This window comes from Mustelus asterias, chromosome 3 (assembly GCF_964213995.1).
Source record: "Mustelus asterias chromosome 3, sMusAst1.hap1.1, whole genome shotgun sequence".
Classification (NCBI taxonomy): domain Eukaryota; kingdom Metazoa; phylum Chordata; class Chondrichthyes; order Carcharhiniformes; family Triakidae; genus Mustelus; species Mustelus asterias.
The window spans coordinates 133360592-133432680 of record NC_135803.1 but is presented as its reverse complement, the minus strand read 5'-3'; the positions used below and the strand labels follow the sequence as shown (position 1 = coordinate 133432680).

General features: G+C 44.8%; 1 protein-coding gene across 1 annotated transcript; it reads left to right on the top strand.

The window, feature by feature from the left end:
- Nucleotides 1-37827: 37827 nt before the first annotated feature.
- Nucleotides 37828-69168, top strand: fbxw12 (F-box and WD repeat domain containing 12). The gene is made up of 10 exons (XM_078209662.1): nucleotides 37828-37997; nucleotides 42634-42671; nucleotides 50326-50489; nucleotides 53125-53246; nucleotides 58788-58997; nucleotides 63075-63239; nucleotides 65859-66072; nucleotides 67429-67610; nucleotides 67693-67823; nucleotides 68892-69168. The coding sequence occupies exons 1-10, from the start codon at nucleotides 37896-37898 to the stop codon at nucleotides 68989-68991; spliced, it is 1428 nt and encodes a 475-aa protein (XP_078065788.1). The 5' UTR covers nucleotides 37828-37895; the 3' UTR covers nucleotides 68992-69168.
- The last annotated feature ends 2921 nt before the right edge of the window (nucleotides 69169-72089 follow it).

Below are 72089 nucleotides of genomic sequence, written 5' to 3'. Positions count from 1 at the left end.
CTGTGGAAATCCAAAAGAAAATGCCAAAGCAAATAGGTGTGCGTGATTAGAGTGTCTACAGGTGAGCGCCCTGTAAAAAATGCTTGCAGTTGCCATTTTGAGGCCAATCGCGCTAGGGCTTTTCCATCCACAAACACGTCGATTTTTACTTGTATGCTGATGCCACCCAGCTCTATCTCCTTCCCTCTTGACCCTTCCCAGTGTATTTAAATGGTCAGACTGCATGTCTGACATCTAATACTGAATTAGCAGAAATTTCCTCCATTTAAATATTCAGTAGACCAAAGCCACTGGCCAGAATCTTACCATCGTTCACGCCGGCAGGATTTTCTCCATCCCACTGGCCGCCAAGTTCTCCGACTTCCCTGCGGGAGCGTGGTGTGAACAGCCGGTAAGATCGCGCCCAACACCTTTGGTCCCCACCGCAAATTCCGTTTCCTTGCGACTGACTCTATCCCTCTCCCTGGGACAGACTTTTCGCAATCTCAGTGTCATATCCGACCTGGTGATGAGCTTCGCATCACATATCCACACCATCACTAAAACCACCTATTTCCACCTCCATATCAGTACCTGACTCTGTCCTATCCTCAGTTTTCCTGCTACTGAAATCATCATCCATGTCTTTGTTATCTCCGGACTTGACCATTCCCATGCGCTTCTGGTTAGACCATAGATATAGGAGCAGAATTAGGCCATTCGGCCCATCAAGTCTGCTTTGCCATTTGATTGTGGCTGATATATTTCTCAACCCCATTCTTCCACCTCCCGGGGAGGCCAGCAGAGTCCTCTATAAAAAGAATATCAGAATGGGGAGGCAATGGCCTGCTGGTATTTTCGCTCGTCTACAAATCCAGAAACTCAGCTAATGCTCTGGGGACCCGGGTTCAAATCGCACCACAGCAGATGGTGGAATTTGAATTCAGTTAAAAAAATTCTGGAATTAAGAATCTACTGATGACCATGAAACCATTGTCGATTGTCGGAAAAACCCATCTGGTTCACGAATGTCCTTTAGGGAAGGAAGCAACATGGTTGATTTTCAACTGCCTTCTGAAATGGCCCAACAAGCCTCTCAGTACTAAGGGCAACGAGGGATGGGCAGTAAATGCTGGCCAGCCAGCGACGCCCATGTCCCACGAATGAATAAAAAAAACCTATCCCTCATCTGGCACACATTCTGACCCTGGGAAAACCCGGGCCCATATTTGTAAAAGGCTTTGCACATGCACATCTATATACCTCTTTTGAAAGTGTGCAGTGCAGGCAACATCATGAATTCAATTAGTATCCAATGCTGATTTGATGCCAGTGGTGCCACTTTGGAGCTCGGTGCTTCAGCCTGTGCCCGCTTCCAAGATTGCACAGCTGAACACAATGATAATCAACATGAAAAACATATCCCGACCCCACATTAACACAACCTAATGCGATTAGCAACTACTCACAGGCTCGTCACTGGCTTCTTGCTTCTGGGTACTTTTCCTTACTTGTTTAAAGTTGAATAATCTGCAGGGTGGGATCTGGTTGGTGCTGGGTCATTGGTAAGGCTCCCCCCCCCCCTCCCCCCCCCTGCCAGCCCTCCATCAGTGAATTTTCACAGCAGCTGCAGAATGAATTTAGTCGATGGTCACATTCATTTCAAAAGTTCAACAGATCTTCCTCAAATGAATCCTCAGAGAGTGTGACGATTAAGGTTTGTGGAATGTCGTTCCAGTCTTTAGTTGTTCTTGGCGGGGGAAAAAGGTGTTAGCATAGGAAGCACGTTGGGGTGTATACGGTTGGAACTGTTGGTTATGAACTCTTGTGAGCTCGGTCACTTTTAGGCTTAATGGAGTGCTTAAAAATATTTAATTTTTCACGCAAAATTTTACAGAGGCTGAACTTCTTTTGTGGACTTAATGCATCTTCATCTCCAGTTGTTCCCAGATATATGTAGACTGATAGGACTCTTGGCAGGGAAATGAAGACAGACTTTACAAACAGGATAACAAGAGAGAGAGAGAGAGAGAGAAGGAGGAACCAAATGAGAACCAAATTTCATGAGAAGACAATTTGGCTGCCCCCCCGCTCGCCACAGGAATTGGAGCGGGCGAGGGGTGGACCATGGGAAGGTCCATTGACCTCGGGCAGGATTTTACGGTTTTGAGACGAGAGTGAGGCAATAAAATCCCACCCAATATCTGAGAGCCTGTTTTAGGAACAATATTCCTTCTGAACTTCTGTAATGATGAACGCTTGAGAGGTCTACACTTCACCAAAGAGGTCGTCCTGAAACCTGCTGCCTGTCTCAGCACAGTAAGAAGTCTCACAACACCAGGTTAAAGTCCAACAGGTTTATTTGGTAGCAAATACCATAAGTTGGTATTTGGTAATATTTGGTATTTGGTAATATTTGGTATTTGGTAATATTTGGTATTTGCTACCAAATAAACCTGTTGGACTTTAACCTGGTGTTGTGAGACTTTTTACTGTGCCCACCCCAGTCCAACGCCGGCATCTCCACATCATGCCTGTCTCAGCCACAGCTGCAACCTGAGAGCGGGGAAAAGGTGACTGTAACTCTGAATTTCAGTGTCTGACACCCCTCATCTCCTGCTGGAGATATGAGAAACATCTCTCAACTTGCAGTTCACTGCTGTATAACGGTAGGCCACTGAGGCTCACTGCAAAGACAGACAACCACATCTCTTTCCCCCTCGCTAAAGAGGAGCAGACAGAGTGAATAGAAGGACTTACAGAGATTGATTTGATTTGATTTGATTTATTATTGTCACATGTATTGGGATACAATGAAAAGTAGAGGCGTTGGTGGGCTTTCTTAACTATCGTGTCGGCATGGGGGGGACAAGGACAGGTTATTAGAGATCTGGACACCTAAAAACTTGAAGGATTGCAGGCTTTCTCGGGGATCAAGGTGCCACTGGCTGCATGTACCTCATGCTAACTCTGCCCTAGACTGGAACCGAACGTGATTCTGCTCACTCGATGTGCAGCCGGGGCCTGACCACAGACAGTGCATCATCCAAGTCAAAGCCAGTATCCTAGCAGCATCCCCCTAACACCTCTTACATGCCCCTTTGCCTGCTCTTATACCATCAGCAGCTTGTCAGTTAGAAGGGATCATGAGCTGAGGGAGAAGTGGAAAGGAGGGGCAGGAGGATTAGGAATGAGCAGCCCTTCCCATAATGGCCAGCACCATCTCCTCCGTGACAGGTAGAAGATGCTGCACAGGTTAGTTCCCGTTGCCTCCAGTTGGGCAGCATCTTCTCATATAGGAGAACGGGAAGTGTGTCACTTAGCAATGTGCAATCTGTTCGGTGATGTGGCAGCCATGTTTAATAGCTGCCAGTGTGTGCAAGCTGTGAGGCCTACGGAGGAGATGTTATATGTACAAGGATGAGGTGAAGCATATGAATGTTAGCTCTGAGTCCTTATTGATAGAGACTGTTGGTAGGTTAATGACAGGGATGTGGTGAATGGAACAGTATCTGAGATCACTGGGGTCATTGGTAGCATATGGCATTTGAAGGTAGCTCACACTCTGTGACCATGCATGTCAGATCATTAAACATCTTGTTGCACTGCATTTAGCTTCTTGAAGGTATAGTCCTTGCACGGACCTCTGGGATCATCTCTTGCCACTGTCTTTTGAACAAGTGCCTGGAGGCTCTCTATAGGGTACAGAAATCATTTCTCTATTCCACCTCTTCAACCAAGACCTCCAATGCAGCAGCCAAAACCTTTCATGTTCTCTCCCTTCTGCTAGCTGCCATTCTTCACTTTCCTAAGTCATATTCACCTTAGTTTATTTGTTCTTGGAATGTGGGCTTCATTGGCAAAGCCAATATTTAGTGTCTATCCCTGATTGCCCTTGAAAAGATGGCTGCCTTCTTGAATCATTGTAATCCACCTGGTGTAGGTACACCCACAGTGCTGTTACGAAGGGAATTCTGTGTTTTTGACCCAGCGGTAATGAAGGAACAGTGATATAATTCCAAGTCAGGATGGTGTATGACTTGGAAGTGAGCTTGGAAGGGAATCCCTTCTCCCTCTCCCCTATAATTACCACTCCGCTACGTCCCTCCCACCATCACTCATCTTGAGCCTGGGATCCAGCGATGACACTCAGTCTCTGCTGGGTGTGATACCAGCAGCTGTCAGCGTCTCCTCAGTGCCACCTCCAATCAATAGAACTGCTGTCCTCTGCTAGGCATGGCAGCCTCTGCCAGGTGGGACTTTGGCCACCCTGGGATCAAAGATGGCCCTCCACTAGCCTATTAAATGTCTGAGAGGAACAGAATGTGGTGGGTCTTCCCACGAGAAGGTGACTGGGGGCCGGAATTCGAGTGTCAAAGGTGAGCAACCATCTCGGATTTTTTGGGAACTTCCTGCAATCGAAATTGGCCTGTGTTTCAGATTGACTGTCCCATGTTGGTCCTATGACTTAGACCTTTAAATTATGCACAACTGTGTGCATCAGTGCACCCAATCTTCCAATTGCCCGCTCTGACTGGTGCGCTAGCAAATCCCCGCCCATCATTCCACTCTGTCATCCCTTCCAGCAGCCCCAACCCAAGCTCTGATAGGTCCCCCGGCAGCGTGGCCCTACCCCCCATTCTGATGGCACTGCCAGCACCATCCCCAACTCATACAGCTCCCCCATGCCAAAATCTCCCTTAACCCTTTTCCCTTGAGAGTTGGGCACACTGCCCATTGCCTCCACAAGATTCCTCCCCTCCCCCGCCTTCCTGATGACCCTAATTGAAGTTCTTACCAAGTGAACAGAGAAAAAGAGACCTAAATCAGAAAGTTATTGTTCTTATGTTCAATATTAACATTGAGTTGGCATGAAATTTGGGCTAATCACTATAGAAATTTAAAAACAAACCTTTCTTCCTCGTGTTGTATCGAACTATAGATCACAAGAAAATGGTTGTAATTTTCACAAGAATCTTACAGTCAGTGTACGGATTTTAGTATAAACAATGATAAATGTAAAGGTTTTATCTTCGAACCTCTTAACTGTGGTCAAATAATTTCCTTGACAGATTAAATAACTTAAAAGAATCCATGCCAGTGAGAAATTGCACATGATTTGGTCAAAAGGCCTTCCCCACGGTGGCACAGTGGTTTGCACTGCTGCCTCACAGCACCAGGGACCTAGGTTCGATTCCCAGCTTGGGTCACTGTGTGGAGTTTGCACATCCTCCCCGTGTCTGCGTGGGTTTCTTCCGGGTGCTCTGGTTTCCTCCTACAGTCCAAAGATGTGCAGGCGAGGTGGATTGGCCATGCTAAATTGCCCCTTAGTGTCAGGGGGATGAGCTAGGGTAAATGCATGGGGCTATGGAGATAGGGCCTGGGTGGGATTGTGGGTCAGTGCAGACTCGATGGGCCGAATGGCCTCCTTCTGCACTGTAGGGATTCTATGATTCTTATATTCTGATATCCTTAAAAGGGAGTAAAGATGTTGATTGGTAGCTGTATGGCTATAATTGAAAAGTGTTCCTAACTTTCAAGATTTATATCTTTTTGCAAAGACCGACAATGCTGTCTCAATCCCTATAATTATTGTACATATTTGCTGCTTTACCATATGCCAACACGATTTAAAACCACTCAATTCTATGTAACATTCTCCAAGAATAATGCACAGATGAACCAAACTACAGTGGCTAACATAGTCAAACGGTGAGCAATCTTCCAATATAATGTCAGGTAGAGTTTACTATGTGATTTGAAACTCCAGACATAAGAAATTTCTAAGGCGGGATTTTCCAAGTGCGCTTACCCCAAAACTGGAAAGTCCTTCCCGAAGTCAACAGACCTTTGCATGGCCCGGCTCCCCCCATCCACTCCCCCCCCCCCCCCCCCCCCCCCCCCCCCCCCCCGCCCCCACCTGCTACAATTCCCATGGCAGGCAGCACGGGAAAATTCCCCCTCAAGAGTCTTATATACTAAAATGAGCAGAATGTTTTGACTGTATCCCGGTACATGTGACAATAAACTCAAATCAAATCAAAATGTAAATATTTAATTCTTGTAGAGTGGAACTATGTAGAATCCTAAGACCTGGTGTTTAACAGTAAAAGTGAGGAATTGCTGTACAAAATAACTGAACCAGGAAAATCAGATCTGTGGAGTATTTTCTCAGTGTTTTCAGTTTTCTCGGATCCATTCTCTGCGGGTTCAGTTGCGAATAGAATCAATACTGCATCCAAGGCCTGTGGTGCTGTCATAATATTTGCAGTCACACAAGTCTTGGCACTTCAGGGGACAGGCCTATTGCCACTGGATCACATTATTTGACAGTTTACATTGTTACCTTGAAAGGTCAGTTATCACAGTTGATCCACCCTGTCAAGGTTCTTCCTGGCAATTATTGTTCTAGCGATTCATCTTCCAGCCCCAGCCCTTCCTTGCTCTTGTGGAGTACCAAACTCCCTGCATCCTTCTAGGTCAGGCTTCTGCCACTTATGTCATTTCCTTCTGGCATGCTGACAAGGAATCCACAAGGCAAGGGTCAAGCTTCCCTTTTATTGGCCTATCTTGCAGCTTATGGGTTAGTCCGAGTGCTACTAATAGTCTGTTATCAGCTCCTTCAGATTTGAGAGTTGTGGAGGAGCTTCTTCTCGAGGTGGAGTACATTTTCCTATCTTTTTCGGGAAATGCAAGCCGTACTTGCCGGGCGATCCCATTGCCGTTCTCCTGACTGGAAAAGAATTATTGCCTACGCATCCTGGTTTTATATCAGCATCATTTATTATTGCCTGTCGGAGTGCGAGATATGAAATATCAATTCCTCAGCTGTTAGGGGGAGTGGTGGAGGGGGAGAAAGCTATAAATAGTAAAGGGCTGCGACCTGGAAGGAAATTATGGTAATTTCATCACAGAAAAACCCCCTAACATGCTGAGCTTTTATTTTTAATGCTAACCTTCACTGAAACACACACTGCCTGGAGTTCATGAGATGATTTTTAAATATAAAATGGGGAGGGGCGGGGGGGAGCTGTATCACAATTAACTTCTGTAATAAAAAGATTCATTAACTTATTTCAGTAATTCTTAATTTAATTTAATTTTGTAATAAAAAGATTCATTAACTTATTTCAGTAAGTCTTAATTTAATTAAAAGATAACTTCAGTTTGAGAAAAGTCACGTCATTTTATAGTTAACATCAAAACAAGTATAACTTTCTTTGATCTTCTGCGCAAAAGTTTATGGTGAATATGAAATTATCACAATGTATGACTATGGCATTGTCTCATAGTGGTTAGCACTGCGGCCTCACAGTGCCAGGGATCCAGGTTCATTTCCTGGCTTGGGTAGCTGTCTGTGTGGAGTTTGCACATTCTCCCCATGTCTGCGTGGGTTTCCTCCGGGTGCTCCGGTTTCCAGTTCAAAGATGTGCAGGTTAGGCGGGTTGGGGCATGCTAAATTCTCCCTCAGTGCACCCAAACAGGCACTGTCGTGTGGCGACTAGGGGATTTTCACAGTAGTTCCATTGCAGTGTTAATGTAAGCCTACTCTTGACACTAATAAATAAACTTTAAATCGCTCTAAAGTCACGCAGTGAAAAGTTACACAGTGAGAATTAGGATCAGTTTCTCACTCCACAAGATGGTGTGTGGTCTGCTAAGCAATTCCAGCACTTTCTGTTTCTATCTCTGAATCCTCATCCCTTCCTTGCCCCATGTCACTGTTCCCACGCTGAATGCTCCATCGACTGCCCTGCATTCTCATTGACTTCTCCAGATGAGTGGATGCTGAGAGACCAGAGGTTTCTCATCCACAACCAGACTTCCTCCTTCCCTAACCTCCCTACCCTCTCTGAAAGTGATTTTGTTTGCTTTCAAAGTTCAAATAAGGAAAAAAATGCCTATCTTCATTTTCTGTAGTTTTACAGAAAGCATAATATAGAGTGTGCATTCACATTAGATTAAGACAGAAGTTAAAATATCATACACTAATTGCTGAACTTTCTGGAAGAGAAAATGCCGGAAAATCTCAGCAGGTCTGGCAGCAAGTGTAAGGAGAGAAAAGAGCTGACGTTTCGAGTCCTGATTACCCTTTGTCAAAGCTAAAAGGCATAGAAAGTGAAAGATATTTATACTGTAGGGTGAGGGAATGAAAGATGAGTCACAGAAACAAGGGGAAAGGCTGCTATGGCCAAACAGCAGAGAAGCTGAAATCAGGCGGTAAACTGTGACAGATGAAGATGGGGAGGGGGGAGAGGGGCTCATCTTTCATTCCCTCACCCTACAGTATAAATATCTTTCACTTTCTATGCCTTTTAGCTTTGACAAAGGGTCGTCTGGACTCGAAACGTCAGCTCTTTTCTCTCCTCACAGATGCTGCCAGACCTGTTGAGATTTTCCAGCATTTTCTCTTTTGGTTTCAGATTCCAGCATCCGCAGTAGTTTGCTTTTATCACTGACATTTCTGTCCATGTTATGATCGCCATAAAGACTGATAACTTTGTTTTAAAGAAGGGCATCCCCACAATGCCAATGAAGGGAAAAGTGCTGGACAAGATTTTGCTTTTTAAAACTGTTACTGTAATAAGCTAATAAAATCAATATAACTCAAACATTAATTAACAGGTGATGGATATTTCAAATAATAAGGTACAATATATTTTAAATAGTCAACACAACAAAAACGCACCTCACATAGTTACAAACACTCACATTACTTTCTGCACAAATGTGTGACCATATGCATTTTTCCAGTCTTTCCAACTCAGTTTTTGTTCTGTAGCATCTCCCATTTCCCATCCAACTGCTTTTGTTTCTAAATCACAAACACCAGCAGCCATCTTCCATCTGATATACCTGGACACAGTTATCACCAATAGGGTGTATGTCTACAAACCCTCTCATGGGTCACAACAGTCCTGATCACATAGAATCCTCAGATATTCCCTTCTCTGACCTCTTGGTGGGCTCTGGCAACACTGAAATAATAGCAATCATAGAATCCCTACAGTGCAGGAAGAGGCCATTCGGCCTATCAAGCCTGCACCGAAAACAATCCCACCCAGGCCCCATCCTTGTAACCCCATGTATTTACTCTGCTAATCTCCTGTCACTAAGGGGCAATTTAGCATGGCCAATGCACCTAACCAACACATCTTTGGACTGTGGGAGGAAACCGGAGCACCCGGAGGAAACCTACGCAGACATGGGGAGAACATGCAAACTCCACACGGACAGTGACCCGAGGCCGGAATTGAACCCGGTTCCCTGGCGCTGTGAGGCAGCAATGCTAACCACTGTGTCACCGTGCTGCCCAATCGGTACTGTCCAATTGACAATGCCTCACTCTTCCTGTCTTCAGCGTTATGTTCTTTCCAACTGTATAACATATACAATAATACAGCCTCTGCTCTATTCTCAGAGATCTGCTTCAATAAGAGGACCCGTTTTAAGACTAGCAAACAGAAAACTGTTTCATTCGGAGACAGCAGGGGTCAGTGTTGGGACTTTTGCTTTTCCTATTCTATATTAATGACCTGAACCTTGGTGTGCAGGGCAGTTTCAAAATTTGTGGATGATACGAATCTTGGGAGAGGTTTACAAGAACAGTTCCAGAGATGGGGAATTTCAGTTATAAAGATAGAGTGGAGAAGTTAGGACTCTTTTCCTTGGAGAAGAGAAGGCTGAGAGCAGATTTGATAGAGGTATTCAAAATCATGAGAGGTTTGGATAGAGTCAACAGGGAGAAATTGTTCCAAATTGTGGGAGGATCGAGAACGAGAGGGCACAGATTTAAAGTAATTGGCAAAAGAAGCGCAAGTGATATGAGGAAAAATGTTTTCACGCAATGAGTGGTTAAGGTCTGGAATGCACTGCCTGAGAGTGTGGTAGAGGCAGGTGTAATAAGTCTTCGGAGGCAGAAGCCCCTCACCAAAATCCCTTAATTTACAATTCCAACAGCAGTGCACAGAGTGCTATCAGTCAGCAATTTACCTTCGGGAGTGCCAGAGGAACTGACACACCCGGTTAAATACAAGGAAAAGACTCCCTGATTGGCCCACCAATTGACTCTTTAATCAGGGAGTTCAATCAGCCAGCCTCAATGGCCTGAGTGAAGTCATTACAGCCGGTTTAACTGAGGAATGCAAAAGGGAATGAGACTGTTATCTGAAAAAGGAATAATGTGCAGGATTATAGTGAGAAGGCAGAAGGATGGCAGTAGGCTAATTGCTCATTCGGAGAGCTGGTATAAACATGATGGGCCAAATGGTCTCCAAATGGTACTGTAACAATTCTGTGAGAGAGAAAAGGAAAATGTGAGTGTGTTTGGAATGAGAAAGGATGACGTTGCAGTGTGCACGTTGCGATTGGATCCTGAAGAATGCGATGGAGAGGAAAGAATAGTTGAGATTGGTGGGGGAAGGGGTGTTGCCAGGTATTGTTGAGAAAGATGGAGAGCTGTTCTCACCTTTGCTGCTTATGGAGTTATTGAGACTCTTCCGACATTGAACCAAGTCCCGAGCTGTGATGCTGCTGAAACTGACCCACCACTATTTGGATAGTCACACTGTGGGTGCGGGGAAACAATACACATCCCTCCTCACCCTCAGGTATTCCATGGGAGCCTCTAATGAAAACCTAGCAGCAGCCCAGCAATTCATTCTCCTTCTAGTCCTGTCTCCAGCACCATGACATTGAAATCTACAGTTGTGTTTTAAGAGATGCCACTTTGAATAGGCCTTAGGCAACCCAGAGAAATTGTATTTTGAGAACAGAGAGGCAAGCCGTTTCCCAGTGCGATCAGGTGGTTAGTCTAATGACACAATAATGCAAGGCCAAAGCATTACCCTGGCAACGCCTTGGGGTCTTTCCCTGCCTGCCTCCCACCCAATGCTCATCCCAAGTTAAAATTGGGGCTTTTGGCCTGATTTATTGCACCATGCACTATTCATTAATGCTAGGCTAGGGGATTCCTTAGTACAGGGATGAAAATCACCTCCCAGGACTCCTCAGTTCAACCACTAAGCTTTCAAATCTTTATCAGAACAGATGACTGCGTACAAAGGCCAGGGTTTATAGAATGATGGTTACCTGGTCATTGGCTGGACAGTCAGAGAGAACACTGCCTTCACCAGTCACGGAAACTCCAATCGAAGTTTATTAATCAAACATTAAATTTAATTGTCTAAAGTCACCCTTGAAGATGGAATTTTCTTTGTTATTTTATGGGAGGTGGGCATCGCTGACTAGCCCAGCATTTATTGCCCATCCCTCATTGCCCTCGAGAAGGTATGGGTGAGCTGAACTCTGAAATTGCTGCAGACCATGGTGGTGTAGGTACACCTACAGTGCAGTTAGGGAGGGAGCTCCAGGAGTTTGACCCAGCAACAGTGAGGGAACGGAAACGGAAATCGGTGGTGGAGAGACTGAATGTTTGTGGATGGGGTGCCAATCGAGCATCCTGCTTTGCCCTATTCCATCGCACATCTGACTTGTAGATGGTGGACAGGCTTTGGGGAGTCAGTGGGTGAGTTACTCACCACAGTATTCCTAATCTCTGATCTGCTCTGATAGCCACTGTATTTATATGGCTAGTTCAGTTTCTGGTCCTGCTGGATTTGTCCTGCTTTTTGTGGATGGAACTTAACTGGGAAATTTTCCACATTGCCAGGTAGATGCCGGTTTTGTAGCTGTACTGGAGTAGCTTGGACTGGGGCATGGCTACTTCTGGAGTACAGGTCTTCAGTCGTATTGCCAGAGTTACCTGGAGGAATAAAGAATCATCAGCCAGGGAGTGGGAGGTGGGGGTGTTAACCTAATGCCATGAGACTTCATGGGGTCTGGAGTCTGTGTTGGGGATTCCCGGGGCAACTCCCTCCTGATGTATACCATCATGCCCCCATCTCTGCTGGATCTGTTTTATCAGTGAGACAAGACAGACTCAGGAATAGTGAAGGAGGTGCCTGGGACATTGTAAGGTATGATTCTGTGAGCATGACTATGTCAGAATGTCCTGCCTGTAAAAGCTGCCAGCCTGTTGGAAGATCGGCGGCTCTTAGGCCCAACAGTACCACTGGAAGTGGTGGCCACTGCTGGGACTGCAGCCAGTCCTGGACTTGCCACCATGGATGAAGCCCCAGAGTGTGGGTAAGTCAGCTTTGGTTCGCTGGGGCCAATCAACCAGGCCTCTAGTTCATGGGGACTGTGGGAGACATTCAGCGGGGCCAACCCTTGCTGCCTGTTGGGCTGTCCATGGACCACAGGTGCCCGGTCAGGGGCCACTTCTCCACTGAGTCTGCTGGTCTCTCCACATGTCCAAATGCACATCTGCCACCAGCCCCCATTGTATATCCCTCAGCACCCCACTACCCACCTCCTGACAGTGCCTGGGCACTGTAAAATCCCCAGCCATGGTCTCAGAATATTGTACTTTAATATAACTTAAGAAAAATCATAAGTAAATGATATATCAAAATAGGTAATAAGGAAACAATCTAAACACTCAGACATGTAAAGATTTGGCAACAAAATGAGGGAATTACTTAAATATATATGGGCCATCGCCAACTTAACTGCCTGTCTTTAAATATAGTTTACCATGAATCTTTTATTCATGCCAACCACAAACATCAAGCTCATTGTTATTCATGGAATATGGTCAAACTTTGCAGGGGCACTCCCTTCTGGTGAACATGATTAAATAGAATGTTGTATTGATATCTCAGGTAATTACATCCGGCAATATAGATTAGCCTGGCAGAGTCACAGAGGAAATAATGACGATGCTTTGAGGAAATGTGTTCTCTTTCAGAGCAGCACCACAGTACAAGTAGGAATAAAACCACTGGAACCGTCACGCAAACCAGCCTCCCATCCATTGACTCTATCTATACACTTCCTGCTGCCTCGGCAAAGCAGCCAGCATAATTAAGGACGTCACGCACCCCAGATATATTCTCTTCCACCTTCTTCCGTCAAGAAAAAGATACAAAAGTCTGCAGTCACAAATGAACAGACTCAAGCACAGCTTCTTCCCTGCTGCCATCAGACTTTTGAATGGACCTACCTCGCATTAACTTGATTTTTCTCTACACCCTAGCTATGACTGTAACACTACATTCTGCACTCTCTCCTTTCCTTCCCTATGAACGGCATGCTTTGTCTGTATAGCGCTCAAGAAACAGTACTTTTTACTGTGTGCTAATACATGTGACAATAATAAATCGAATCAAATCAAATCATTACTCTGCTGTGAAGGGAGGAAGGGATTACTCCAAGTACAGCTAAGAGTGTAAAAGCAAATTACTGCAGAGGCCGAAATCTGAAACCAAAACAGAAAACGCTGGAAAATCTCAGCAGGTCTGACAGCATCTGCGGAGAGAGAATAGAGCCAACGTTTCATCCAAACTCGAAACATTGGCTCTATTCTCTCTCCACAGATGCTGTCAGAACTGCGGAGAGTTTCCAGCATTTTCTGCTTTTGTTACAGTTAAGAGTGCTGTTGCTTTGGTCCACTATTGTTTCTGGTTTCTTTCCTGACTAAAATAAATACAAAGGTATATACAAATTCAATTGATGTGCATTGTTGGACATATTACTAAAGCATATTCAAATTAAAAGAAAGGCTCCAGCTAAAGGTGCTTTGACGTCAGCAACCTTAGATGCATGAAATAGAAATCAGTGCTGGAAAGTGAATTAGACCATCAGTAACGGCAAAGAAAGGGGGCTGATACTTATTATTTTGAGAATTACTGTTGCAGTCTTTCATTTCAGCTAGATTTCTGTTCTTTTAGCTAAGGTCCTTTTAAGCTGTGTTGTGATGGAAAATTCTGCTTAACGCTGCCAGAGATGTTAAAGAAGCATTTGCTGCCATTTGAATTTGTGGCTGGAGTTGCACCCTATGAGTAGCACGGTGGCACAGTGGTTAGCACTGCTGCCTCACAACGTCAGGGACCCGGGTTCAATTCCCGGCTTGGGTCACTGTCTGTGTGGAGTCTGCACGTTCTCCCCGTGTCTATGTGGGTTCCCTCCGGGTGCTCCGGTTTCCTCCCACAGTCCGAAAGATATGATGGGTTGATGCATTGGCCACGCTAAATTCTCCCTCAGTGTACCTGAACAGGTGTGGCAACTAGGGGATTTTCACAGTAACTTTATTGCAGTGTTAAAAACACATCCAGAATTTAGATTCCTCTTTAAGATTTCTTACTCCACATAAATTCCATTTAGAGCAGTGTTCCATTTCATTCTTGATTGGCGCCATGCCTAAAATGGAGTTTATCAGACAGTGCTGTGATTTCATTTGATGGAGTTTAAAGAAAGGATGTGCTTTAGTTACCTATGTTTTTTTAGAGATGAGAGATTGCTCTTACTGGGATGTAATTATTGGATCAGCAACGAGATTGTTTTGGTCAGTAGGACAATGTCTGAGGTCCACTAAAAAGCACAGAATCACACATTTACAGAGACATCTCCAGTCCCAAAAAAGCTTCCATGGGTACAATAAGCTAGACATTGAGCATGTGAATCCTTCTCAATTGATTTAAATGATGCTGACGTTTGATTGGGATAGGCACAGTAAGAAGTCTAACAACGCCAGATTAAAGTACAACAGGTTCTTTTGGAATCAGAGCTTTCGGAGCGCTGCTCCTTCATGGCTAACACCGACATCGCAAACCGCCAGCTCAAAGTGGAGAGGATCTCCAAGAAAATCACGCATATCGACACAGACATCAAGTTTCTACAAAGATGCAAGAAAGCACATTATCTTGCAATTGTGCCTCTGTCTCTATATGCCGTGTTTGTGAACCCACCTCTCCACTCACCTGATGAAGGAGCAGCGCTCCGAAAGCTCGTGATTCCAAATAAACCTGTTGGACTTTAACCTGATTTAAATGATGGGTTTGATGATGGGAGCACGTATAGTAATGCTGATGCAACCTATTATTTTACTTGTTCTTTACAGCTCCTGAAGTGCTGTGCAACCTTTTGTGGGAATGTTCAAAGCACTACATAAATGCAAGTTGTTATTGTATAGGGAGGCACAACAGTGAGGCTGAACACATCATTCCTGGATGTGTACGCATGCATGTATTAGGTTAGGTCACGAGATAGCAAGTCCTAACTTCTGGGAGTCCTTTTTACTTCAGGGTTACTGAACACCTTTTGTGCCCTGCTGTGCTACACATGATTTAACACTGTCCATGCCTTCAGTTCCCGGTTCTATGATTGTTCGGGGCCTGTGGTACACAGTAGAAACAGCATCATTTGCAAACAAAGTCAAGTAGATTGATTTCCTCTTAAAGCTGTAAATACCTGAGAACGGATTGGGTGCTCACTGAGTAGTGCACGTTAAACATTAACTTTACAAAATATATTTATAGATCAATGCAGATTTAATAATGTTGCAAAGCGAAAATGGACAACCTGCACAAAATCCAAAAGAAATCCAACTTCCTTCAAATGAACTTCCTACATTTACTGTAAATGTTCATTCATTGGTAAGAAGTATTGTTATCAGTTGACGTACAAGTTTGAATAAATATTTCTCTTTTTTTGTAGCTAGCAGTTCAGATTGATGAACTGACTGGTTGGGTGAACCATTACATCAGAATCAGGCTGTCTTTTTTTTTTGAAGAAAATTTAACACAATTGAAACCTTTTTTGACCTTGGGAGTTTCTGACAACAGCAGCTTTGCTCAGTTGGACACAAACAAAAAAGTAAGTACAATGCTAAATGACCTTTCAGTCTTTCTCATTTGTAAATGGAGCAGAATTTTCTTTGAAGTGCATTCCTGAGACAGCACCTGGTTACAGGTTTGAAGGCAGGGCAGAACTATAGTCAATTCTGACATTGATTTAATGGACCGGTCGGAAGAATGGTTTTCGTTTGCTATTTTGGTCATCCATTAAATTGATTTAACTCAATTTCAAGAGCAAAGACCACTGTGACTTGTTTATTTGCAAACTGTCCCTACTTGTGAGAATGGGAGAGACTGGTAAGCACTGTTGATCAAGGGTGGCATTCTCCTGCAGGAGAACCAGATACACTGAGTTAGAGGTAACAGCACCCCTTGCTGGCCAAGAGAAGTCATTTCAAATCAGTCAATTAGCACAAACATCTCTGGTAGTCTCTGAGATGGTTGCATACACGGAGAAGGTTAGGAAAAGGTGGAAGCACAGGAAATCATCACATAAGGAACAAAAAGCAGCTGCCAGAGTGTTTTGAACGATGTGCAATTATTTTTATCAACACAGTGGGATAAAACCTCCACTCATCAAAGCCTAAGTGGGGATACTTAACATATCCCAGCCTCAGCACTGGGCATTAAACAATTAAAGACCAGCTGGTTAACATCTGCATAGACATATTGCGGAAGGAATATCTTGAGGATTGGTGTGTATGTTTCACTGATCAGGAGTTCCATTCTAATAAGCCTGATCCATATGCCCCCCACAGCCCCTCTCCACTCCCTAACAGGCACTGCCCAGTGGGCATTGTCAACATGCCAGGCTGGCAAGCTGTCTGTGCCCCTCAGTTGCTGAGCATCCCTGATTTTAATCATTCTCCCTATCTCGATATCTAGGTCCTAAACTCTGGAATTCCCTTCCTAAACCTCTCTGGTATCTCTCTCCTGTCTGGCTATACTCCTACGAAGCAACATTTCGCAATGCTAAAGGCATTACATTAATGCAATAAGGTGACTGTTGTTATAAACATAATGTGGACATACTCTGATATAAACATACTCTAATATAGACACACTCTGGGACACGGTGGCACAGTTGTTAGCACTGCTGCCTCACAGCACCAGGGACCCAGGTTCAATTCCTGGCTTGGGTCACTGTCTGTGTGGAGTCTGCACGTTCTCCCCGTGTCTGCGTGGGTTTCCTCCGGGTGCTCCGGTTTCCTCCCACGGTCCAAATATGTGCGGGTTAGGTGGATTGGCTATGCTAATTTACCCCTTAGTGTCAGGGAGATTAGCAGGGTAAATGTGTGGGGTTATGGGAATAGGGCCTGGGTAGGATTGTGGTTGGTACAGACTCAATGGGCCGAATGGCCTCCTCTGTACTGTAGGGGTTCTATGTTTAAAAACGTGTTCTAACTATAGCACCGATCAATGTCAGCTCCTACCAATCTTACTATCTCCCAGCCACCTCTATGGCCTTCAGCACACTCAATGTACAAGTGTCACTGAAAATGTAGTTTGGGTTCTTTATATTTACAATCACACTGTATTACATCCACAAAACAATCTCAACGTGTTGGGTGCTGTTAGCTGCAGCATAACACTGACAAACACATTGCAAACCATGTAAAGGCTCCTGAGCAAACAATTACATTTTCAATGAAAGTCATGATGTGGAGATGCCGGCGTTGGACTGTGGTAAACACAGTAAGAAGTTTAACAACACCAGGTTAAAGTCCAACAGGTTTATTTGGTAGCAAAAGCCACACAAGCTTTCGAGGCTCTGAGCCCCTTCTTCAGGTGAGTGGGAATTCTGTTCACAAACAGAACTTATAAGACACAGACTCAATTTACATGAATAATGGTTGGAATGCGAATACTTTCACTGGCTGTCTTGTCTGGAGACAATACACATCTTTTTAGCCTGTCTTGATGCTCTCTCCACTCCCATTGTTTTGTTTCTTAAAGACTGGATTAGTTGTAAGTATTCGCATTCCAACCATTATTCATGTAAATTGAGTCTGTGTCTTATAAGTTCTGTTTGTGAACAGAATTCCCACTCACCTGAAGAAGGGGCTCAGAGCCTCGAAAGCTTGTGTGGCTTTTGCTACCAAATAAACCTGTTGGACTTTAACCTGGTGTTGTTAAACTTCTTACTATTTTCAATGAACACAGGCTGTTTACTTCAAGCAATTAAACACGTTGGTTAATCACAAACAGACTTAAATACAGATAATATTCAATGCCTGACAAAATGGGTATCATTTACACTGCAGAGTATCAAACAATGTCTGCCTTTAGTTAACATTACCCCTGAACCCTTTAGCTTAAAAGGATTTTTGCCACTAAGTTGCTGAAAGTGCTAAAAGCACAATGAGGAAAATGGGGCATCTGTTTAAAGTATATTTATTAGTGTCACATGTAGACTTACATTAACACTGCAATGAATTTATTGTGAAAATCCCCTAGTCGCCACACTCCGGCGCCTGTTCGGGTACACTGAGGGAGAATTTAGCACAGCCAATGAACCTAACCAGCACGTCTTTCGGACAGTGGGAGGAAACCGGAGCACCCGGAGGAAATCCATGGGAGAACGTGCAGACTCCGCACAGCCAGTGACCCAAGCCGAGAATCAAACCCGGGTCTCTGGCGCTGTGAGGCAGCAGTGCTAACCACTGTGCCACCATGCCATCTAGGGCATAGACAAACAGGGCAACTAACTGTGCATCTCCTTAACAATTCAAATTGAAGGTCTGAATTCTAAACAGGAAGGATTGCGAAGGAAGTATAAATTAGACTGGGTGCATTCAATATCAATACAGACACAGAAAGAGAAATAAAGAGAAGAGAAACGTATAAGAAAATATAATTATAAAGTCTGATGTTTTTATAATCTCCAAAAGTTAACCCCTAATGGAATTATGTGAAAACCATTGTCAGCATCAGAGAGTTTGATTGACAGTAGTTAACAATTGTCGCACTGACATTTGACAAGACAAGATATTCAGTAGCATACTTGACTCATATCTACCACATGAATAAAATAAATTCACACCTTTCAATGCAGGTCAATGATGAGTAGACAGTGAGATGCCTCCTTTGTGAATATTAGCACAGAGCTGTGGAACTCAAGACTGTTTAAAGTTTGCACATTGGCATTTAACCATGAACATGGTCCCCGCCTGAAGTTGCTGGATCATTTATAGGTAAATAAGTTTAAGCTTATTTATTAGTGCCACAAGTAGGTTTACATTAACACCGCAATGACGTTACTGTGAAAATCCAATGAGAAGCACCATTACCCTCCCTATTACTTGGATGGAAAACCTGGCTGAATATATGCTTGCCTAATACAGCATATTGCCTGGTTTAAACTCAGCAATGCAATGTGAACACTGCTGGTATATTTGAAGAATAATAAATGACTGGCAACGTGACTAAGGTAGTGATTCTATACTGTTCACACTGATATCAATCTGAACTCGACTCCTGCCATTTACCTCATTATTACAACATTAGACGGGGGTCTATTTTGACTTTTGGGTAAGTGGCTGATGCAGACCAGCTGGTCCATTCCCGTGGTAAAGAATCCCAGATAACACTGAGACCTGGTCTCATTGACCTGGGAAGGGAAGGTGGGAATGGCGGGGGAAGGGGGGTGGGGGAATGGGGTGTGGAGGCAGCGCAGAACTTGGAGGTGGCGATCCGGAGGCAACAGCAGCCCAGTTAATTTTTGTGGACCTCCAAGGTATCCTCCTGATCATTTGAAACCCACAAACTAATCTAAGGCACCCCTTTGCTCAGCTACTTCCTTCACCTGTGGCATTCTGGTTTTAGGAGCTTAGTTTAGGTGCGGTGTGACGTTAGTCTTTGGACTGGGTGGCTTTCCGCGCCTTCAGTAAATGTGTCTCCACTTGTCTTCTATATACCTCTGCTGGATTTCGCAACAGTTCTTTTCACTGATGCCTTGGCCTTTCCATTTGACTGGCGATAGTGCAAGATGATGTGTAATGTTGAATTTCCCAATCTTATAAAATGGTTGAATTCTTCATTTGTGAACCGAGAGCCATCGTCACCCATCACTAGAATGCCATATCAACTGAAGTATGCTTTTAGATATCCTTTCACCACTACCTCTTGTAGCACTTGGGGAATTGCTTTGTGTTGGGTAGTTCACTTGATTGGAGCAAGGCACTTGCGAGTCAAATTCAATGGGTGAAACTTTACGACAAATGTTGTAAGTGTCCAGCGAGCATGAAAATTAGAGTTTTGGATCCATTCTTTGGGTGCGTTTTACTCCCAATCTTGTGAACTTAGTGCATGAAAAATGGCCTAGTCTTTGTCTAGCTACTTGAGGTTGTGGGAGGGGCCTAAATCACCAGCCAGCAGCAAAGGGAGCTATTGCACATGTGCAGACCTCTGTGTCTGCACATGCGCAATTCCAACAGCAGAGGCCTGGCAGAGAGAGAGAGAGAGAGAGAGCTGTCAGGCCTCTGCTGATGCAACTGGCCTCAACACAGCTCCCAATCCCCCCACAATCGCGGGGGCCCACAGCCGATCACGAGCCCTACACCATCCAAAAATGTAGCCCTCATCACCCAGACCGATTGCCCTCACTACCCCCACCAATCGCAGGCAGAGCAGCAGCAGGGCCACCCTCTCTCCCTCCCACTGATCACCTGCAGAGTGGCAACAGGGCCCCTCTCGCCCCGACCAATCTGATGCAGAATGTCCAGCGATCCTCCCACCCTCCCCGGTTGGGGCTGCCTCAGCCTGGTCCCAACCCCTCCAGATACTGGCCCACAGGCCCTGCCCCCTACAGGCTCCACCCCCTGGCACAGACCAGTGAGCATTGCCAAGGCGCCAGGCTTGCACTGCCAGGCTGGCACTGCCCAAGGGGCACCTCCATTACCCTTGACCTCCCCGGGGGGGCCTCAATGACCTTTGGTTCTACCGGTGAGGGCAACATGACTGTTCCCGTTCATGGGGGGGAGGTGTTTTCCTCGCCAGAGAGAACCTCTCCCGATGAAGCCACAAAGGCAAGGACCCCGGATGATTGAGCGCCGTGCTCACTAAACATATGTAAATGAATATTAGAATAAATTTAAATAATATATTCAGCTTCTCACCGGAAATGGGCGAGAGGATGACCTCGCCGGAAATCCAGTTCCAGTAAGATTGCGACAGCTGATAAATCGGGCGTGATTCTGATTTCTCGGCTCTCGCATGGTTTTATTGGCTCACTCCACCCATCAATGGCGAGCCAGGAAAATTCCACCCAATGTCTCTGCTGGGGCGATGAGCTCCATCTCATGTTGATTTGCTGCTTCACATTGAATCTTTGTCAACACGTTTAGGGTTGCCAAGCAAGCTTTAGACTTTTTCCAGCTGAGATGGGAACTTCAGATCTTCCTGCTTGCATTGCATTGGACCGTCAGATTAATTTGTCCTCTCGGTATGAGTCTTGTGCTATGATATAGCCTCAATCTGACTTTCCAGGGCTCTATTTTTGGATCGTCATGTTGAGCTACTTGGCACAGGTCTATGAAGGTCATGATGTTACATGATGCACCAGTGTCTAGCTGGAACTGCATGTTCTCTTGATACTCTTCTGCAGTCATCACTGTAACAGTCACAAACCATTAATCACCTCTAGATTTGATTGAACCAATCTGTTGTATCATGTACAGTGCTTCATCAGACTCTGCTGCTCGTATCACTCCATCTATGCAGTCTTGTTTTGCTTCAGTCTAATCAAATACTTGTCTGCAAACGGTTACGCATCTTTCAGTTAAAGCACTGCTCTCTCCATGCTGGGCAATCCTCCTTTCCCTTTGTCTGATATCATCTGCATTATTTGTATCCTGCCCTTTGACTGTGATTGCTCTGCTCTTTAACTCTGCAAAGCCTCACAGCATCATGTACCTCCTAGTCTGCTCTGCCCATATCGATGCTCCAGCTCATGTTTTTAAGCTCTGCATTTCTATGCACGTCTTTTGCTTTCCTGAGTGTAAGTTTCTCCTCCATCAGTAGATGTTCTCACACTGAAGGGTCCCTTATGCCTTAGAAAATTCTATCTTTACTTAGGGGGGATCCCGCTGCCACTCTGCATCACAATCGGCGGGGAGTGCAATTGGCCTGAGCAGTGGGGGCACAGTAGGGGCTATATTTTCAGTCGGTGTGGGGCTCGCGATCGGCCGCTGGCTCCAGCGATTGTGGGAGGGGTGGGCGCTACGTTGAGGTTGGCTGCAAAAGCAGAGGCCTGACAGCTCTCTTTCTCTCGGTTAGGCCTCTGCTATTGGAATTGCGCATGTGCAGACACAAAGGTCTGCACATGCGCCATAGCTCCCTCTGCTGCTGGCTGGTGAATTAAGCCTGTAGAAGCTAGAAACAGTCCAGCCTATTTTTTCATGAACTGTGTGCACAAGATTGGGCGTAAAAACATACCCAAAAAAAATGGATCTGCAACTCTCCCATTTTCATGCTAGCTGGACACTTAGAATTTTTCTCGTAAAATTCTGCCCATGGTTTGAAAGTAAACTTCACCCAGGGTTCAAAACATTCATTCAAAGCTTTCAAAGTTTCTGCCATTTTCTTTGATTGTCACTTAGATTTAGGATGGTATACAATTTCTAGTCTCTCCCCAGCATGGTGGGCTTAGCACTGCTGCCTCATAATGCCAGGGACCCGGATTCAATTCCCGGCTTGGGTCAATGCCTGTGCGGAGTCTGCCTGTTCTCCCCGTGTCTGCGTGGGTTTCCTCCGGGTGCTCCAGTTTCCTCCCACAGCCCGAAAGACGTTCTGGTAAGGTACATTGGCCGTGCTGAATTCTCTCTCAGTGTACCCGAACAGGCACCACAGTGTGGCGACGAGGGGATTTTCACAGTAACTTCATTGCAGTGTTAATGTAAGCCAATTTGTGACACTAATAAATAAATAGCAGTGTTAGAAATGTGGCTATTTTTATCAGTTGCAGCTTGTTAATTAAGTCTGTCATTGCATGTGGAAAAACTGCCAGTTCTGCCATGCATCACCTTTCATTTCGACTGAAGCTGGATTTGGAATGTTTAGTGCCACATTCACTCACCCAGTATTTTACTTGCAACCTTCTGTATGTGTTTGCTTTTCCTTATCCTCTTTCAATAGCTTTTTGATGATTTGGATGATTTTGTGTGCCATTCTGAGCTGTCTTCTCTGTAGTATTTCAAGTTTTCAGAACTCTCTTTTGTCCCTACTTCCTGGCACCATGGCCAGAACTCTACCACCTCACCTGCCTAGAACCAAAGCCGGCAAAGGTCCAACAATGGAAATCTCCATTTACCTCGGGCGGGATTTCTGGTCTCGCCCGGGCAAGGCCGTGAAATCCTGCCCAATGCTTCAAGTCCAAAGACAGCAGTGCTGCCCGATTGTGGACACATCCTTACATAAGTTGAAATCTCCGCTTTATAATTGCCAGGGGCAAACATTGACTGTATTAAGTCAAATGAGAAGCTCCCATTGCCTTGAGATGCTTTAAGGTGGGAGGAAATGGGGAATATGCCGCGGGATTCCTGTTTGAACCTAGGCACTGCTTCTCATAGTTTCCGGTTAACCTGCCTCGTGCAATTCCAACATCTTCTGCTTGCATTTCCCATTCGCGTTTTGTTTTCCATCCTTACAATTTTCCAATGGGCTTTTTTTTTTAAAAAAGGAACAAAGAACAACAAAGAACAATACAGCACAGGAACAGGCCCTTCGGCCCTCCAAGCCCGCGCCGCTCCCTGGTCCAAACTAGATCATTCTTTTGTATCCCTCCATTCCCACTCCGTTCATATGGCTATCTAGATAAGTCTTAAACGTTCCCAGTGTGTCCGCCTCCACCACCTTGCCTGGCAGCGCATTCCAGGCCCCCACCACCCTCACCTTCTGATATCTGTGTTAAACCTCCCCCCCTCACCTTGAACCTATGACCCCTCGTGAACGTCACCACCGACCTGGGGAAAAGCTTCCCACCGTTCACCCTATCTATGCCTTTCATAATTTTATACACCTCTATTAAGTCTCCCCTCATCCTCCATCTTTCCAGGGAGAACAACCCCAGTTTACCCAATCTCTCCTCATAACTAAGCCCCTCCATACCAGGCAACATCCTGGTAAACCTCCTCTGTACTCTCTCCAAAGCCTCCACGTCCTTCTGGTAGTGTGGCGACCAGAACTGGACGCAGTATTCCAAATGCAGCCGAACCAACGTTCTATACATCTGCAACATCAGACCCCAACTTTTATACTCTATGCCCCGTCCTATAAAGGCAAGCATGCCATATGCCTTCTTCACCACCTTCTCCACCTGTAACATCACCTTCAAGGATCTGTGGACTTTCACACCCAGGTCCCTCTGCGTATCTACACCCTTTATGGTTCTGCCATTTATCGTATAGCTCCTCCCTACATTATTTCTACCAAAATGCATCACTTCGCATTTATCAGGATTGAACTCCATCTGCCATTTCTTTGCCCAAATTTCCAGCCTATCTATATCCTTCTGTAGCTTCTGACAATGCTCCTCACTATCTGCAAGTCCTGCCAATTTTGTGTCGTCCGCAAACTCACTAATCACCCCAGTTACACCTTCTTCCAGATCGTTTATATAAATCACAAACAGCAGAGGTCCCAATACAGAGCCCCGCGGAACACCACTAGTCACAGGCCTCCAGCCGGAAAAAGACCCTTCCACTACCACCCTCTTGCAACAAGGAATGGAAAGATTCCTTTCTGGTTGGAAATAGGAGAAGGGGTGGGAAGGGAGTGTGGATCCTCCTCGGAGAACCTGTTAACCTGAGAAAACTCCAACTGGGAAAATGACCAGGTCCCTTTCGCAGGCTGAGCACCCATCATTAGACCAACAATCTTTGGAAGTGGAAATAACTGAGTCAGCCTGAGACACAGGCTGAGGTTTCTTTGCCGGAGTACGGAAACAGTTACTTATTTTATATTTTTTCTTTCGAGTCACACGCAGATCTTTTGGTAGCACCAGGGTGGGAGACACCTGCCAGCACTTACCAGTGAAGAGGTTCCCGGTAAAGACAAACTTCTCTCTATATATTTGACTCTCTGGGTTGCGTTGCTTCTGCGCACTTGGATCAATCGGCTTAACCATTTGGAGGTTGGGGGTGAACCTGGGTTATTCTGGTGCTTTTATTCGATGTACCTGCCAGTCAACCCTGCATGGTCTCCAAGGCTGGGCTCCCAAGCCAGGCGGCTGCACTCAAAGGGAGATGATGGCCTCGTGGTATTATCGCTAGACTATTAATCCAGAAACTCAGCTAATGTTCTGGGGACCAGGGTTCAAATCCCACCACGGCAGATGGTGGGATTTGAATTCCACAAAAATATCTGGAATTAAGAATCTACTGATGACCATGAAATCAAAAGGGCGGCACGGTAGCACAGTGGTTAGCACTGCTGCTTCACAGCACCAGGGACCTGGGTTCAATTCCCGGCTTGGGTCACTGTCTGTGTGGAGTTTGCACATTCTCCTCGTGTCGGCGTGGGTTTCCTCCGGGTGCTCCGGTTTCCTCCCACAGTCCAAAGATGTGCGGGTTAGGTTGATTGGCCATGCTAAAAAAAAACAAATTGTCCTAAGATGTGTAGGTTAGAGGGATTAGTGGGTAAATATGTAGGGATATGGCGGTAGGGCCTGGGTGGGATTGTGGTCGGTGCAGACTCGATGGGCCGAATGGCCTCTTTCTGTACTGTAGGGTTTCTATGATTCTTCTATGATTATCCCTTGTCGGAAAAACACATCTGGTTCACGAATTCCCTTTAAGGAAGGAAATCTGCTGTCCTTACCTGGTCTGGCCGACATGTGACTCCAGCCACAGCAATGTGGTTGACTCTCAACTGCCCTCTGAACAAGGGCAACTAGGGATGGGCAATAAATGCTGGCCAGCCAGTGATGCCCATGTCCCATGAATGAATTTTTAAAAAATTCCCTCCTCCCAGCTAGTCCTGCAGGGTGTCCGAGGCTGATCTCCCAGGTCAGGCCTGGCCGACGCACTCCCTCCTCCCAGCTAATCCTGCGGGGTGTCCGAGGCTGGTCTCTCAGGCCAGGCCTGGCGGTTGCTCTCCTTCCAATCCCCGCTTGCCCGCCCTCTGCCACCCTTCAGTTTCTGCAGCTAATGACCATAATCATAGTAAGTGTAATGTTTATGAGCAATCGATTCAGCTGAAGAAACGTGGGTGCGCCGTGGAATTGTTTGTCTTGTTGAAGTGTGTCGTGTTACTGAAAAGGTTGGAAACCACTGGCACAGAGCTCCATCTCCTGGAAGGTCAATTTTTTAACAAGAGCAGACATACTCTAAAATCCAGAATTTGCTCTATTTTGACATGACTACAACTGCCTTGAGTGAGAGATCTGAAACACAATCCTTCAAAATAAGGACCGGAGTCAATAGCCCCTAAACTGTTTACAATCTACAAGGCAGTGGAGATTCACCTCACCAATGTTGAGCTGCCCTCTGGTGTCAGTATTAAATGCCACCTAGATGGAAAACACTTTAATCTCACTCATCTCTGTGTCTAAATTCAACTGACTACCACAGACATACATGACCTATAGTTTGGGCTATGCCATTCTGGACCAGGTCCACATACTGCATATAGGAAACTCGACCTGTCCTTGACCTTTGCCAAAACAAAACTCATATATCAACCCATACCTGGTTAGCCAAATATTCCACCTGCAATATATGTTGCAGTAGAATCTCTGGGATATATTGAGCACTTCCCTTACATTGGCAGCCACCTCTCTCAAAAGGCCATCAGCACAAGATCCAACACCAGATCAGTTCTGCCAGCTCAACCTTCTACAAACTACAGCTAGTGTTTGACAACAAAGACCTCCACAACCAATAAAAGTCCTAGTGTACAAAGCTAAGACTGCCATCACCGCACTCCTGTCCTGCAATGAGACTTGGACAATGTAACAACCAGCAATGCTTCGCTGCATCCTCCAGATTCAATGGGAGGACCACCGAACAAATGCTAGCGTTCTTCTAGAAGCCAGCTCCACATGCATTCAGGCAAAACTCCTGAAAAATCAACTTCGATGGATAGAATACTGTACGCAAAGAACTGAAAAGCATCTCCCCTGCCAGGTCCTGTTTTCTCAGTTCTCAAATGGCCAACGTTCCAAGGGAGGACATAGAAAACCCTTTAAAGACACTCTGAAGCTCTGCTTGAGGTGCAACCACAATGATATTAATGACTGGGAGGAACTTGCTGCCAATTGTCCAAAATGGCACCAACCTGTCCATCAAACTGCATCACGCTTTGAGTCACAACATCTTAATGATGAGGCAGAGCAGTGGCAGAGAAGGAAAGAAAAGAGCGCAAATCCTGCACTCCAGATTCCACTATTTTGTGGGAGATCCTTCCTCATGCACCCAAAGATCTGTGGGTCAAGAACCAGTCTGTTCAGTCACGTGAAGACCAATGGCAGAAACGTGTGACCCTGAGGAGACATCATCCTTGAATCGAGGTCAGCTGATGGTGACTCTAAAATGATTATGCTAATGCTTATCAACTGCCTTTGCTCCAAATTCAAGTTATATTAAATGCCATGCAAAGCAAGAGGTGCCTTTCTGAAGCATTTTTGGATGTGGGTGCCATTGGCAAGACCAGTATTTATTGCTTATCCCTGCCAAGATGCTGGTGGGCCTAATTCATCTCAAACCACTGTAGTGGCTGATAGGCTACTTCAGTGTGAGGATGGAATTGAATGTAGGATAAGGACAACGGATTTCCTTCCCTGAAAGACATTAGTCGTTGGCTTTTTGCAGCAATATGACAGCTTCTTGGGAACTTCGCAGTTTTTAATTTCCAGATTTTTAAAAACTGAATTTATGTTTAAGATTGTCACGGTGAGATATTAAACCGTAAATTAATAGTCCAGGCTTCTGAATTGCTAGTCCAGTAACTTAACTACTACACTACTTGTCACTTCATTTCTTGATTCAATCTTACAGTTACAAAGCCCATGCGCAGAGTGCACAGGGCAAGCCCTTAATACATCACCTTCCTTGCTCCAAAAATCAATTCAAATTGAATCCAATTCATGGTCCCCACAAGAGAGACAAACAAGATCTAAGCTGACAAGATAAGGCATTGCCATCAGTCTTGGGCTTGATCTGACACTTGTTCTCGGTCTTTTGGCTAAGATCAAGTGCACCCCTGCCAGGTGATCATGGTTTTATCCCCACCAGGTAAGTATCATTGACTCTCCTGTAATCAACACATAAGCAGCAAAACCAATTACCTCCATTTGGGTCGGAATATGAGACACTGCTGCCCCCTTCTGAATATCAGCGGTATGATTTGTATAATTGGTGATGGTAAGGCATATAATTGAACTCGACATTAAGTAACCCACATTTTGCAAAGAGTCCAGCCTCCAGCATCCTCCGATTGATGATCCTTTATAGCAGGTTAGTGAATAGGAATACATTTTCATATTGTTAATGACCATACTTCAGACTAAGTTGGACCAATTAAGATTCTCCCTACAGATGAGCCCAAACTTGTTTCGGAAAAGATTAAAAAGAAAACACATTGAATATTTGAAATACACTTCAAATGATTTTTCAGCACTTTTAAGATATTTAATGTTCGTTTTGGTTAATAAGGAGCATCTTGCCCCTTTCATAACCTTCTCCACTGCACTCATTAATTTTAGCATTTTTTTGAAAAACAAAGCAGAAAGGGAAAGTGCTGATGGGTTATTCATTCAGATTCAGAGCTGCCACGAGGATTGCACCTACTCGAAACTAAGTTCAGTTTTGTTATCCCTTGATGGGTGGCATAGTGGATAGCACTGCTGCCTCACAACGCCAGGGACCTGGGTTCGATTCCCGGCTTGGGTCACTGTCTGTGCGGAGTCTGCATGGTCTCCCCATGTCTGTGGGGGTTTCCTCCGGGTGCTTCGGTTTCCTCCCACAGTCCGAAAGACGTGCTGGTTAGGTGCATTGGCCATGTTAAATTCTCCCTCCATGTACCCGAACAGGCGCCGGAGTGTGGCGACTAGGGGATTTTCACAGTAAATTCATTGCAGTGTTAATGTAAGCCTACTTGTGACACTAATAAATAAATTAAAATGAACTGTCTAGATCAACATAGAATCATAGAAACTCTACAGTGCAGAAAGAGGCCACTGGGCCCATCGAGTCTGCACCGACCACAATCCCACCCAGGCCCTACCCCCATATCCCTACACATTTACCCGCTAATCCCTCTAACCTACACATCTCAGGACACTAAGGGGCAATTTTAGCATGGCCAATTGACCTAACCCGCACATCTTTGGACTGTGGGAGGAAACTGGAGCACCCGGAGGAAACCCACGCAGGCACGAGGAGAATGTGTAAACTCCACACAGACAGTGACCCAAGCCGGGAATTGAACCCAGGTCCCTGGAGCTGTGAAGCAGCAGTGCTAACCACTGTGCTACCGTGCCGCCAAGCACATATACACAAAACACATAATGCTGACCTTGGTAACTAATTGTTATTTCCCGCTCCACAAATATGACTCAGAGATTGTTTGCCGAGTACCGCTGCTGTCTTTGCACTGCAGCAGAAAGCAGGAGCAAATGACCTCGGCATGCATAGACTTAACAGGTCCACGTCTCACAGAACAAAACCAGTCAGACGGCTCCTGCAAAAAGTCTTGTTTCAAAATCAAAGAACAAAGAACAAAGAACAGTACAGCACAGGAAACAGGCCCTTCGGCCCTCCAAGCCTGTGCCGCTCCTTGGTCCAACCAGACCAATCGTTTGTATCCCTCCATTCCCAGGCTGCTCATGTGACTATCCAGGTAAGTCTTAAACGATGTCAGCGTGCCTGCCTCCACCACCCTACTTGGCAGCGCATTCCAGGCCCCCACCACCCTCTGTGTAAAAAACGTCCCTCTGATATCTGAGTTATACTTCGCCCCTCTCAGCTTGAGCCCGTGACCCTCGTGATCGTCACCTCCGACCTGGGAAGAAGCTTCCCACTGTTCACCCTATCTATACCCTTCATAATCTTGTACACAAAATCTAAATGTAAAAGCCAGGTGAGGAGAGGTAAATAGCTCCTCGGCCTTTTGGCTAAGTTAAGTTAATTTATTCGTCACGAGCAGGCTTACATTAACACTGCAGTGAAGTTACTGTGAAAATCCCCTAGTCGCCACACTCCGGCACCATTCAGGTACACTGAGGGAGAATTTGGCATGGCCAATGCACCTAACCAGCACATCTTTCGGCGTGTGAGAGGAAACCAGAGCACCCGGAGGAGACCCACGCAGACACGGGGGGGGAATGTGCAGACTCTGCACAGACAGTGACCCAAGCCGGGAATTGAAGCCGGGTCCCTGGCGCTGTGAGGCAGCCGTGCTAACCACTGCTGGACTAAGATCAAGCATTAGATCAAATCCAAGATGGGGCACAATGTCTTATCTTGTCAGCTTGGGTCTTACTTGTCTCTCTTGTGGGGACCATGAATTGGATTCAATTGGAATTTGAATTTGATTTTTGGAGCGAGGAATGGAATTGGGCCACTCTGAGCATTGACTTTGCAACTTTAAGAATGAAGTAAATTTTTTAAAAACAGCCACTCCTCGTTTAACCACAAGTTATTTTTTAAAAAAGAATATGCTGGCCAATTCAATGTGTTTAAATGAACTTTTAACTGTAAAAGACTCACAGAGACAGGTTTCCTTGTAAGGTTTTAAAAAAGAGAAGTGTTTATTGTACTTAACACCCAGTCTAATAAAAATAATGAAGCGTTCTGACCCTCATCAATTCACACACACGCACACCACAGAAGTAAGTTACAAAGTGGGAGGATAGATTAAGCAGTATCGTTAAGTCCAATAAATGTTAGTGGTGTATGGATCTCGTAGACTGACGACTTTGATGGATTCAAGCTGGGTTTGATGGTCTCGCAGGGTTCAGCAATGAGACAATCTATAGATATTGATGGACGATTTATATCTGTTCTTCTTGAGGCAGCAGCTGCTGGGATGATTCTTAAAGCGCTGCTTGTGGTGACTGGATAGTCAAAACAGCAGCCAGATGCAGGATGGGTAGGGGGAAGCGAGTCAGGGGTCCTGTTACTTAAGTGCCTCTTCTTCTTCTGGCCTGGAAATAAAGCAATTTCTTAAACACAAAGGAGGGTTAGTTAGCTCATCAAATGATCCCCTCTCCTCACCTGACCAGTTGCCCAAATATGGTCGTAGTGAATTAATTAAAAAACCCATGGTTTAGACAAGATTAGATTATGATTGGACAAGTTCTTTTCTCAGGTAGGGTCCATTCCCCAAAGTTATTGTCCGCATCCAATTGAATCCACAGGTTATTGTCTGGATGTTTTGTAAATTAGTCAGGAGATGGTTCATTCACACTACTCCAAGGTGAGTATCTCTGATGGAGTTTCATTGAAAGGCTCCATTTTAAAGGCTGTGGAATTTATGATGTACTGACATGCAAATGTCCTGCCATCTTAGAAGCTGTTGCTTTAAATTACTGGAATTCTTCTGATTGTGGTATATTTGGAATTGACTGATATCTGATTTTGTGGTATATTTGGAATTGACTGATATCTGATTGTGTGGTATATTTGGAATTGACTGATTCTGATTGTGTGGTATATTTGGAATTGACTGATTCTGATTGTGTGGTATATTTGGAATTGACTGATAACTGATTGTGTGGTATATTTGGAATTGACTGATATCTGATTGTGGTATATTTGGAATTGACTGATATCTGATTGTGTGGTATATTTGGAATTGACTGATATCTGATTGTGGTATATTTGGAATTGACTGACAATCGGATTGTGCGGTATATTTGGAATTGACTGATATCTGATTGTGTGGTATATTTGGAATTGGCTGTTATCTGATTGTGTGGTATATTTGGAATTGACTGATTCTGATTGTGTGGTATATTTGGAATTGACTGATATCTGATTGTGTGGTATATTTGGAATTGACTGATATCTGATTGTGTGGTATATTTGGAATTGACTGATATCTGATTGTGTGGTATATTTGGAATTGACTGATATCTGATTGTGTGGTATATTTGGAATTGGCTGTTATCTGATTGTGTGGTATATTTGGAATTGACTGATTCTGATTGTGTGGTATATTTGGAATTGACTGATATCTGATTGTGTGTATTTGGAATTGATTGATATCTGATTGTGGTATATTTGAAATTGACTGATATCTGATTGTGGTATATTTGGAATTGGCTGTTATCTGATTGTGTGGTATATTTGGGAGTCGACTGATATCCAATTGTCTGGGATATTTACATTTGCACAAATGCCAAAAGCTTTTCTTCATAAAGTTGAAGTAACTTGTCATATTCAGACTCTTTGTCAACATTACACAATCTTCCCTCTTGCATTGCAAAACAGTTTCTCCTATTGTCAGAGACTTGCTTTCTTGTATTACAGTTAGCTCTGTACCTGATATCTCCCATAAGACCATAAGACCCAGGAGCAGAATTAGGCCACTCAGCCCATCAAGTTTGCTCTGCCATTCAATCATGGCTGATACTTTTCTCATCCCCATTCTCCTGCCTTTTCCCCATAACCCCTGATCCCCTTATTAATCAAGACCCTATCTATCTCTATCTTAAAGACACTCAATGACATGGCCTCCACAGCCTTCTGCGGCAAAGAGTTCCACAGATTCACCACTCTCTGGCTGAAGAAATTCCTCCTCATCTCTGTTTTAAAGGATTGTCCCTTTAGCCTGAGGTTGTGCCCTCTGGTTCTAGTTTCTCCTACTAGTGGAAACATCCTCTCCATGTTCTCTCTATCCAGGTCCCGCAGTATCCTGTAAGTTTCAATAAGATCCCCCTCATCCTTCTAAACTCCAACGAGTACAGACCCAGGGTCCTCAACTGTTCCTCATATGACAAGCTCTTCATTCCAGGGATCATTCGTGTGAACCTCCTCTGGACCCTTTCCAAGGCCAGCACATCCTTCCTCAGATATGGGGCCAAAACTGCTCACAATACTCCAAATGGGGTCTGACCAGAGCCTTATACAGCCTGAGAAGTACATCTTGTATTCTAGCCCTCTTGTCATGAATGCTAACATTGCATTTGCCTTCCTAACTACCAACTGAACCTGCACATTAATCTTAAGAGAACCTTGCACAAGGACTCCCAAGTCCCTTTGTGTTTCTGATTTCCTAAGCATTTCCCCATTTAGAAAATAGTCTATGCCTCCATTCCTCCTTCCAAAGTGCATAACTTCACACTTTTCCACATTGAATTCCATCTGCCATTTCTTTGCCCACTTTCCTAACCTGTCCAAGTCCTTCTGCAGCACCCCCCCCCCCCCCCGCCGTCCCCCGCTTCCTCAATACTACCTGTCCCTCTACATATCTTTGTATCATCTGCAAACTTAACAACAGTGTCTTCAGTTCCTTCTTCGAAATCTTTGATGTATATTGTGAAAAGTTGTGGTCCCAGTACCGACCCCTGAGGCAGACCACTAGTCACCAGTTGCCATCCTGAAAAAGACCCCTTTATCCCCACTCTCTGCCTTCTGCCAGTCAGCTAATCCTCTTTTCATGCCAGGATCTTACCTTTAACACCATGGGCTCTTAACTTATTTAACAGTCTCCTATGCGGCACCTTGTCAAAGGCCTTCTGGAAATCTAAATAAATCACGTCCACTGGTTCTCCTTTATTTAACTTCCTTGTTACCTCCTCAAAGAACTCTAACAGATTTGTCAGACATGACCTCGCCTTGATGAAGCCACTCCCAAGTGATGAGCAGTGTTATAATCCTGTTTTCTGCAGAAACTAGCTGTCATTCATTCTGGTGTCTTTCAGGAGTAATTGTGTTTTGTGTTATTTAAATTGTTTATTACCCGAACAATTACCAGAACAACAAGAGATTACTACCCTGCCGAGTGCTCTTGCTATCTCATTTTGTGGCACTTTCTCCACAAAGCCACATTTCACTTACTTAACTATTCAATGTTATTGTGATCAGAGCTACCGGATAGCCCAATTTATCTTGATATTGATTCGGGGAGAGAATACGCCATTAAAAAAATGCTTATAGAGTCAGATCACATAGGACTTCAGCACCCATGTCAGATGTCAGCCTTCGCTGGCATACGATAAGATGCCACAAAGGAGGTTATTGCGCAAAGTTAGGACTCATGGGATTTGGGTAATGGATTAAAGATTTAACAGACAGAAAACAAAAGGAGTAAACGGGTCATTTTTGAAATATCAGCCATTACCAGTGGAGTAGCACAGGGATCAGTCCTTGGGGCTCAATTATTTACAATCTATATCAATTACTTGGATGTGGAGACTGAATGTAATGGATCCAGATTTGCTGATCATGTAAAATTAGGTGGGAAATTAAACTGGAAGGAAGATGAAAATGTTTGCAAAAGGATATAGACAGACTGAGTGAGTGAGCAACGCAGGTGGAATATAGTATGGGGAAATGTTCACTTATCCACTCTATTAGGAAAAATAATTTCTTAAGTGGTGAGAGACTGGGAAATATTGGTATTCAGGGAGACCTGGGTGTCCTTGTACACAAATCACATAAGGTTAATAGGCATGTACAGCAGTTAAGAAAGAAAATGGTACATTAGCCTTTAATACAAAGAGATTGGAATGTAAAGAAATCTTCGAGCCATGATGAGACCACACCTGAAATGCTGTGTTTGGTCCCTTTTCTGAAGGAAAGATATGTTTGCCTGGGAGCGAGTGCAACAAATGTTCACTCGACTGACTCCTGGGGTGAGGGGATTATCCAGGGAAACAACGCCTATCTACCTGAGAATTTAGGGAAATGGGAGGCGATCCAATTCAAACTTACAAAATCCATCAGGGACTTGGAGCGGCACGGTGGCACAGTGGTTAGCCTCACAGCACCAGGGATCCGGGATCAATTCCAACTTTGGGTCACTGTCTGTGTGGAGTTTGCACGTTCTCCCTGTGTCCACATGGCTTATCTCCAGGTGCTCTGGTTTCCTCCCACAGTCTAAAGGTGTGCAGGTTAGGTGCATTGGCCATGCTAAATTGACCCTTGCTGTCCAACAAATGTGTAGGTTAGTTGGATTGGCCATGATCAATGCGCAGGGTTATGGGGATAGGGTGAGGAAGTGGGCCTAGATAGAGTGCTCTTTCGTAGGGTCAGTGCAGACTTGATGGGCTGACTGGCCTCTTTCTGCATTGTTGAGATTCGACGGGTTCTATGGATTTGACGCAATGCTGGGAAGATGCCTCCTCCGGCTGCAAAGTTTAGAATCAGGGCTCATCATCTCAGAATCAGATGAGGAGAATGTTCTTCACTCAAAGGGTTCTGAATCTCTGGAATTCTTCACCTCTGAGAGCTGTGAATGCTCAGCCATTGACTATATTGAAGATTGAAATCAATAGGTTGTTGGTACTAAGGAAATGAAGGGATAATGGGATGAATGGATCAAGGGAGGAGACAAGCCATGATCTTATGGAATGACAGACAGGCTCAATGGGCTGAATGGTCCACTACTGCTTCTATTTCTTATTTTCATTGTTCTAAAACAGCGATTCTAAAACTTGTGGTTGAAGAACCACTTTTCAAAAGACTTTGTAAACATGAATCCCCTTCACTCACCTAAATTACAATACTAATTTAATGAAACTCCTTGCACATTTACATTTTGGAACGTGTTCACTAGTGTCTTGTTAAATGATTTGAGTGAAATTTGGTCAATGTGGTGAACAATAATGTGATTGTTGATGTGAAAACTTTTACCCTCCCTTCAGCTGAAAGATAATCCTCCAGGTTCAACAATATTCCTCCCAAATATCTCAGTGTACACCACCCTCCACTCCACCTGGAGTGGCATTAGGCCTGGTGCCTCCTGTTGGGGACACTGACATAATTTCCAATGTTACCCTCCACCACATGCCAACTCACTGAACAACCCGCTGAGTGTTTCCAGACTTTTCCCAATCAAAAGATTGAAGAGAATCAATCGTTGAATCATAGAATCCATACAGTGCAGAAGGAGGTCATTCGGCCCATCGAGTCTGCACCGACAACAATCCCACCTAGGCCCTATCCCCGTAACCCCATATATATACCCCGCTAATCCCTCTAACCTATGAATCCCAGGACACTAAGGGCAATTGAGCATGGCCAATGCATCTAACCTGCACATCTTTGGGAGGAAACCGGAGCACCCGGAAGAAACCCACGCAGACACGGAATGTGCAAACTCCGCACAGACAGTGACCCAAGCCGGGAATTGAACCCAGGTCCCTGGAGCTGTGAGGCAGTAGTGCTGACCACTGTGCTACCATGCCGCCCAGATTTTTTCAAGCAACAATTATTGTCATGATGGTGATTACTGAGACTTTATATTGCGGATTGTTTTAAGAATTGATTTTCAATTCCAACAGCTGCCATGCTGGGATTTGAACCCACGTCCCCAGGGCAATAGCCTGGGCCTATGGAATACCAGACTGGTGACAGTACCATTATGCTACCACCTCCTCATCATTGAATCATAAAATAGAATGATAGAATCCCTATAGTGCAGAGGAAGGCCATTCAGCCCAACGAGTCTGCATCGACTCTTACCTAGGCCCTAATCCCTGTAACACTATCCCTGTAACCACAGGTGTTTTACCCTGCTAACCCCCCTAACCTATATATATCTTGGAACACTAATGGACAATTTATCATGGCCAATCCACCTAACCTGCACATCTTTGCACTGTGGGAGGAAACCAGAGCATCCGGAGAAACCCACACAGGGAGAGGGAGAACGAGCAAACTGCACACAGTCACCCAATGTCGGAATTGAACCTGGGTCCCTGGCGCTGTGAGGCAGCAGTGCTAACCACTGTGCCACCATCATAGAGTCATTATGACACAAAAGGAGACTATTCAGCCCATCAAATCCATTTTAGAGTATTTATGGCATCAGGACGTCACCAGCAACTCAAACAGTCAGCAGTATACGCCTGACCTGCACCAATTCAGGAACAAATTGCATTCGCATTATATTGCAGATCCACCAACAACGCCCCCCCCCCCCCACCCCCAGCCCAGAAAGACTTACTGACTTTCATGGTTCTACAGGCTCCAGTTTGAGAACCACTGCTCGAAACATGATAAATGGCCGACTAGATTATTTTACTGATAATTAAGCGATGTAAAATAACATGTGAAATACAGAAACCTCACCAGAACGCTATGGTGGCGCAGTGGTTAGCACTGCTGCCTCACAGCGCCAGGGACCCAGGTTCAGTTCTGGCCTTGGGTCACCGTCTGTGTGGAGTTTGCACATTCTTCCCATGTCTGCGTGGGTTTCCTCCGGGTGCTCCGGTTTCCTCCCACACTCCAAAGATGTGTGGGTTAGGTTCATTGGCTATGCTAAATTAACCCTAATGTCAGGGGAATTAGCAGGATAAATATGAGGGGTTACGGGAATAGGGCCTGGGTGGGATTGTGGTTGGTGCAGACTCGATGGGCCAAATGGCCTCCTTCTGCACTGTAGGGATTCTATGATTAGCCATGGTAAATGTGTGGGGTTAGGGGGATAGGGTGGGAAGTGGGCCTGGGTAAGATAGACTGTCAGTGAGACCTGGGTAAGACTGTCCTTGAGTCGGTGTACACTCGATGGGCCGAATGGCCCCCTTCTGCACTGCAGTGATTCTAAATCATTTGAGGTCATAGATCATGTTAGCCCATAAAATTCTCATTATTTCGATTTTTTTTTAAAATTGCACCATGTTATTCATTCTCATGGCACTCGACCAAGCACATGGCTGTTTAGTGACAAAAGTCTCTCTGAACTGAGAAATATCTCGGTTTAGCCTCTTAACTTGAAGGAGAGCAACTTTGCTACACCGGATTTGCTCAAATATCTGGAGTGGGGCCACCCTTCCGATAGAGAGTGCAGAGCTATCAACTGGGTTAAGACAATAATCTCAAACCACTGGCTTTGGAATATTTGCTGCTTGGATTTCTAGAATCGACCACTTTCTTGCTTCGATGTGTGGGCTCGAAGGCTTGAACGTTTTATTTTTTGTGTATTTTGTGCCTTTCGAGATGCCATAGAGCAGAGGAAGTTGGTCAGTGTGTGTGGCTCTGCTCCAACGGGAGACTCGTTGAGAAAGTATGCGGCTGCAGTGTTCTGCTTGAGGGAGGCGCAGATCCGGCTGGGATGGAGACCAATCCGTCTCCTGTCCTCACTCGGGACTCTCTCATCCACATCTTCACTCAGCTGGAGGCCGATGATCTGAGACGGGCTGCTCAGGTGAACCAGGTAAAGGAGTGAGCGGAGAAGGGAGTTGGCCCGACACTGAGTTAGAGAGGGGGAGTTAACTGCGGCGTAGCAGTCAGCAGGAATCCTCCCCACCAAGCACATAGCAGACTCAAATCGAGATTACTCAATGCTAAACCCCTGCACCACTAAACACACGAGTTCCACCTAGAAAGAGATTCTGCCTGATATAATCTGCTTGTTCATCCTCCTGATCTACAGCCTAAATAAGGTAGGGTTCCAGAGTAAATAGCCCTTTTCAAGAAATATACTCAGTCAAAAAAGACCCAGTTATTTTTTTCCACCAATCCTACCAAGGTATGGCAGCATGGTGGCACAGTGGTTAGCACTGCTGCCTCAGAGTGCCAAGGACCTGGGTTCAAGTCCCAGCTCAGGTCACTGCCTGTGCAGAGTTTGCACATTCTCCCCGTGTCTGTGTGGGTTTCCTCCAGCTGCTCTGGTTTCCTCCCACACTCCAAAAGACGTGCTGGTTAGGTGCACTGGCCATCCTGAATTCTCCCTCGGTGTACCCGAATAGGTGCCGGAGTGTGGCGACTAGGGGATTTTCACAGTAACTTCATTGCAGTGTTAATGTAAGCCTACTTGAGACACTAATAAATGAACTTTTAACTTTAAACTTAAACTTTGGGATCACTGCAAAACTCTTGTTCTTTTTCTGTCGTCAATTGGAATCTGTTCCATATTTACCAGGCCACGGATGGGAGATTATTGCATAGAAAAAGTCCTTACGCTGGCACTGCTGCCTCACAGCGCCAGGGACCTGGGTTCAATTCTGGCCTTAGGGACTGACTGTGTCTGCATGGGCTTCCTCCGGGTGCTCCAGTTTCCTCCCACTGTCCAAAAGACATGCTGGTTAGGCGCATTGGCCATGCTAAATTGCCCTTTGGTGTCCAAAGATGTGTAGGTTAGGGGGATTAGCAGGGTAAATACGTGAGGTTACAGGGATAGGGCCTGGGTAAGATGCTCTGTCAGAGAGTCGGTGCAGATTCGATGGGCCAAATGGCCTCATTCTCGCTGTGGGGATTCTATGGTTCAATGGAAAAGGGACTGCAAATATCAATAACAAAAATACTTCCAAAGGGAATAGCTCCTCAGTTGAATGGAGATTGCATTGGGTCCAATCCAAACCAGCAAAGATCTGGAGGAAAGGTTAGCGCAGCACAGTGGTTAGCACTGCTGCCTCACAGTGCCAGGGACACAGGTTCGATTCTCAGCTTGGGTCACTGTCTGTGTGGAGTTTGCATGTTCTCCCGGTGTCTGCGTGGGTTTCTTCCGGTTGCTCCGGTTTCCTCCCACATTCCAAAGACGTGCTAGTTAGGTGAATTGGTCATGCTAAATTCTCCCTCAGTGTACCGAACAGGCGCCGGATTGTGGCGGCTAGGGGATTTTCACAGTAACTTCATTGCAGTGTGAATGTAAGCCTACTTGTGACTAATAAATAAACTTTAACTCTTTAGAAGCTTACTGAGGCCGGGGGAGGAGTTGTTGCATTGTACAGAACTGTTGCAGGCCCTGCACTCTCACTGCCTGTTCCTTCTTTAACCCTCTCTTGCTAACCAATATCTGGGTGACTGTGCTGGTGGTACGTTCATCTTACTTGACCTTTCTGCGCACTTTGACACGGTCAATCGCAATGTCGCCCTCTACTCTCCCCCACTGTACCGCTGGTTGGGCCTATTCAGTTTGGTTCCAATTTTATCTGTCTGTTTATAGCCCTGGCATCTCAGACAATCTGTTCCTGTCCATCTACCTATCCACCATCTCTCTTGAACCCTTTGTGTTCTCAGACTGCTCAGCCGGGATTTTCATCCTGGTGGCATGTAGTGGGAGTGGTAAAAATTCCCAGTGCAGTCCACCGACCTCGGGAGGAAGTGTCTTCAAGGATGGGATTCCGTTGTGGTGGGGGCGGGGGGGGAATCCGACCAGCCCACCTGGGAAACGGTTCGCGGGCAGCCTGGCAGGAGCTACCAAGTGCCCAGGCAAGCTGTTTAAAAGGCCCGCCTCTCGGTGCTGTGGGAAATTGTCCCAGTTTAAAATAAAAACAGGCCCTCCAGTGCTCACCCCATGCACCCTCTGACCCCCCCACACACACACACCCTGCCCCATCCATGCCCACCTCGTTCCCCCACCCACTCCCTAGAGCCCTGTCTTTAACCCAAATCAACATTTTGATCTTGTGTGCATTCCATCATAAGGATCATCTATATTCAGAACAGCTTCTTCCCTGCTGTCAACAGACTTTTGAATGGACCTACCACATATTAAGTTGATCTTTCTCTGCACCCTAGCTATGACTGTAACACTATATTCTGCACCCTCTCCTTTCCTTGTGTAACTTTCCCAGGTGTAACTGGGGTGATCAGTAAGTTTGCGGACGACACAAAAATGGCGGGACTTGCAGATAGTGAGGAACATTGTCAGAGGCTACAGAAGGATATAGATAGGCTGGAAATTTGGGCAAAGAAATGGCAGATGGAGTTCAATCCAGATAAATGCGAAGTGATGCATTTTGGTAGAACTAACGTAGGGGAGAGCTATACGATAAATGGCAGAACCATAAAGGGTGTAGATACGCAGAGGGACCTGGGTGTGCAAGTCCACAGATCCTTGAAGGTGACGTCACAGGTGGAGAAGGTAGTGAATAAGGCATATGGCATGCTTGCCTTTATAGGACGGGGCATAGAGTATAAAAGTTGGGGTCTGATGTTGCAGGTGTATAGAACGTTGGTTCGGCCGCATTTGGAATACTGCGCCCTGTTCTGGTCGCCACACTACCAGAAGGACGTGGAGGCTTTAGAGAGAGTGCAGAGGAGGTTTACCAGAATGTTGCCTGGTATGGAAGGGCTTAGTTATGAAGAGAGATTGGGTAAACTGGAAAGACGGAGGATGAGGGGTGACCTAATAGAGGTGTATAAAATTATGAAAGGCATAGATAGGGTGAACGGTGGGAAGCTTTTTCCCAGGTCGGTGGTGACGTTCACGAGGGGTCATAGGTTCAAGGTGAGGGGGGGGGGAGGTTTAACACGGATATCAGAAGGACGTATTTTACGCAAAGGGTGGTGGGGGCCTGGAATACGCTGCCGGGCAAGGTGGTGGAGCCGGACACACTGGGAACGTTTAAGACTTATCTAGACAGCCACATGAACGGAGTGGGAATGGAGGGATACAAAAGAATGGTCTAGTTTGGACCAGGGAGCGGTGCGGGCTTGGAGGGCCGAAGGGCCTGTTCCTGTGCTGTATTGTTCTTTGTTCCCCCTCCCCATGTACTCTATGAACGGTATGTGTTGTCTGTACAGTGTGCAAAAAACAATACTTTTCACTGTATCCCAATACATTTAACAATAATAAATCAAATCTCTACAACATCACCTAGCTGTGCCCCTACCTCAGCCTATCAGCTGCTGAAACCCCTGACTTGACGATTTCACAGCTCTACTGGCTTAACTTAACCAGAATGGTCCGCCTGTATCGCATTCCATCCCACACTGAGCCTTGCTTATCCATCACCCCTGACCTGGCTGATCTACATGGGAGTTTCTGTCTCCAAACATCCAAATTTTAAATTCTTATCATTGTGCAGAGGCACATCTGTGACCTCTCCCAAGCCTGTCTCTGATTTCCAGTCCAAGCTCTCCTCTCCTGCCGTGTACCTCAATCTCACTTTGCCCCATCATTGGCAGCTGTGCTCTCAGACTCTTACGCCTCAGCTTCTGAAAATCTCCCTCTGCCTTGCCTCCTCCCCTTCTTCCTTTAATACCCACTTTAAAATTTAACCTTGACAGGGTTTTCGTTGTTCCTTCCTGCTATCGCCTCCTTGAGCTTGATGCCTGGTTTAATATACTCCTCTTGTGATGTGCCTCGTGACCCTTCTATGAGTTTGAGATGCTACAGTAATTCAAGTCATTGCTATGAGTGCTGAAAACGGCAAGGCCTTGCTCCAGGTCAGGGCATTAGCAGCCAGGAGGCTGAGTAAGTCCCACCAGCAACCATTACCAGAAAATTATTTAGCAACTTTGCAAGATCGATAGAGATAAATTAGAGTTGTGTGTGGTTTACCATTTACCCACTCACGTTGGGAACTCCTGTGACTGAAGGATTTCCAGGCACCTTTCCCTGGTTTGTGTGGGAGTGAGCTGTTATCACAAGGAGCAGGAGTAGGCCATTCAGCCCCTCGAGCTTGCTCTGCCATTTAATAAGATCAGGGCTGATCTGCTAGAAATCTGAAACCTGCATCCCACCTAACCCCTGATAATCTATCACCCACCCCCCTTGCTTCCCACCTCTGCCTTAAAAATATTCATGATGTGGTGTTGGACTGGGGTAAGCACAGTAAGAAGTCTCACAACACCAGGTTAAAGTCCAACAGGTTTATTTGGAATCACGAGCTTTCGGAGCAGTGCTGGTGTTGTGAGACTTCTTACTGTTAAAAGTATTCAAACCGGCTTAGAGTAACTTCTTTGGCTACGTTTGTCTGGAAATTCCAAATTAAGTTGTCACACTCTTAAATTGTAGCAAACTTTAAACTTGTGCATCTTGTCAGTGGCTCCATAATGTCATGGGTTTTTCACATCAAATTCTAATCCAAAAAAGAATTAATATTCATATCTTCTAATTCCAGGCTTGGAATGATGCTGCCGAAACGCCCTGGCTCTGGAGGTGAGACTAGTCCATTACTATCGACCGTCTGCTCTGCAGTGTCCAAGAAAATAATGTGCATTTGGGTAGCGCCGTTCACGACCTCAGGATATCTCAAAGCAATTTACAGCCAATGTACTTTAGAAGTGCAGTCACTGTTGTAAGATGGGAAACCCAGTCTAACAAATAGCAATGTAATAGAGCATTTTTGGTGTTGTTGATTGAGGAATAAATATAAGTCCAGGAAGAACTGTCCTTCTTTGAGATAGTGCCATGAGATTTTTTTACAGCTACCCAAGAGGGCAGAGAGGGCCTCATCTGAAAGATGGCATCTCTGCCAGTGCAACGCACCCCAACTCCTTCCATTCCATCTCTGAGCACATTCCTTTGAGATCTACCTCCTATTCCCTAGACTCCGTTCTCACGACATGTCTGACCACCCAGCCTCCCTTCATGCTGTCCTTGTGAGGAACATTCTAAATGATTCCAAAATCATTGTCAATCTTCCTTCTCGAAAATCCATGCTCAGCCCCTCTGTCCTTCTAATCTCCCGTTCCATTTCCGACCTCTCTTCTCCCTTCAAAGTCTACGAGTGTGTTGGTGCTTCCCAAATCTCTATTTCTCTCCAATCTGATTTTTGCCCAACCCATAACCAAATTGAGAAGTGGCATTCTCTGTGACTGGGACCATTATCCCTCCCTGGAAAAAGACTTCACTCAGAGGGTGGTGGGAATCTGGAATACACTGCCCGGGAAGGTAGTGGAGGCCGGAAACTTTACAACCTTTAAAAAAATATTTGGATGAGCACTTGAAATATCATTATGGAACAAGCACAGGAAAATGGGATTAGCGCATATTGAGTGATAGTTATTTTAATTATAGAATCCCTACAGTGCAGGAGGCAGCCATTCAGCCCATCGAGTCTGCACCGACTCTTGCCCATTCCTAACCTGTAACCCCACATATTTACCCTACTAACCTACTCATTTTTAGAAACTAAGGAGCAATTTAGCATGGCCAATCCACTTAACCCGCACATTTTTGGACTGTGGGAGGAAACCGCAGCACCCAGAGGAAACCCACGCACAGGGCCAATGCGCAAACTCCACACAGTCACCCAGGGCCAGAATTGAACCCAGGTCCCTGACGCTCTGAGGCAGCAGTGCTAACCACTGTGCCGCCCACGTTTACTGCAGACTCGATGGGCCGAAGGGCCTTTTCTGTGCTGTATGACTCTTATGACTGACGACTCCTGCAGCTTTGTCATGGTTAACCACACTACTCTCCTCTGTGACAAAAGTGGAAGACTGCAGTTGCTGGAAATCTGAAACAAGAACAGAAAATGCTGGAAATACTCAGCAGGTCTGACCTTCTGTGTCGGTTACTCTCTCCACAGATGCCGCCAGACCTGCTGAGTGTTTCCTGCATTCTCTGTTTTAATTCCTCTCCTCAGTCTGCCAGCTCTGTGATGCTGCCCTGGTTCCATTCTTACCCACCTAAAACATAGTCTGATCATAGCGATGGCTTCCATTTGCACCTCACTGCGAATCTTTCAAAGGTCCATCTTGAGCCTCTCCATTCACCTGCATCATGAAGCGTGCCATGAAGAACCTTAGTGTTGATTAAATGCTCTGTTTAAATACAAGTTGCTTCATGTTAAATCTATCAGATATTGTTTGAGGTTTACACACATTTTTACTTCTCCTTTTCACACCCAACTTTTTTTGATTGTGCTTCTCTCCTCTCGGTTGGAGTTTCTGTTGAGAAATGGTTATAATGCATGCCTTGGTGACTGGAAACATAGAAGCCCTTTGAGCCTGCTCTGCCATTCATCACGATCATGGCTGGTCGTCCAACTCAATAGCCTAATCCTGTTTTTTCCCCATAACCCATTCCCCCAAGTGCTATATCTAGCTGCCTCTTGAATACAGTCAACGTTTTGGCATCAACTATTTCCTATGGTAATGAATTCCACAGGCTCACCACTCTTTGGATGAAGAAATGTCTCCTCATCTCTGTCCTAAATGGTCTACCCTGAATCCTCAGACTGTGACCCCTGGTTCTGGACTCCCACCATCCGGAACATCCTCCCTGCATCTACTCTGTCTAGTCCTGTTAGAATTTTATAAGCCTCTATGAGATCCCCCTCATTCGTCTGAACTCCAGCGAAAACAATCCTAAACTAGTCAGTCTCTCCTCATACATCAGTCCCGCCATCCCCGGAATCAGCCTGGTAAACCTTTGCTGCACTCCCTCGAGAGCAAGAACACCCTTCCTCAGAAAAGAGACCAAAACTGCACACAATACTGTAGGTGTGGCCTCACCAAGGCCCTGTATAATTGCAACAACACATCCTTGGTCCTATACTCGAAGCCTCTGGCAATGAAGACTAACATGCCATTTGCCACCTTTACCGCCTGCTGCACCTGCATGCTTACCTTCAGCGACTGGTGCACAAGGACACCCAGGTCCCGCTGCACACTCCCCTCTCCCAATTTACAGCCATTCAGGTAGTAATTTGCCGCCTTGTTTTTGCTTCCAAAATGAGTAACTTCACATTTATCCAAATTATACTGCATCTGCCATTGATTTGCCCACTCACCCAACTTGTCCAGATCATTCTAAAGGATCTCTGCATCCTCGTCACAGTTCACCCTCCCACCCAACTTGGTATCATCTGCAAACTTTGAGATGTTACATTTTGTTCCCTCATCCAAATCATTAATATATATCGTGAATAGTTGGGGTCTCAGCACCGATCCCTGTGGCACCCCACTAGTTACTACCTGCCAATTTGAAAAGCACCTATTAATTCCTACTCTTTGTTTCCTCTCTGCCAACCAGTTTTCTATCCATTTCAGTACACTTCCCCCAATCCCATGCGCTTTAATCTTGCACGATAATTTCTGCGGGACTTTGTCAAACACTTTCTGAAAGTCCAAATATACTACATCGAGTGATTCCCCCTTGTCAATTCTACTAGTTACATCTTCAAAGAATTCCAACAGATTTGTCAAGCATGATTTCCCCTTCATAAATCCATGCTGACTCTGTCTGATCCTGCCACTGCTTTCTAAATGCTCCACTATAAAGTTCTTGATATTAGATTCGAGAATTTTCCCCACTGCCGATGTTAAGCTTATTGGTTTGCAATTCCCTGTTTTCTCTCTACCTCCCTTTTTGAATATTGGAGTGACATTAGTTACCCTCCAATCTGCAGGGATTGTTCCCGAGTCTGTAGAATCCTGGAAGATGACCACCAATGCACCCACTATTTCTAGAACCACTTCCTTAACTACTCTGGGCTGTAGATTATCAGGCCCTGGGGATTTATCTGCCTTCAATCCCATCAATTTTCCCAGCACCATTTTTCTACTAATATTGATTTTCCTCAGTTCTTCCTTCTCACTAAATCTTGCATTCTCCAACATTTCTGGCATCTGATTTGTGTCCTCTTTTGTGAAGGCAGAACCAAAGTATGTATTCAGTTGCTTAGCCATTTCTTTGTCTCCTATTATACATTTCCCTGTTTCTGTCTGTAGGGGACCTACATTTGTCTTCATCAACCTCGTTCTCTTCATGTATCTATAGAAACTTTTAGTGTCAGTCTTTATGTTCCCTACAAGCTTACTTTCGTACTGTATTTTCCCTTCTTAATCAATCCCTTGGTCTTTCTTTGCTGAATTCTAAACTGCTTACAATTCTCAGACCTATTATTTTTCTTGGCCAATCTGTATGCTTCTTCCTTGGATCGGATACACTCTCTAGTTTGCTTTGTAAGTCATGGATTGGCCCTCTTACCATTTTGTTTTGTGCCAGACAGGAATAAACAGTTGCTATAGTTCCCCCATGCGTTTCTTGAATGTTTGCCATTGCCTATCCACTGTCATCCCTTTAAGTAACTCTCCCCAATCTATCAAGGCCAACTCACGCCTCATATCCTCATAGTTTCCTTTATTAAGATTCAGCACCCTAGTCTCCAAATCAACTACTTCACTCTCCATCTTGATAAAAATTCTATCATGTTATGGTCACTCATCCCCAAGGGGTCTCGTACAGCTAGATTGGCAATGATTCCCTTCTCATTACACAGTACCCAATCTAAGATGGCTTGCTCTCTAGTTGGTTCCTCCACATATTGGTCAAGACCACCATCCCGTATACACTCCAGGAATTCCTCCTCTACCGCACTGTGGCTAATTTGATTTGCCCAATCTATGTGCAGATTAAAATCACCCATGATCACCGATATTCCCTTATCACATGCATCTCTAATTTCATGTTTAATCTCATTACCAACATCACCACTGCAGTTTGGGGGTCTGTATATGACACCCATTAATGTTTTTTTGCCCCTTGATATTTCTCAACTCTACCCATACAGACTCCGCGTTGTCAGAGCTAATATCCTTTCTCACTATTGTGTTAATTTCCTCTTTAACCAGCAGTGCCACTCCACCACCTTTTCCTTTATGCCTGTCCTTCCTAAATATTGAATACCCTGGGACATTCAATTCCCATCCTGGTCACCCTGCAGCCATGTCTCAATCCCAATTATATTGTACCCATTTACATCTATCTGCGCGAATAGTTCATTCACTTGATTACAAATGCTTTGCACATTATGGCACAGAGCCTTTAAGCTTGTCTTGTTAACATTGTCTCGCTCCCAATATTTTCCTCTATGGCCCTGTTTGTCCTTGGTTTCTCTGCCTATCATTTTTCTTATTCCTTTTCCTACCTTTTGTTTTTGTCCTTGCTCCCTCCTTCTCCGACTCCTTACATAGGTTCCCATCCCCTTGGCATATTAGTTTAAACCCTCCCCAACTGCTCTAGCAAAAGCTCCCCCAAGGACATCAGTTCCAGTCCTGCCCAGGTGTAACCCATCCAATTTGTACAGGTCCCACCTCTCCCAGAACCGGTCCCAGTGCCTCAGGAATCTGAAACCCTCCCCCTAACACCATCTCTTCAGCCACGTAGTCATCCGATATATCCTGTCATTTCTACTCTGACTAGCACGTGGCACCGGTAGTAATCCTGAGATCCGATTGAGGTCCGATTTCTTAACTTTCTTCCTAGCTGCCTGTATTCTGCTTTTAGGACCTCATCCCTTTTTTTTTTACCTATGTCATTTGTACCGATGTGAAACATCTTCAATACTTTCATAATTGAGGTCATGCTTACCCAGTTCCTATTGTGGTTTCTGGATAGTGATCAGAAGCAGGAACCCTGGTCAATTTTTCCCTTCCTTTAATAGGAGTGCAGCTTAGAGAGTCAGAGAGAGGATCAAACCTTGAACACTTCTGCTCTGTACAGCTCTGCTAATGACTGGATAGCCTCAATAATCTGAGAGACATGATGTGGAGATGCCGGTATTGGACTGCAGTGGGCACAGTAAGAAGTCTCACAACACCAGGTTGAAGTCCAACAGGTTTATTTGGTAGCACGAGCTTTCGGAGCGCTGCTCCTTCCTCAGCTGAGGAAGGCGGCTTTCACGACACACGACAGCGCAGAATTGCTGAGCAGAAATTAATAGCCAAGTTCCGCACACATGAGGATGGCCTCAACCGGGATCTTGGGTTTATGTCATAATATCTGTAACCCCCACGGCTTGCCTGGGCTTGCAAAATCTCACTAACTGTCCTGGCTGGAGACAATACACACCCTCTTTAACCTGTGCTTCACCCTCTCTCCACTCACATTGTCTGTACCTTTAAGACTTGATTATCTGTAAAGACTTGCGTTCCAAACATTATCTTGTAAATTGAGTTTGTGTCTGTATATGCCCTGTTTGTGAACACAGCTCTTCACTCACCTGAAGGAGCCTGAGACTCCAAAAGCTTGTGCTAGCAAATAAACCTGTTGGACTTTAATCTGGTGTTGTGAGACTTCTTACTGTGCTGACAATATCTACCATTAAAGGAGCGCTAATTCCATTTTCCTGCACTTGTCCCATATCCTTGAATATTATATTTCAAGTGCTCATCCAAATATTTGTTAAAGGTTGTAAGGTTTCCAGCCTTGGCTACCTTCCCAGGCATGGATGTTTAGACTAGTGAATGATCAAGTCGACTGCTTTTTTTCAGTGTTGTTGCAGTTTCCCCCAGGGAAGCGGAGAGCTATTCCAATACACACCTGACTCATGACTTGTGGAAAGGGGAATTCCTTTCAGGAATCGTTCACCACAAAATACCCAGCATCTGACTTGTTCCAGTAGCCACAGTGCATATAGTTGATCTAGTTGGGGGCAGCACAGTGGTGAGTACTGCTACCTCACAGCTCTAGAGACCCAGTTTCAATTCCTGGCTTGGGTCACTGTCTGTGTGGAGTTTGCACATTCTCCCCGTGTCTGTGTGGGTTTCCTCCGGCTGCTTCGGTTTCAAAGAACAAAGAACAATACGGCACAGGAACAGGCCCTTCGGCCCTCCAAGCCCGCGCCGCTCCCCGGTCCAGGATGGAATCCTGAATCCAGGATCCCCGCCCAATTTTCCAGCCTATCTACATCCTAATATCCTATCCACCGAGCTGTCCCTCACAGCTACGATGCTTTGTTCATCACAACCTATTAACTCACCCCCACCCCCCCATTCCAGACCATGTGATCTCCAGGGAGAGGCGAAAACCCAGAGTGAAAACCCCAGGGCCAATATGGGGAAAAAAAAATCTGGGAAATTCCTCTTCGACCCCCTGAGGCGATCGAAACGAGTCCAGGAGATCACACTGGCCCTGATCAGAAAATGCTTCCCAACCCTATTCATTTCCACTTCTGCTTTACGAACACCATCTGAATTCCCTGCCCCCGAGACAGGTTCCCAACTATCCGCAGTCTCGCTCTGTACTGGCACCAGCAAGATGATCATAGAATGAAGCCTTGAAACGAGAAACAAAGAACAATTAGCCCGCGCCGCTCCCTGGTCCAAACTAGACCACTCTTTTGTATCCCTCCATTCCCACTCCGTTCATATAGCTGTCTAGATAAGTCTTAAACGTTCCCAGTGTGTCCGCCTCCACCACCTTGCCCGGCAACACATTCCAGGCCCCCAAGACCCTCTGTGTAAAATATGTCCTTCTGATATCTGTGTTAAACCTCCCCCCCTTCACCTTGAACCTATGACCCCTCGTGAACGTCACCACCGACCCGGGGAAAAGCTTCCCACAGTCCAAAGATGTGCGGGTTAGGTTGATTGGCCATGCTAAATTGCCCCTTAGTGTACCGGGATGTGTAGGTTAGAAGGATTATTGGGGTAAATATGTGGGGTTACGGGGATAGGGCCTGGGTGGGATTGTCGTCGGTGCAGACACGATGGGCCAAATGGCCTCCTTCTGCACTGTAGGGTTTCTATGATTTTAGTTAAGTTTCTGGTCAGTAGTTATCCCCAGGATGTTAACAATGAGGGGCTTGGGGATGAATCAGAAACAAGAGGGCTTTCATTGAACCAAAGTTGACATCTTGTAGGCAAGGATCCTATTGCTGCCTCCAGCTTCCTGTTTCACAATATGTAGTGGAAGGCATATCTAAACATGCTTTATGGTACTGCTATGAAAAGCACAAAATAGTACCAGTAATAAAACCATCCCAAAAGCTTTACTTTTTCAATCTAAAAATTCTTTCCAGAAGAATTTGAATGATTCAGCTGCACTAAATATTTGTTATATGTGCTACTTGGATTTACAGAAAATTATGTCTGGAACGTTGGATCTTCTGCAACCTCTCCGATACAGAGAGTGAAGTAAATTCCTGGAAAAAGTATTATTTACATCGTTCCAAAACAGAGCACCACATGGCATCAGGGCGTAGCGCTGTTGACTACACTTGTACTACTTTCAGAGGTCACAGCGGTAAGTGGAAAATGGTTTGAGCTTCCGGTAGTAAGGACAATTCTTAAGTTATTGCTTCTTACATCAATTCTAACCTGAACCAAACTGAGATCTCTCTCAAAAGGGACAGGGGCCAGTAATTGAGGCATTTCTCACAAGGCACATCCTAAACCCAGCTCAAAACCATCACCAACATTTCTAAACCACCCCTGACTACAGGATATTTTTCATAGCATGATAGAGAAGGCAGTAAGCTAGAGGAGAGGATTTAGTCCTCGTTGTCTATGGCTCTTTCTGTTTTCTCCTGTACCCTCTTTCCCCTTAGATCCTTTCATATAGAAATCATAGAAACCTTACAGTGCAGAAGGGGGCCATTTGGCCCATCAAGTCTGCACCAAACAAAGTCCCATCCAGGCCCTATCCTCACAACCTCACAGATTTCCCCGCTAATCCCTCTATCCTACACATCCCAGGACACTAAGGGGCAATTTAGCATGCCAATGCACCCAACCCGCACATCTTTGGACTTTGGAAGGAAACTGGAGCCCCCGGAGGAAACCCACGGGGAGAACATGCAGACCCCAAACAGACAGTGACCCAAGCCGGGAATCGAACCCAAGTCCCTGGAGCTGTGCGGCAGCAGTGCTAACCACTGTGCCATCATGCCACCCACATATTCATCTATTCCAAACACTTACCCTATTCCCTGCTGAATATTGTTCTAGTCTTTGCTGCAATAGCCACGAATGGTGAAATGTTTCAGAGTCTAATGGCCCTCAGTTTAACACCCTTGCTTCTCCCTTTCCCTTTGCCTTACTAGTCAGAATCCCCAGCGCGGGTTCTTGCAAAAAAATTCTAAGTGTTGAATTCGCAGGAAAACTGGAGTAATTCATGCTAGAATCTCCCCACCCCTCATGGCCAGATTGCGGACCCCCCAACCATTCCCGGCCCTCCCCTGTCCCGAACCGCCCTGGTCTTCAGCAACCACCCCCCCCCCCAACCCAGCAGTGCCAATCCCTCACAACAGACCCCCCCACCCCCAAGCCCACCCGCCCCAATCGCTGGCCTCCCTCTCACCCCATCGATCCCAATGCAGAGTAGCAGCGGGACCCCCCACCACCACTGATCACCCCCTACCCCCTTGTCACTGTCTGGTGGGTAGTGCCAAGGTGCCCCTGGGGCAGTGCCAGGGGCACAGTCCGGCACTGCCAGGGGGCATTCCTGCCGCCTGACCCCCTGGGAGGCCCCTAAAGTGGGTATAATCCCCACTGGAGTGAAACACTGCCCGGGTGGGAGAGGCTAGTGGGCCCGGGGAATTCAGCCCATTTCACTCCGTGTAAATATTATTTAAATGCTAGCCCCAACTCCACACCCACTTTGGGCGCAGAGCAGACTGCGCTAGCAGGACGCGAACGCTCATGGGAATCCCACAAATCCCCCCCCCCCCCCCCCCCCCCGCCACGCAATTCTCCCGGCCCGCTGCGCTAGAAAATTAGCGCAGCAGGATGGAAGAATCCCCCCCGTCTTTGATCCCCATTCATCCCATGATAAAGTCTTTAGTTTTCACTCACTCCATATAGGCTATTTGGGCTCTGCTGGTGTAGACAATGCTGGGCTCCATGCCCACTCCATTGTCCCTTTCTTCCCCTGCCAAAGTCCCAATCTCCTGACCTGCATTTCCTAGTCTCCCTCTTATTTCATGTGGGCCCCAATCTCCTGAATGACCTGCCCCTCCCCCAGTCATCCCACCCCAAACCACAACCTCCAGACCACCCTGTTGCTCCCACCGGCCCGACTCAATGACACACACTTCCCCAAGTGCTCATCCTCTGGGATATAGTCCTGGTTTACCCCAGCACTGCACCACCACCCCTTCCTCCCCACCTTGTCTCTTCCTCTCCATCCCTTCCTCCCTTGTCTCTTCAGACACCTGGCAATCGACTGGTCTTGTTTCTGGTCACTTGAGGCAAGGATGGGGAATGAGGACATGGTAATGTCAGCGGAGGGGTGGGGGAGTGAAGACATGGGTGCTGTTGCGATGAAGTGTACACTTCTCCCAAGCTAGCAGGGTGGCCTCTGTGATCCTGAAAATCCTGGATGTTAAAACTGTGGGGGAATAAAGAAGATTGTGGAACCAATCCGCCACCATTTTGATACTCTGCCCACACCACTCCTCCCAGCAGCAGGACAGGTTGGCATTGGGGTTATACTATCCAAAGGAAAAAGTAGAAATGGAGGATTCCATGCAAGAAAGAATTCAGTCCGGATATTGTTTCTAACCAACTCCCTGTTGATAAACTGCAATCACGGTGGCACAGTGGTTAGCACTGCTGCCTTACAGCACCAGGGACCCAGGTTCGATTCCCGGCTTGAGTCACTGTCTGTGTGGAGTTTGCACGTTCTCCCCGTGTCTGCGTGCGTTTCCTCCGGGTGCTCCGGCTTCCTCCCACAGTCTGAAAGACGTGCTAGTTAGGTGCATTGGAATTCTCCCTCAGTGTACCCGAACAGGCGCTGAAATGTGGCGACTAGGAGGTTTTCACAGTAACTTCATTGCAGTGTTAATGTAAACCTACTTGTGATGCTAATAAATAAACTTGAAATAAACAATAAACCAGAAAACTATTAATGGAAGCGATGTTTTTTTTTCTCTTTAAAGACAGCATCACTGGTCTGCAGTACCTGAGTAATCCTGACCATCAGTTTGATACTGGGATCTGTAAATCATTGGTTTGTACAGCATCGAGAGATCATACACTGCGAGCATGGAGCATTCAAGAGGTCGGCACTGTCTGTTATAAGTCCACTTCTTGTTAACTGGTTCAGTAAGAATTGCTGTTAATAAGTCATTTTATTTTGTCAATGTGCATTGTAACAAAATGGTTAGAAATGGAAAAATAGTGAAAAGTACATACAAAATGATAATCCTCTTTGCATGAGTGCCCTGGTTCCCCAACATTGGCTTCCTTCTGGGTGAGATGGTCAATCTGAAGCAATGGAATTGTTAGGTTAATGTACGTTACTCACAGTGTCAGTTGCCACGATTAAATAAACGTGCAAATTAACCCTGAGCAAGTGCACAGAAATGACTGCAATGCTTGCAAAATAACACACACAGCATTCTATTTCAAAAAAATGTGTAGAGGCAATGAAACATTTTCAGCGAAGACCCCAAAGTTAAAGTTTTTTTAAAGTTTATTTGTTAGTCACAAGTAAGGCTTACGTTAACACTGCAGTGAAGTTACAGTGAAATTCCTCTAGTCGCCACACTCCGGCGCCTGCTCGGGCCAATGCATCTAACCAGCACATCTTTCAGGTTGTGGGAGGAGCACCCAGAGCACCCGGAGGAAACCCATGCAGACACGCGGAGAACGTGCAAACTCTGCACAGTGACCCAAGCGGGGAATGGAACCTGGATCCCTGGCGCTGTGCGGCAGCAGTGCTAACCACTGTGCGACCGTGCCGCCCTGCCAAGTTAGTTGCAAGTTGTAGTTTTTTGAGTACTGTGAGATTGACGAAGCTAGATGTCTCATTGAAAAAAAACAACAGCTTGATCATTTTTGAAAATAATAGGTGGACTAGATGAAGCTGATGTCAGAAATTTTGTGACAACAAGTTATGACATTGGACTAAACTTTGGATGAAATATTTATTTAAAAATGTAATGGTTGTTTATTAGTGTCACAGGTAGGCTTATATTAACACTGCAATGAAGTTACTGTGAAAATCCCCTAGTCGCCACACTCCGGCGCCTGTTCGGTACACTGAGGGAGTATTTGGCACGGCCAATGCACCTAACCAGCACGTCTTTCGGACTGTGGGAGGAAACCGGGGCACCCGGAGGAAACCCACACAGACAAGGGGAGAACGTGCAGACTCCACACAAACAGTGACCCGAGCCAGGAATCGAACCCGGGTCCCTGGTGCTGTGAGGCAGCAGTGCTGACCACGTGTTGAGAATAATGAACATTTGGAACAGGTTGTGGTAAATACTAATTCCACTGAAGCATTCAAAAGGGAGCACATCTATTTCTGCTCGACCAGTTAGTAAAAGAATTGGGGAAAAAAGAAATCAGCTGGTTAGGCTAAATAGTTTCCTCCATTGTTACATGCTTCTGACTGTGGATTTTGATGAAATGTATTTACTTTCTGCCCATCCATTGTAAGGACATTGGGGGGAATCTTATCAAAATGTCTCCTTCAGGCTCAGACAGATAGCTGGCATGAAGCTCCCCAACTCCACAGACCAGTTTTCTCTCCAGATTTTGAGACTTTTAGTCCAAATATAATGAGTGGGTGTGGTTTACGCTATCACTCTGGCGAGGCGGAGCCTCAAAGAGCCGGCAAGACTGACCCCATGGTGATTGGGGCACTCATTCAAAAGGAAAATGATTACCAATAAGTGCACTATTTCTAGGACCACTTCCTTGAGTACTCTGGGATGCAAAGCATCAGGCCCTGGGGACTTATCGGCCCCGATCAGAGCAAAAGGTTAACTGCCCCACACCCCAATGGAGATATCGGGGGCTTCCCCCCCCCCACATACACACACACACAATCATGTCCAGCATTCCACTACCAACCCCCCATGGGGATTCCACTCGGGCGCACACCTGGCAGACCCCCCCCTGGCTATGTCCCCCTCATCTAGGGGCTATACTGAAGTTTATGCCCCCAGAGTGATCCCCTTGACAGGTGAACCTTTATAAAAACCTGTCAAGAGTCATGTCGGCGTGGTGTGAGTATTCAGTGAGGGGGATAATTTGGTGAGGAGATTAGGTAATCATGTGGAAACTTATTAAAATGTATTAAAATCAGGTTCTCGCCCATCATCGGCCGGGGTCAATGATAATTGGAAAGCGTTATAAAGATAAAGTGAACCCCGCTTTTCAATTCTCCCACTCCACCGATCCCGCGTGTGGAGAGTGTGGCGTCAAAATCCCACCCCCGTCATTTCCATCCATAAAGTTTCTAATGAAACTATATGTGGGATCTGTGCGCAGAAGGTAGTCATCTCAAGATTGTGACCAGTGCCACGTTCTAGTCAGAGTAGGAATGTCAGGACAGCTAAGATAAATACGTGGCTTGAGGGATGGTGCAAGAGGGAGGGATTCAAATTCCTGGGACATTGGAACCGGTTCTGGGGGAAGTGAGACCAGTACAAACCGGACGGTCTGCACCTGGACAGGACTGGAACCAATGGCCTAGGGGGAGTATTTGCCCGTGCTGTTTGGGAGGGTTTAAACTAATGTGGCAGGGGGATGGGAACCGATATAGGAAGTAAGAGGGAAGTAAAGTGGGGACAGAAAGAAAAGGCAGTAAGGGGAAAAATGTAAAGGCAGAGAAACCAAAGACAAAAATCAAAAAGGGCCACATTACCTCATAATTCTACGAGGGGCAATAAAAAGAAGCCTGAACGCTCTGTGTCTCAATGCGAGGAGCATCTGTAATAAGGTGGATGAATTAACTGCGCAGACAGTCATTAACGGATATGATGTAATTGGGATCATGGAGACCTGGCTCCAGGAACTCAACATCCAGGGGTATTCAATATTCAGGAAAGATAGATAGAAAAGAAAGGCGGGTGGGGTAGCATTGCTGGTTAAAGTGGAGATTAATGCAATACTAAGGAAGGACATTAGCCTGGACAATGTGGAATCTGTATGGGTGGACCTGCGGAACACACCAGAGGACTAAAAACGCTAGTAGGAGTTGTGTACAGGCCACCAAACAGTAGTGACGTTGGTGATAGCATCAAGCAGGAAATTAGAGATGCGTGCAGCAAGGGTGCAGCAGTTACGGGTGACTTCAATCTGCATATTGATTGGGCTCACCAAACTGGTAGCAATGTGAAGGAGGAGGATTTTTTTGCAATGTATAAGGGATGGTTTTCTCGGCCAATATGTCGAGGAACCAACTCGAGAGCCATCCTAGACTGGTATTGTGCGATGAGAGCGGATTAATTTGGCAACCTTGTGGTGCGAGATCCTTTGAAGAAGAGTGACCATAATATGGTAGAATTCTTCATTAAGGTGGAGGGTGACACAGTTAAGTCTAAGACTAGGGTCCTGAACTTGAGGAAAGCTAACTTTGATGGTCTGAGATGTGCATTGGCTAGGATAAGATGACAAAGGATACTTAAGGGGTTGATGGTGGATAGGCAATAGCAGACATTTAAAAAACACATGGATGAACTTCAACAACTGTACATCCCTGTCTGGCGTAAGAGTAAAACGGGGAAGGTGGCTCATCCATAGCTAAAAAAGGGAAATCAGGGATAGTGTTAAAGCCAAAGGGAAGGCATATAAATTGGCCAGGAAAAGCAGCAAACCTGAGGACTGGGAGAGATTTAAAATCCAGCAGAGGAGGACAAAGGGTTTAATTCGGAAAGGGAAAATAGAATACGAGAGTAGGCTTTCAGAAAACATAAAAACTGACTGCAAAAGCTTCTATAGGTATGTGAAGAGAAAAAGACTGGTGAAGACAAATGTAGGTCCCTTACAGTTAGAATCAGGTGAATTCATAATGGGCAACAAAGAGATGGCAGACCAGCTGAACAAATACTTTGGATCTGTCTTCACTAAGGAGGACACAAATAACCTTCCAGAAATTCTAAGAGACAGAGTGTCTAGCATGAAGAAGGAACTGAACAAAATCCTTATTAGTCAGGAAATTGTACTGGGGAAATTGCTGGGATTAAAACCCTGTCAGTCCCCAGAGCCTGATGCTCTGCATCCCAGGATCTCAAGGAAGTGGCCCTAGAAATAGTGGATGCATTGGTGATCATTTTGCAGCATGCTTATAGACTCTGGAAGAGTTCCAGTGGATTGGAGGGTAGCTAATGTAACCCCACATTTTAAAAACGGAGGGAGAAAACAGGTAATTATAGACCAGTTAGCCTGACATCGATGATGGGGAAAATGCTGGAGTCAACTATTAAGGATGTAATAACTGAGCATTTGGAAAGCAGTGACAGAATCAGTCCATGTCAGCATAAATTCATGAAAGGGAAATCGTGCTTGAATAATCTTCTGGAATGTTTTGAGGATGTGACCAGTAGAATGGACAAGAGTGAACCAGTGGATGTTGTGTATCTGGACTTTCAAAAGGCTTTTGACAAGGTCCCACACAAGAGATTAGTGAGCAAAATTAAAGCTCATGGTATTGGGGGTAATGTATTGACGTGGATAGAGAACTGATTGGCAGACAGGAAGCAGAGAGTGGGAATAAATGGGTCCTTTTCAGAGTGGCAGGCAGCGACAAGTGGAGTACCGCAGGGTTCAGTGTTGAGACCCCAGCTATTCACAATATACATTAATGATTTGGACGAAGGAATTGAATGCGGCATCTCCAAATTTGCAGACAATACTAAGCTGGGTGGCAGTATGTGCTGTGAGGAGGATGCTAAGAGGCCACAGGGTGGCTTGGACAGGCTGGCTGAGTGGGCAAATACTTGGCAAATGCAATATAATGTGGATAAATATGAGGTTATCCACTTTGGTGGCAAAACTAGGAAGGAAGATTATTATCTGAATGATGGCAGTTTAGGAAAAGGGGAAATGCAACGTGACTGGGTGGTATGGTGGAACAATCACTGAAGGTTGGCATGCAGGTACAGCAGGCAGTGAGGAAAGCTAATGGCATGCTAGCCCTCACAGCAAGAGGGTTTGAGTATAGGAATAAAGATATTTTGCTGCAGTTATATAGGGCCTTGATGAGGCCATACCTTGATTATTGTGTGCAGTTTTTGTCTCCTAGTCTGAGGAAGGAGATTTTTGCTATTGAGAGAGTCCAGAGAAGGTTCACCAGACTGATTCCTCAAATAGCGGGACTGATATATGAAGAGAGACTGGATCGACTGGGCTCGTAATCACTGGAATTTAGAAGAATGAGAGAGGATCTCATAGAAACAAATAAAATCCTGATGGGACTGGACAGGCTAGATGCGGGAAGAATGTTTCCTGATGTTGGGAAGTGCAGAATAAGGGGTAAGCCATTCAGGACTGAGATGAGGAAGAGCTTCTTCACTCAGAGAGTCGTGAACCTGTGGAATTCTCTACCACAGAAAGCTGTTGGGGCCAGTTCGTTGGATATGTTCAAGAGGGAGCTGGACGTGGCCATTATGGCTAAAAGGATCAAGGGGTATGGAGAGAAAGCGGGAGTGGGATCTTGGAAGTGCATGATCAGCCATGATCATCTTGAGTGGTGGTGTAGGCTCAATGGGCCGAATGGCCGACTCCTGCACCTATTTTCTATGTTTTTATAAGGTTTGTTCACTTATACGTCAGTAAATCATATCAGTAATATTCCTTTGTTTCAAAGGGTAAACAACTGTGGTCAACTCCAGTGCAAGAAGAGCCATTGGTGAAATTAATAACTGTTCCACAGCGAGACCTTGCAATCACTGCAGACTCAAAAGGAAAACTCAAAGTTTGGAATGGACAAACTGGAGATGAATTGGCCACGTCTGCTACTGCATTTACAGTTTGCAGTTTGGTGACTTACAACATGAATAACCAGCTCTATCTAACTGTATGTCAAATTATATATTTTATAATTTAGTGTCCTAGAATTTTTAAATGTGTGTATAACAACTGTAAGTATGAAAAGCTTAAATCAGATGCCAGAGTGAATCGTCTGTATTGTTTGCTGAAAGATATTAGTCTTCATACCTTTATTTGCCCTTTTGGATAAATACACTGTTCAGTCACGTTATTCATGCAGGATTGGGTCAGGGATCTCCCCATGTTTATGCTCAATATTCTGACTTGTTCAACAGATATTCTTGACTGCAGTAGAGTCATAGAGTCATACAATACAGCACAGAAACAGCCCAACCGGTCCATGCTGACCATGGTGTCAAAATTGCCCATGTTTGGTCCATACACCTCTAATCCTTCCCCATCCAAGCACGTATCCGAATCCTTCTTAAATGTTGATATTGTACCTGCCTCAACCACTTTCTCTAGCAGCTCATTCCATATACGCACCACCCTCTGCGTGAAGAAGTTGCCCCTCAGGCCCCTTTCAAATCATTCCCCCCTCACCTTAAACCTACGCCCTCCAGTTTTTAATTCCCCTTCCCTGGGAAAAAGACAATGTGCATTCAACCTATCGATGCCCCTCATGATTTTATACACCTCAATAAGGTCACCCCTCATTCTCCTACGTTCCAAGGAATAAAGTGCTGGCCTGGCCAACCTGTCCCTATAACTCAGGCCCATTGATCCTGGAAACATCCCAGTAAACCTTCTTTGCACTCTTTCCAGTTTATCAATGTCTTTCCTATAACAGGGTGACCAAAACTGTACACAATACTCCAGTAGAACCAATGTAGCCCTGAAAATTGGTAATAGCCGTGCTGAAAATTTCTGACCTTTAAGATCCATTGGAGAATGCATTCAGATTAGGGAGCCAGCATTTTATAATTACTGCATTTCTTTGGTCATGGGTTTCAGGAAACAACGTATTCTGCTACTTGTTCATTGTTTGTCCTGGTTAGTTTGCCTAAGTTGTGACATGTGACAATGGTAAAGGCAGAGTGCTTCACAGGAGATGAAAAGATACAGAATTGATTCCTTCTGACTGGAATGAAAATGTATAGGAAAACATTCCTATCATTCACAGCAGAGAGAATGTGGCACCATTTCACTTGAGATGATAAAATGGGCACAGACATTAGTTGGCATTGAAAATTCAGTTTCAACTCGCTGGTACAGATGGTGCTCACATTTCCCAATCTTTGTGTTTTTCCCCCCTCCTCTTAAACCTATCTCATGTGCGGTCAACCCACAGAACATGGACTACAGCGTTTCAAAAAGGCAGCTCACCACTACCTTCTCAAGGGCAACTAGGGATGGGCAATAAACACAGTAAGAAGTTTAACAGCACCAGGCTAAAGTCCAACAGGTTTATTTGGTAGCAAAAGCCACACAAGCTATGTGTGGCTTTTGCTACCAAATAAACCTGTTGGACTTTAACCTGGTGTTGTTAAACTTCTTATTGTGTTTACCCCAGTCCAATGCCAGCATCTCCACACAATAAATACTGGCCAGCCAGCAACGCCCATGTCCCATGAATGAATAAAAACAAAATCTCATCCTGCAGTTCAATGTCCACAATCTACTTTTCATAGTTCATCTGAAGTTATATTTTCCATTTCTCATGCTTCCTATCTTGTGTAACTTTTTCCCATTTCCCAATTAGTTTTTCCCCAGGAATTTTATTTTTATAATGTCAATTGCTATACTGGAGTTCTTTTTTGTTGATAATAAGCCAGCACATAAAAATTTGAAACCATTCACAACAGTCCAAGTAAATGTTAGATGACCACTTCTCGTTGCGTTTTATGTTCCGAATCAATATAACTGATGTCATGACTTAGCTCATGAGGAGCTGTGACCAATACCCACCGACATTCACACTGCAGCTGCTGGCAGGGCGGATGTGGAAACACAGTGAGTTCAAAGTCAAGTGGGCAGAGGCTTAAAGTGAAAATAAGACATCCAAGATAATCACCAACACAATGGAAACATAGCACAATGATTAGGGAACATGGAGAATAAGAGATCTCGAAGTGAAACACCAAGAGATAGAAGTAGTAGACTACATGGTCCGTTAACCTGTTCTGTCATTAAATACCATCATGGCTAATCCACAACTTCACTTCTCCACCTTCTCCCCATATCCCCTGGTTCCCTGAAAAACCACATATTTGTCTTGAGTGAAGAAATTCCTCATCTCAATCTTAGATGATTGGTCCGTTATCCTGAAGCAGTTCTTTAGATTTCCCAGCCAGGGAAAACAATCTCTCAGTGTCTACTCTGTCAACTCCCCTTCAGAATATTGGATGTATCAACGAGATCATCTCCTTCTTCCAAAACTCCAGAAGGTGTAGGCCCAATTTTCTCAGCCATTCATTAAAGACAATTTCTTCATCCAGAGAGTGGTGAATGTGTGCTGAAATTTTTCACTACCGCAGAAAGTAGTTGAGGGTAAAACGTTACCTGATAAGAGATCAAGGGATAAAGGGGGAGGGGTTAGGATATTGAATTTTATAAACAACCATGACCGTAATGAATGGGGGAGCAGGCTCAAAGGGTCAAATGGCCTAGTCCTGCCTCTCTTTTCTATATTAATCCTCCCATCCCAGAGACCAATCAAGTGAACCTACACTGTACTGCATCTAATGCAAGTATACCCTTCCTTCAATGTGGAGACTCCAGGTGTGATCTCACCTAAGCCCTGTACAATTGTAGCACAGCATCCTTATTTTATACTTGCAGTCCCTTTAGAATAATGGCCAACATGCCATTTGCCTTCCTAATTGATTGTTGTACTTTCATGCTAACTTTCTGAGTTCCTTTTATGAGCACAACAAAGTCTCGCTGAACATAAACATTTACAAGTTTAAGGCTCTTAATGAACATTCTACTTCAGTATATGGTAAGAAATAATTGGATGTAATTAGAAAGTATTAGGCTTGTTTTTGCTATATCACAATCCATTTTTGTAGAAACAGATTGTGGGTGAGGAAACATCCTGTTTGTTTGCAGCTTTTTCTGTTGTGAAAATCATTGTGAATTGAGCCAGTCAGGAAAGCAGAAGATCTGTTTCACACCCTGACACATTTCAAGTATAAATTATGCTAAGATTTTTGATTTAAAAACCAGAGATGTATTCCTTATGTCATGGCTAGAAGTTGGATTAAGATTGTTGAAATACCGCTTCACATATAACTGTTTAGAATACAAGGGAATAATAATGGTCAAATACTGAAATATTTGCTTATTCCACATTGCTGTAATTTTACTTTGACTCCATATACTTTGTGCTTTGATTCTTGCACTTTTAGAAATTCTGTCATGAAAATTAATTCCAGTTCAAAGAATAATCAAAACAAGGATTTTATGGGCGGCACGGTAGCAGTGGTTAGCACTGCTGCTTCACAGCTCCAGGGACCTAGGTTCGATTCCCGGCTTGGGTCATTGTCTGTGTGGAGTTTGCACATTCTCCTCGTGTCTGCGTGGGTTTCCTCCGTGTGCTCCGGTTTCCTCCCACAGTCCAAAGATGTGCGGGTTAGGTTGATTGGCCATGCTCAAAATTGCCTCTTAGTGTCCTGAGATGTGTAGGTTAGAGGGATTAGTGGGTAAATATGTAGGGATATGGGGGTAGGGCCTGGGTGGGATTGTGGTCAGTGCAGTCTCGATGGGCCGAATGGCCTCTTTCTGTACTGTAGGGTTTCTATGATTTCTATGTTCAGCTTACTTGAGTTTTGTTCTAAAACAAAATCCTTGTTCCAGCACTGTGGTATTTATCTTTCAGAACGTATGATACTGGTGCATTTTCTGTAACAGATTATTGTGATCTCCCTGTGTTTGAATTATATTCGAGTAATCTGTGTTACGGTTTCTATGTAATGAACAAGAAAGTTTATCTCAATCAGTTTGTTGCTTTGTTTCAGTGATTCCACCCTAAGGATTATTGCAGTTCAAATTTCTACTTTGCCAAATTAAAAAAATTAATAGATTAATTTAAAATTTGTCTTTAAAAATATCATGGCGTCTGTTGGTGATAGACAGTATGTCCAACATTTGTTTTTCGTTGTAGGTTGGTAGTGGAGGAGGTGCGCTTGTCACATTAACCATTCCTAATCTCAGCCAGATCTCTCACTTATCAGTAATTGTTGCTGATAAAATAGATTTTTTACTGGTATCACCTGATCAGAGGTGGATCGTTGCTGGAGCAAACGAAAGTTATGATATTCCTGCTAAGGTAAAAAGTTGCTCCCTACGACCTTGTAACTTGTATTTTAGAAATATAAAACGCTGTATGTTCTACTGTCTCGCTGCTGCTCTAGGTCTAGCAGCACTCTTGACGTGTTGTTGAAATTAGCCCTATTCGTTAATCATTGCACTGTATCACAGCTCACATTAATGCAAATCAATATTAATACACATCACTGCAAAGGTGGCAGTGTAAGTGAAAAATCAGGTTGACACTAAAACTAAAAGACGTACACTCATCCCTAGGAAGTAGTTTGAAACTGTTTTGGCTTCTCACTGGCTGTAGGCTTAAAAGATTACACGGAAATCCACTGGACTTCATAGAATCCGTACAGTGCAGAAGGAGGCCAATCAGCCCATCAAACCTGCACTGCCTACAATATCATCCTGTAATCCCATGTATTTATCCTGATAATTTAAGGGGCAATTTAGCATGGCCAATCCACCTAACCCGCACATTTTTGGATTGTGGGAGGAAACCGGATCCACCCAGATACCAGGAGAATGTGCAAACTCCACACAGTCACCTGAGGCCGGAATTGAACCCGGGTCCCTGGCGCTGTGAGACAGCAATGCACTGTGCCACCTAGCTACCCTAAAGGCTTACGTTAACACTGCAATTAAGTTACTGTGAAAATGCCCTAGTCGCCACACTCCAGTGCCTGTTCGGGTACACTGAGGGAGAATTTAGCATGACCAATTCACCTAACCAGCACAACTTGTTGGGAATACTTTAAATGTAATCTTTGGCACTTTTTGCATTAGCGAGTGGAGAATGCCAGTTGGTAACTGAAGCTGTAATATATTTGCATAGGTACATAGAGGATTGGTATCATAAAGCAGTGTGTGAACTACAAGTAACAATACAACTTGGTTCTTCCATTACATCACACTCCTAACATATATAGGTGTAAATTTAATATGTCTGATTCAAAGGGATTGTAGATCAGAAATCCATTTGAAGAGGTCAGTGTTAACAATTTGTAGCTTACAAAATTTTCCATCCATTTAACATTGCCATCATAAAATGGCAATGATCATAAAATTTACCCTAGTCGTGAAAAGCTCAAAGGCATTGTTCAAAATGGCAATGTGCAATTTCTAAAACTAACGTTTATCAACGTTAGTTTTAGAAATAAAATAAACTAACGTTTATCAACAGTGGGGCCACTGCTGTTTGTCATTTTTATTAATGACTTGGATGAGGGCGTGGAAGGATGGATTAGTAAATTTGCGGATGACACTAAAGTCGGTGGAGTTGTAGACAGTGCGGAGGGAAGTGGCAGGTTACAGAGGGACATAGATAAGCTGCAGAGCTGGGCTGAGAGGTGGCAAATGGAGTTTAATGCGGAAAAGTGTGAGGTGATTCACTTTGGAAGGAGTAACAGGAATACAGAGTACTGGGCTAATGGTAAGATACTTGGTAGTGTGGATGAACAGAGGGATCTGGGTGTCCATGTGCATAGATCCCTGAAAGTTGGCACCCAGGTTGATAGGGTTGTTAAGAAGGCGTACGGTGTGTTAGCTTTTATTGGTAGAGGGATTGAGTTTCGGAGCCAGGAGGTCATGCTGCAACTGTACAAAACTCTGGTGCGGCCGCATTTGGAGTATTGCGTACAGTTCTGGTCGCCGTATTATAGGAAAGATGTGAAAGTGTTGGAAAGGGTGCAGAGGAGATTTACCAGGATGTTGCCTGATATGGTGGGAAAATCGTATGAGGAAAGGCTGAGGGGCTTGAGGTTGTTTTCGTTAGAGAGAAGAAGGTTAAGAGGTGACTTAATAGAGGCATACAAGATGATCAGAGGATTAGATAGGGTGGATAGTGAGAGCCTTTTTCCTCGGATGGTGTTGGCTAGCACGAGGGGACATAGCTTTAAATTGAGGGGTGAGAGATATAGGACAGATGTTAGAGGTAGGTTCTTTACTCAGAGAGTAGTAAGGGCGTGGAATGCCCTGCCTGCAGCAGTGGTGGACTCGTCAACGTTGAGAGCGTTCAAGTGGTTATTGGATAAACATATGGATGATATTGGAATAGTGTAGATTAGAGGGGCTTTAGATTGGTACCACTGGTCGGCGCAACATCGAGGGCCGAAGGGCCTGTACTGCGCTGTAATGTTCTATGTTCTATACTTTAATTTTAAATAGATTAATTCCATTTAAGAAGCAAAATGGTGTTTTGGCTATGTTGTTTCTACAAAGGAAAAGTTGTACCTAAGTCAATAGGTCATAGGTTCATGACCCCCTCCAGAACTAAAGCTCATCACCTAAATTTCAGTACATTACTGAAGGAGATGCCATGTTTTAGGTGGTCAGGTGAATGCAAAAGGTAAGTGCTGCAGTCCATGTGGTGTAAATATGCCCACAGTGCTTTTAGGACCTGCAAGTTAAATTGTGAATGGGCCCCATAGTTCTTTCTGGATTTTCTTATTTCGGGTGTCTGTCCTTTTGACTAGCTGTTAAGATTATAAAACCAAACTACGTGGGTCAATAAAACAGATACTATGAATTGTTATTTTTCCATGCCTTGCTAGACAAATGGAGTAAAAGACAAATGTATTTAACACATCAAGTTTCATAGAGGAACTAAAACAAAATGTATTTCTTCTAGGTGTTGGGGACAGAACTTTTAATCAATTCTGTTGATGATGACAGATTGACAACAGATTCCTTACCACTAACTGGTTGTTTCACAGCTTGTTGGTTACCAAAAAAGCCATCCAGGGTGGCTACCCTAACCCGTAGCAATGTCACAGCTTCTGAAATTAGTATTGTTACTCTTGATATTGCTCTTCAGAAAACAGGACACAAACTGGAAATACAAGGTATAGATTCCTCTTTTGTGTTGCAAAACAATACAATACAATGTTGTGACTATTCTGCAAAGACTTTTGAGTTTATTTAGTTACCACAGGCTTTGCTTTTGGAATTTAAAAATATATAAGTATCCTGCAAGCTTCAACGTTAGCATTGACATAGAGGAATCTGGGCATACAGGTCCACAGATCACTGAAAATGGCAACACTGGTGGATAGATGGTCAAGAATGCACACAGCATGCTTGCCTTCATCGGCTGGGGCATCAAGTGTAAAAGTTGGCAGGTTATGTTACAGCTGTATAAAACTTTAGTTGGGCCACATTTGGAATATTGCTTGCAGTTCTGGTCGCCATACTCTCAGGACATGGATGCTTTGGAGAGGGTGCAAAGAAAGTTCACCAGGGTGTTGCCTGGTCTGGAGGTTTTTAGGTCTGAGGAGAGGTTGGATTAACTCATTGTTTTCACTGGAAAGACAGAGGCTGAGGGGTGACCTGATAACATCTACAAAATTATGAGAGGCATAGATAGGGTGGTAGTCAAAGGCTTTGTTCCAGGGTGGAAATGTCAACTACAAGAGGCACAGGTTTAAGGTGAGAGGTAGTAAGTTTAGGGGAGGCGTGGGGGGGGGGGAAGGTTTTTCCACGCAGAGGGTGGTGTGTGCTGGGAACTCACTGGGGTGGTGAAAGCAGGCACATTAGCAACATTCAAGGTGTATCTTGATAGACACATTAACGGGAGGTGAACAGAGGGATAGGAACCTAGTATCGGCGCAGACCTGGTGGCTGAAGGGCCTGTTCCTATGCTGTATTGTTCTTTGTCTCAGCCCCATGCAGTGTTTACAGCTTATATATGTTTGTATTTACATTAGTTTGTTCTCTGTGTCGTTAATCTGAACTAAGTCTCTCCGATAATTGAGTTGATTAGTGCATTACAACATACTCAAATAGTCTCTCATTCCATGTCATTTACACTGAAGTACCCCGCTCTTGATAGTTATTGAGTGCATATACTTGGGATGCTAAGTGAGTTCACAATTGGGCTCACTGGGCTGTATATTCTCCACTGACAAATGCCCTGCCAGCACTCACTCTAGACTCACGTATAAAGATTGTTCACCTTAATGAAGTAGAGACACTGAATTTGGATGCCTAGATATTTTCAGATCCAATAACTGCATGCGTTTGTCGAAGAATGGTCCATATTTTCAAAAAAGTAGTACACCTATCATAGACATTTGTTAAATTGCTAACTAGATCTAGGAATGGGGCTGGTGTGAGATGTTAATGCATCTCCCATCAGTACTTTGCAAACTACACTTTGAACAGTAATGCAAACTTATTTGATATTGTTTTGTTTATAAAAGCTGAAGAGGTTGGAAATTTCACCCACAAAGTAGCTGGCTGGAGCAACAATATACTTCTTGAAGGCCATGGAACTAATACCATCATTCTGGCACAAGGCGTAGAACTGAAACTATTTTCCATTGATGGAATGCATCTTGCCAACTTTCGTGACCATAAGGAAACTATCAGTGGAATTTCAGTGGTATGAACTTCTATAATTTTTTCCAATACAAATTAACATGGCTGCCTAATTATTAAACTGTTTTCACTTTTTTTGTATGAAGGATCCCTTCCGCGTGATCACTGCATCAATGGACTTGTCACTTCGAGTCTATACCTGGAAAAGGCAACCAAACAAATGTCTCAGTCTTGAAAGTAATTACCATTTACTGGGGGGATCTCACCAGAGGTCCAGGTAAGATCTATTTCCTTGCATTTATACGAGTCATTTTAGGGGCAATGAGGAATGACAACTTCTGTTTGCCTAACCTGAAACAAAGCACAATGTCCCAAATCACAACACAAGTGGGTTAGGGAATGAAATGAGAACCAGACAGTAGTTGGTGGAATTGACCTAATGGGCAGGATTTTACGGGCCTCACTCATCCTGAAACTATAAAATCCCGCCCGAGATCAAAGGAACTTTCCATGGTCTGCCTCTCGCCTGCTCTGATTCCAGTGGCCGGGGAGGGGGGGCAGGGAACGGTAGAATTCCAGCCAATGTGTGCTTCAAGAGAGATTTTATGGAGACTTTTGAAGATCAACTCCTTCTGCCTTGCTTTGAAAAATGGAAATTTAGAATATAGGCACACAAAGTGAAGTGAAGGAAGGGGATGCAGGTAGTAAAAGGTTGGAATTGACTAAATTTGAGAGAAGTCAGTTTGAAGATGACTGTCAGAGATGAGAATATCTGCACCTGTGTAAATTATATAATATGGAGATGGATGTTGATGACCTTGGCGATTAAAAAGGGTTGGGTTTATGGGCGACACAGCTTGGGTCATTTAAGATTCAGCCCGAGCAAGAAGTTTGGAGAGTGGGAGAAGGATGTGTGTGTGCAATTTCTAGAAGCATAACAGGATTTTGTTAGTCTTTCCAATTTTAAAGTTCATGAATTCAGATTCATCGATAACCAGACAGAATAGTACAATAGTTGAATTAAGGGTGGTTGTGGAAGCTAGCCTTTGTTGATAAGGGGAAGAATGGGACAGGGCAAGGATGGAAGTTAATGCATTGCAGAGGTGATCCTACAGGGCTGGAGAATCTACTGCACCTGTACTGTCTGTATAGAGATGTAGAGTAGAAGCTTGAGAAAGCAGTAAAATAGAGGTATAAGACCCGGTTGCACCTGAAACCAAAATTTGTGAAAGTGATGAATAACAATTTGGAGGGAACTGTATTTATTGTATTGTTAAAATTTTAAGGCTGTATTTTTCAAAAGCTACCATACAGCTTTATAGATTTAACCATCTTCTTTTCACAGAGGATTTACAAGTGTATTGTGCGACCACGTAAGCATTGTGGGTACTGTTCTATCAAAGAATGGAAAAGATGTTCTAAAAGCATACTACTTCAATCTGTAAGGAATTCACTCTCTACAGCATTAACATGATAATAATTTGTATTATTTTACAAAATGAAAAATATTGAATTCGACTTTTCATTTGCGTTTTGTTATCACCAGATTTTATGCTGATCTTTGACAAGCTGTGTATTTTATAATGACTCTGGCAAGCTGAAATAACACAAAACTGCAATTTAATTGGTTTCTGTGGTTGTCACATTCATAAATTCCTAATGTGCAGGAGGCCATTCGACCCATTGAGTCTGCACTGACCCTTCAACAGAGCATCTTCCCCAGGCCCTATCCCCATAATCCCACATATTTACCTCATTAATCCCCCTAACCTACACTTTAGGTTGATTGGCTATGCTAAATTGCCCCTTAAGTGGGGGACCAGCAATGTAAATACGTGGGGTTTCAGGGATAGGGTGGGATTGTTGTTGGTGCAGGCTTGATGGGCCAAATGGCCTCCTTCTGCACTGTAGGTATTCTATTTTTTTTATGATTCTATGATGCTTTGGACACTTAAGGGGCAATTTAGCATGGCCAATCCACCTAATCTGTACATCTTTGGACTGTGGGAGGAAACCCACGCAAAAACAGGGAGAACGTGCAAATTTCAAACAGTCACCCAAGGCTGGAATCAAACCCGGATCCCTGGCACTGTGAGGCAGCAGTGCTAACCACTGTGCCAATTAAACACAAGTTCCCATTTATACTGGTTGCATGTAATCTTTTACCCACGATAACATTATTGGTAAGGGCACTTATAGAATAATGAAATACTATTAAGTGGGGTGGACCAGAGATATTACTACTCACTGCCAATTCTGTGGTAATACCAAATTCACCCAATGTTTTGGATAATGAATTTATGAAAAAAACAGCCTTTCACAGGATTAAAAACAATAAACGCGTGTTGAAATTTTCTGAAATGTTGGCCCAAGTTTTGCACTGGATGCTCACACACTGTGTCATTAAGCAGGAACATGCTTTTTGATGGTGTTGATCCCTTTAAGTGGTAGGTAACAAGCTGTGACAGTGTTAGATTTCTCTGAGGATTGTGAGATTTCCCTGTCAGCTTTCCCCGATATTTAAAAATGGAAAGTAGGTGTGGGGGCCAAATTCAATGTTAAGTGTTCATTTGTAGAGGGCTAGAATACAGCAGCAGGGATGTACTGCTGTGGCTGTATAAGGCTTTGATCAGACTCCATTTGGAATATTGTGAGCAGTTCTGGGCCCCATACCCAAGGAAGGATGTGCTGGCCTTGGAGAGGGTCCAGAGGAGGTTCACGAGAATGATCCCAGGAATGAAGGCTTTGTCATATGAGGAGCGGTTGAGGAGTCTGTGCCTATATTTGGAGTTTAGAAGGATGAGAAGGGATCTTTTTGAAATTTACAGAATACTGAGAGGCCTAGATAGAGTGGACATGGAGAGAATGTTTCCACTAGTGGGAGAGACTAGAACTTGAGGGTACAACCTCAGAGTGAAGCTCCTTTAAAACTGAGGTGAGGAGGAATTTCTTCAGCCAGAGGGTGGTGGTGGAATTCATTGCCACGGAGGGCTGTAGAGGCCAGGTCATTGAGTGTCTTTAAGGCAGAGATAGATAGGTTTTTGATCAATAAGGGGATCAAGGGTTACAGGGAGAAGGCAGGAGAATGGGGATGAGAATCATATCAGCCATGATTGAATGACAAAGCAGACTCGATGGGCCAAAAGGTCTAATTCTGCTCCTATATCTTATGGGCCCAGTCTGTGCTGCTGGAATTGGGATAGACTGGGATCAGGATCCAGAGTGGAACAGTCCAGAAAATGGCCACCACAATGAAGAAAACAGTGGGTGGTGGGGAGGAGAGGGAGAGAGGGTAACGGAGAGAAAGGGTTGGGGGTAGGAGGTAGATAAGTTGGGGGGGGGGGGAAGAGAGAGAGAAAAGTGAGAGTGGGAGACTTAAGAACATCTGTGAGCAAGGACCCTGGAGATGAAATATGTTCAATATAGTGACAAATACGCTAACAAATTAGCCTTATAATTTGAAGCTTGTGATTGAAATACACATTTTTTTGTTGTTTTAACAGCAAGATAAACTTCGAATGCTTTATCATTGCAAAATTTGCTCACAGTCCAGTGAGCGAGAAGAAAATGAAACGTGGCTCTTCATGTAAAAATGTTGGGCAGCCCTGATCAATCCCATTTATAAATGCTGGACTTGCTTACAAAGTACTTCTGCAGTGCAGCCTCGAAATTGAAATGAATGTAGACTTCTGGGACCGTAAAACAGTTGGGCAAAGTGGCCTGGCTACTTTTTTAGTGGACAGTTCACCCTGTGATCTTTCATTATTGCAATCATAGAATCCCTACAGTGCAGGTGGCCGCCATTTGGCTCAAGTCTGCACTGACCACAATCCTACCCAGGCCCCATCCCCATAACTCCACTTAATTACCTTGTTAGTCCTCCTGACACTAAGGGGCAATTTACTATGGCCAATCAACCCACACCTCTTTGGAGTGTGGGAGGAAACTGGAGCACCCGCAGGAAACCCACACAGACACGGGGAGAATGTGTGTTTCAACTGTGTGGAGTTTGCATTGTTTCATAGGGTTTGAGTGTAGCTGACAGGGCTAGCATTTGTTGCCCAATCCTAATTGCCCCCGAGAATGTGATGGTGAGCTATCTTCTTCAACTGTTGCAGTCCATCTGCTGTATATATACGCAGTACTGTTTAGAAAGTACTTTCAGGTTTTCAATCCAGCAACAACAAAGAATGAGTAGTACAAATCCAAGTCAAGATGGTGCATGACTGAGGGGAGAACTTGCAGATGGTAGTGTTCCCATGTATTTGCTGCTCTTGTCCTTTAGATGGTAGAGGTCATGGGTTTGGAAGGTGATGTTGCTTTAATGAGTTGGTGCAGTGCATCTTGTATAAGGTGCACACTATTGCCACTGTGCATTAGTGGAGGTTTTAAATGTTTAATGTGGTGGATGGGGATGCTAATAAAATGGGCTGTTTTGTCCTGGATGGGGCTGAGCTTCTTAATAAGCTGCATTTATCCAGATAAGTGAAGAGTATTCCATCATATTTTGGATTGTAGATGGTGAACAGACTTTGGTGGGTCA

Excerpts from the sequence above, each read along its gene's own strand:
- fbxw12 (XM_078209662.1), top strand. The coding sequence starts at position 37,896 with ATGGAGACCAATCCGTCTCCTGTCCTCACTCGGGACTCTCTCATCCAC. Across the intron at positions 53,247-58,787 it reads GAGCATGGAGCATTCAAGAG|GGTAAACAACTGTGGTCAAC; the intron begins GTCGGCACTGTC and ends TTTGTTTCAAAG. Across the intron at positions 66,073-67,428 it reads ACACAAACTGGAAATACAAG|CTGAAGAGGTTGGAAATTTC; the intron begins GTATAGATTCCT and ends TGTTTATAAAAG.